The 69,193-nt window shown below is 50.9% G+C and overlaps 3 protein-coding genes across 3 annotated transcripts; 2 read left to right on the forward strand and 1 right to left on the reverse strand.

Moving 5' to 3' along the window:
- Positions 1–5,070: 5,070 nt before the first annotated feature.
- Positions 5,071–14,953, forward strand: DET1 (DET1 partner of COP1 E3 ubiquitin ligase). The gene is made up of 4 exons (XM_009817455.2): positions 5,071–6,153; positions 8,962–9,152; positions 10,818–11,009; positions 14,764–14,953. The coding sequence occupies exons 1-4, from the start codon at positions 5,071–5,073 to the stop codon at positions 14,951–14,953; spliced, it is 1,656 nt and encodes a 551-aa protein (XP_009815757.2).
- An 11,629-nt stretch (positions 14,954–26,582) lies between these two features.
- Positions 26,583–30,479, reverse strand: MRPS11 (mitochondrial ribosomal protein S11). The gene is made up of 6 exons (XM_059824064.1): positions 30,427–30,479; positions 30,100–30,213; positions 29,781–29,870; positions 28,884–29,013; positions 27,395–27,460; positions 26,583–26,951 (listed from the first exon to the last, which is right to left on the reverse strand). Exons 1-6 carry the CDS (start codon positions 30,477–30,479, stop codon positions 26,844–26,846), a joined length of 561 nt encoding a protein of 186 aa, XP_059680047.1. The 3' UTR covers positions 26,583–26,843.
- A 107-nt stretch (positions 30,480–30,586) lies between these two features.
- Positions 30,587–33,317, forward strand: MRPL46 (mitochondrial ribosomal protein L46). The gene is made up of 4 exons (XM_059824081.1): positions 30,587–30,751; positions 31,224–31,416; positions 31,992–32,165; positions 32,871–33,317. The coding sequence occupies exons 1-4, from the start codon at positions 30,587–30,589 to the stop codon at positions 33,119–33,121; spliced, it is 783 nt and encodes a 260-aa protein (XP_059680064.1). The 3' UTR covers positions 33,122–33,317.
- The last annotated feature ends 35,876 nt before the right edge of the window (positions 33,318–69,193 follow it).

A 69,193-nucleotide genomic window follows, 5' to 3' on the forward strand; every position in this document is an offset into this window, starting at 1 on the left:
AGATGGGTGGCCCCCCCCAGCCCAGACACCCTGCTTCAGGGGTGGGTGCTGCTGTCCCCTGACCCAGGAGGGTGCTGGTCCCTGCCTATCCCCTGTGCTTAGGGGATCCCCATCAGTCAGTGGTGGCACCCAGCCCCAGCCGTTCCCACGGGCACCCCAGGAGGACCAGGCACCCCAGTGAGCCCACAGCTCCTGCCCCTGGGGTCCTGCCTGGGCTCTGCCCCTGCAACGGGGCGTTTTGCGAAGGCTAGGAGAGTTTCCGAAGGTGTTTAAAGCAGATCTTGGCTTCAAGCAGAGACAAGACAACCCTGCGAGCAAAAAAAGGGGGGCCCAGTCCCGCACCCACAGACCCCAGATCCACAGACCACATCCTGGTGGTGATGATCCCATCAACAGCCTGCAAAACTCGCCCAGTTCCACTTCAAAAAGAGCCTCTGGCACCAGTTAAAACCAGAACAAGAGATGCTTTGATGGCAAAGAAAGGTTTCCTTAGTGCTGCGAAGGTCCACGGGTGTTCAACCTGAAAACTTGGCTTTGACGGAGCCTGATCCCAGTGAAACCTGCCCAGCGTGGGGAGAGGGGCTGCAGCTGCCGTGGGGTTTCAGTGGGGCTGGGGAGCCGTGAGTCCCAGCCACAGCGGACAGGACCTTTTCATCCCCTTTATAAAACCATGTGTGAATGTGTACAAGGATCCCTGTGCAAGGGGAGCCCAAAACTCTGCAAACATGAATAAAGTCACCCCCCAGGCTTGGAGCAGAACGAAATATTGAATTACATCCTTGTTTTCTTGGAAAAATGAGAGACATCTGAGGTCTCCCTCTGCTCCCTTTGCTCTTCTCTCATGCCAGCTAGAGTTTCCCCGGCTGAAGTTTGTTGCTACCATGGCTAGGATGCTTCACCCTAAAAAATCCCCATGGAGGCAGCCGGTTTCCTCAGAGTGGCCGCACTCAGCCCCGCACACACTAGGGCTCAGGGTGGACTGAAGCACTGCTCAGGGCTGAAGCATTCCTCCCCATGCCAGGCTCTTGTGCAGATTTCACCCTCATTTTTTTATATTAAAAAACGAATAGTTTGGTTTTTTTTTCCCCCGCCCTCGGCACAACAGGGAAGTCGACAGCGAGCTCGCTCAGAGGCCATGGGAGGGGGATGGCAATGCTCAGGACCTGGAGGGTTTTCTTCCTCAGCAAGCATCCCTGCAAGGAGACGGTCCAGTTTTTCACTGCAGCGATTTTGTGCTGGCGGTTGTATCTGGCTGGTGGGGCAGCCAGGATGGGAGCAGCCCACCCCTGCGATCTCTCCAGTGCTGTTCTCCTTACACACCCTCTCTAATCCTGGGAAAGCAGCCGTGGGATCCAGAGCCTGGAGGCTCTTGGTAAACAGCCAAAGCAAGAACAGCAGAAAGGTCCTTGCTTCAGGAATGAGAGAAATCATCCAAACCAGCCCAAATGGGCTGTGACTTTTTATTTTTTTTTTAACCCACCTGCTGGCTCTGGAAAAACCGGCTGGAGACGGATGCGGCACTGGCAGGGCGGTGGGGTTGGTGATGCTGCTCCCACACTGGAGCTCGCTGTGACGGTACGGAGCATCCCATTCCTCCGCACACTGCTAAAGCTTAGATAAGGGAGTGTCCCCCCTGGGGAGGAATCCCTCTTTTCTGGAGGAAGGGACACACTCAAGGCTGTTTGGGGTGGGACAGGGGGACTTGCATAAGGGAGCAGCTGGAGTGGGGAGCCGACCGCTGTACAAGGGATGAATTGGGCGAGGGACACCCCTGACCCCCCCAGCTGCCTGGCTGCGGGCTCTGACCTGGGGAGAGCAGGGCTCCTCTTCACACACTGCTTCTTCCACCAAACCCAGCACAGTGACACCCAAAGCCATGGACCTGCAGCTGCTCTGCAGGGCTGGAGGAGACCAGCGACCCCCTGGACCAGCCCACAGTAACCTCCATATAAGGACCCAGTAACGACCACACCAGCCCCCAGCAACCCCCATACCAACCCCCAGTAACCCGTGTACCAGCCCCCAGCAACCCCCATACCAGCACTCTGGGCTCTGGGATGGGGCTTGCCATCTCCCCCTGGCCTGGGGACGTGTGGATGGGCACCCCCCCTCCCTGCTGTCCCCCAGCAGATGAGGATGGCATCAGCCACGTGTTCCCAGTGCTGGACCCCCACGGGGTGGCTGCAGGAGGTGGGAAATAGCAGGTGGTGAAACATCCCAAGAGCCCTGAGCCTTCAGCATCCACCTGGGGGGGGTCTGGCCCCATGACCCCCCTACCTCCCACCTCCCCTGGGGCCAAAATAAGCAGGGACTAACTGTGCCCCCACCCTTGTGCCTGCGATAAGATTTATTGCACGTGATGCAAATCCCTGCCGATGGATGCAACTGCTCCAGCAAGGGTCCCCCGAGCCCCTCCCCAGCACCCGGGGGGGCCACGGCCGTGGGAAGATCACGATGATGAAGTTATGAGCTCCGGAAGCACTAATTGCTGCTGTATTAATGGCTCTTTTGTCCGGCGAGCTGTCTTTCCGTGTATGTGTGCCGGGCGGTTGTTTTTCTGCCAGCTGCTGTGTGGTTGGATGCTCTTTGGTGTTTAGTTTGATCCTATTAAGGTGGATCTCAATTAATTAGGCAGGAGGCAGAGAGACAAAGAGGGACGCCAGGGCCATTCATTTTAGTCTTGTCATCGCGCCTTCTGCAATCGGGAGGCAGTGCGGAGACCGGGAAGGGACATGCGATACGGCCGCTGGGCATGAAACCACTGGGAGATGGGAACAGGGTGGGCAGGTGGGCTGGCAGCGGGGTCTCTCCAAGGGTCCTCCCAAGGGTCTCCCGATCTCCCAGAGTCCCCTGCCCACTGCACAGGAGTGCCAGAGAGGCTGACTTCCCAAGGCAGCTGGAGCCACCCAGGTCCCATCCCCCGGGACAGTGGGGTCCTGCTCCACCCTGCTGCCGATGGGACCCGAAAGCATCCCCCAAAACAGATGGAGGATCCCTAGGAATTTCAAGAGTGAGAGCTTTGGCGCAGAAGGAGCATCCCCCCTCCACCCTGGTGCGATACCGGCTGGGTACCGCTGCCGAATCCCTGCAGGGCCACCCACCCCATGGGAACAGGGTGTGCCTTGGTGGGCTCTCCAGCACCCTGGTTTGAGCATCCTGCCCCGCGCCCCTGACTCACGGCTCCCGCGCCCGCCAGTGGAATGGCTCCAAGTGCCGGCGCGGTGGCTCAGCCTCGGTGAGAGGCCGGCAAATGGATCTCAAGGGCCCCCCTGACATTCCTCCTTCCTTCCCTTTGAAGGACAAGTGCCCCTCGGAGCTGCCGGTGCCGCTAATGCACGGGGCGGGAGGGAGATGCTGCTAAAAGCCTGGGCAAGCAAAAGGCTTTCAAGCCCCTTGGAAAGCCCAAAGGGGTGCCCGGGGGTGACCCCAATCTCTGCCGCTGGTGCTGGGGTTGAGGTGTTGGGGTGCACCCTGATACGCTGAATGGCAGCAGGTGTGATGTCCCCTGGGGTGACCCGTGTGGGGATTCGGGGTGCAGGGAGTGCCTGAGGATGGAGGGGTCTGGGATGCTCAAGGCATGGCGGGGCTGAGGGGGTAGTGGGGTGTGTGGATGGGGCGCAGGATGGTGCAGGGGGCTTGGGGATGGTTGGATGGGGGTGCAGGGATGGGGTGGCCAGGTGCAGGATGGGTGCAGGGAGTACTGGGACAGGGTACAGGAGGGGTGAAGGGGGTGCAAGGGTTCAGCGGGTCCAGGGCGTGCCCAGGGTGCAGGGAGGGGGGTGAAGGATGGGTGCAGCGAGTGCTGGGATAGGATGCAGGGGGTGTCTGGGGTGCAGGGTGGGTGCTGGGGGTGGAGGGTGGCTCCAGGATGGGTGCAGGATGGGTGCAGAGTTTCAGGGGGGGCACGATGGGTGCAGGGTTGCAGGGGGTGCCGGACGGGCGCAAGATGGGTGCAGGGTGGGCGCAGGGTGGGCGCAGGGTGGGTGCAGGGTGGGCGCAGGGTGGGTGCAGGGTTGCAGGGGGTGGCCGGGCGTGCCCCGCAGCGCTCCCTCCCACCGCTAGGGGGCGGGCCCCCAGTCTGCTGACAGTCTGGCCCGGCTCGGCCCACCTCTCTGGCCCGGCGGCCGGAAGCGGAAGTCGGGGGGTGTCATCCTTTCGCCGCCGCCGTCGCGGCGCGTCGTCGTGCGGTGGCGGAAAGATGGCGGCGGCCATGGAGTGAGCGGCGGCGGCGGGACCTAGCGCCAGGCCCGAGTGGTGAGCGCAGCCGCGGCCTCCTTCCACCCCATGCCCGGCCCCCCACCCCGGGCGGCCCCCCCCGGGTCTTTGCCGGGCTAGGAGACCAGCGCGGTCCCCGGTTCCCCCGTGTCCCCTCATCCCCCAGGCCAGCGGCAGAGGAGCTGGGAGCTCCGGTGCCATCGGTAGGCTGGCCTACAGCTTCCCGTAGGCTTCCTCTGGAGTCCTTCCACAACTCCCGGGGAACTGGGGCTCCTTGCGCCCGCCTCGGCAGGCAGGCCCGTACGCCTCCGGGTGACTCCTCCTGTGCACCCCCCCGCCCCCAGCTCCTTCCGTTCTTTCCAAGCTGCCCCCCGTGCCTGTCAGCGAGCAGGTCTACGGGTTATTCTCTTCGCTCCCCGGACTCCCTCCCCGGTGTCTGGGGATTCCCTCCATTCCCTTGATGCCCACCTGTGCCTCCCCCCTTCCTGGCTTCCTCCATGTCCTCCCGGTGCTTCCCTGTGTTTCCCTGTTCAGCAGACAGGCCTGCAGATACTATCACCCCTCAGTGCACTGGGGTTACCTTTGGTCTCCCCCTGTTTTCCCTGGTACCTCCTACTGAGGTCTTTCTCCCAGTCTCTCCACCTGCCCCCAGCATCCTCTTGTGTCTTCTGCCTCCTTCCAAAAGTGAGTCTGCACCTTTTAGCCAACCCTTCCTGGGTGCTATGGTGCTTTCACCGACCCTGTCCATGCAAGCAGGTCCCCCAGTACCCTGAATTCTCCCCCCGTCTCTGTTTGGTCCCAGGGCACATGTGTGCTGTCTCCCTGGCAGGGTGAAGATGAAGTAGAGCTCTGACCATGGACCATGATGCCCCCACAATCAGGCCCCGCCGCATCCAGAACCAGAATGTCATCCACCGCCTGGAGCGCCGTCGGATCAGCTCAGGCAAAGCCGGCACCCACTGGCACCAAGTCCGCGTCTTCCACCAGAACGTCTTCCCCAACTTCACTGTCGTCAACGTGGAGAAGCCACCCTGCTTCTTGCGCAAGTTCTCCCCTGATGGCCGCTACTTCATCGCCTTCTCCTCTGACCAGACCTCTCTGGAGATCTACGAGTACCAAGGCTGCCAAGCAGCGGAAGACCTCCTGCAAGGCTATGAGGGAGAGATCCTGGCCAATGGCAATGACCAAAGATCTGTCAACATCCGGGGGCGGCTTTTTGAACGGTTCTTTGTCCTGCTCCATATCACCAACGTGGCCTCCAATGGGGAGCACTTGAACCGCGAGTGCAGCTTGTTCACTGACGATTGTCGGTATGTGATCGTCGGCTCTGCCGCATACCTGCCTGAGGAACCTCACCCTCCGTTCTTCGAAGTTTACCGCAACAGTGAGTCGGTGACCCCTAATCCCCGGTCCCCCTTGGAGGATTATTCCTTGCATATCATAGACCTCCACACGGGCAGACTTTGTGACACACGGACTTTCAAATGTGACAAAGTCATCCTGTCTCACAACCAGGGGCTGTACCTCTATAAGAACATCTTGGCCATTCTCTCTGTGCAGCAACAGACTATTCACGTCTTTCAAGTAACACCTGAGGGTACGTTCATTGATGTACGGACTATTGGCCGCTTCTGCTATGAGGACGATCTCCTGACTTTGTCTGCGGTGTATCCCGAGGTGCAGCGGGACACTCAGACGGGGATGGCCAACCCCTACAAAGAGCCCTTCATAAACTCTTTGAAGCACAGGCTGCTGGTGTACCTGTGGAGAAGGGCTGAGCAGGACGGAAGCGCTATAGCAAAAAGAAGGTTCTTCCAGTACTTTGATCAGTTGAGGCAGCTCCGCATGTGGAAGATGCAGCTTTTGGATGAGAACCATCTATTTATCAAATACACTAGTGAAGACGTGGTCACGCTGCGGGTGACGGATCCTTCCCAGGTACTGCCTGCCTACCTCGTTGCTTTGGGGCAAGTGCTCAAGCAGGTACAATGCTGTGAACTGCCTTTCTTAGCTAAGCCTGTCAGTGTTGTTTAGGATCCCTGGTACTTCATTCCTGTGTGAACATTGGACGCCTCTGATATCAAACAACTTTCTTATCTTTTGCTCTCATAATTTCATCGCTTCCTTCTCAACTAAAAATGAGAGAGGAAAGCTCTGATGTGGTTATCGAGCCCCCTTTCTCCAGGGATTGTTCCCTGTGCTCATAGATGCTGTACAACCCTCTTCCCCTCCCAAATCCCCAGCTGATTTTTCTTTAGCTGATATTTCATACAGTACACTTATATTGTACAGGTAGTCTCTCCCTTTTCTCATGTATCTCCAAGCATGTTTTTCAAATATAATAGTCTTCATGTTTCCCCAGTAGAATTACCTTTTCTGTTCTGCCTACATACTTACTCTTTCAAGCTTCAGTGAGAGATAGTATTTATGAACTCTCCAAATTGGAGTAGCAGCTCTTAGATCTAGCTAATGTGCCAACTGCTTCTCCTTTCAGTTTAGCACTGAAGAAGTCGAATTAAAGCAAATGTAGCTCAATCAGTGCTGAGTTCCTCCAGATGTTTCACCATTCCACAGGCTGATCATCTCTTTTCGCTACTGTTAGAGTGGTGGTCAGGTTTTGAGCTCTGTGAAACCAAGAAGGATTTTTTTTTAACCTGTTCTATTATTCTTTAATCTGTTTGGTTTTTATTCTGTTGAAAGTATTTAGCAAGAATTTTTAATAAATCTCCAGTGCTGCATGTAGGTCTGATTTTTCCCCTGGTGTTTGTTTTTTCTTTCATACCCTTCTCTTCCTCCCTATCTGCGAGATCCAGGACTTAGATCCTGGAAGAAATGAACAGCGTTCTGCTCATTGCTGGTATGTGGAATGGTGCTCCTGACTGATGTAAATGTTTGTGGTAGGCTCAGCTCTGCTTTCTGCTGTGGTTACCAAGGCTTTTGTGCCTGGCTTGTTGCAGTGGGCTCTTGACTCGCTTCACTCGAGGGTTACTTTAAGATGCAGGTTGTGGTTTGTTTGTGGCGTTCCTCAGGCAGTGTGTTTTCTGCTGGAGGAAAAGCATCTCATTTCTCGGTTCTTTCAGGAGATAATTCCAGATGTGGAGCAGTCTCTGCAGACCTGCCTGAATGCAGGCTTTGTGTTAGGGCTTCCTGGAGAAAAAAAACTTGGCTTACAAAATACCTAAAGCTCTGATTTTTCTTCCATCTATCAGAGAGGAACATGAGGTTTCATATAATTTCAGGCTCCGCTCTTCTTTCTGGCTCTCTGCCAGTAAGGTTGAGGAAGTCGCTGTTCATGCTTGTGGGTTGCTTGTATAAAGTCACAGTCTGCACTGAATCCTTCAAGATTTTTAATCACGTGCTGTGTATATGTAGCTTGGGGTTTGTTGTTGTTGTTGTTCTAGGCTTGTGTTGATAGACTTGCCAGCTTTGCTGCGTGATTTCTGTGACTCTCGACTTTTGGCACCCATGCTGTGACGACGTTCTGCTTGTGTTACAGGTGCTGCTAAAAAGCAATGAGGGTAGTTTTTCTGGTCAGGGGTATCCTGTTGATGTGTCTGTGTCCTAACCTGACAAAGGAACTTTTTTATTTAAGGTTGGAGGATACTCCCTGCAATCTTCAATGATGTAAATAGTTTTCCCTTCTGCCGTCTCCTCTTATTTTCTCTCTGCTCCAACCCTGTATTTCAGAAGGGCTTCCCTTTCCTCAGGCAGTAGTCTAGTGAGTAACCTCATGTAGCGTGCTTAGTTTTGGCATGTGGGGGCTGGATTGTATTATCACAATTTATTTTGGGGCTGTAAAACAAACAAACCTTGTGATATTTGCAGGTGGGCAGACTGCCTGCCATCATCCCTGAGCATTGTTTGGGAGCAGGAGGTGAAGCATTTAGAAATTGCCTTTATTGACAGAAGATTTAACCAGATATGTGCATATACCATGGGATTTAGTTACCTTTGAAGTAGGGGCAAGTTCTTACTTTGGGATGCTGTGGTGTTAGCACTACTGTCTCTAATGAAAGCTACCTGTGATGACGAAGGATTAAATCTGCCCCTTCCCAATAGGATAGGAATGTCCTCTCCCTTCGACATAGCTGTGCTGACACAATGTCACCTTTTTCCACATTTCTTGCTTGTTTGTGCCATGAAACACAACCATTGCCACTCCACAGCACGGTGCCTGGGCCTTCTTGCGGGTCAATGTCAGCGTTAAAAAGAAGTCGTTAGTGTCTTTCAGATTTTCATTTCTGTGCCGGCAGGGTACCTGGAGGGCACAACTTTTTGTGGGCAGTGCTGTAGCGCACAGTACGCTAAAAAGGCTCATCTCTGTGTGATGGAAATATTAAGAAGGGGAAGAAAAGAATGTCTCTACGCAAAGGGAAAAAATAATTTGTGGCCAGCTAGCACTGGATTTAAAATAATTTTGTCAGCAGGAATGAAAATTAAATTTGGCACTTTAGAAAGTGTTTTGGATTTGGTGGAGGGCAGAGAGGAAGAGAAAACAGAAATACTGACATCCAGTTTGAGTTGAAAAATTGGAAGCCAATTAATAAATAATTGCAGTTAAGAGGTGGATAATTTGGTACCTGTTGAGGCATTTGAATAGCAGAATGGATTAGTGTGAGGATGTGGGATTCTCCTGCACTGCAGAGAAATTTGGATAGTGTCTGCGGTGTCATGCGGGGAGAAGGAAGGGACGGCTTCCCCACCTGTGCTCTCCTGGGTAACCACTGCCTATGCCTCTCTCCCCAGCCTTCGTTCTTCGTTGTGTACAACATGGTGACCACAGAGGTTATTGCTGTATTCGAGAATACGTCCGATGAGCTGCTGGAGCTGTTTGAGAACTTCTGTGACCTCTTCAGGAATGCCACTCTGCACAGTGAGGCGGTCCAGTTCCCCTGCTCAGCTTCCAGCAACAACTTTGCTAGGCAGATCCAGCGCCGGTGAGCCATTCGGAGCATGCTTTATACCATATAGACAAACGCTCGCCCCCGTCAGCTGAAGGCTAGTATCAAATAATGACGGCAACCCTCAGAAAACCAGTTCCTTTAGTCGCTGGGTGATGCAAGGATCTGGCTTGTACATTGTTCATCTTGCAGCCTCATGCATCTGATTTTATATTCCACAGCATCTGTCTAGTTACAGGAAGGAACAAAGCCGGGGCAATTCAGTGCTTAGAAGAAGGAAAAGGAATTTTGAGGGAAAGATGTTTCCGGCTCTCCTTGAGCTGTAACTCTTCTGGAGGTTATTAAAGTATTACTGACCAGTAGCTTAGGTCCCTGAAGATAAGATTTGTCAAGATGTTAGCATCATCTAATTGGATGTATTTTGCCAAGTGGTGTTCTCTGAATTTAGTGTACATCAAACTGGGTTCTGTAGCATTTTCTCCAGCATCAGTCACAAGCTTGTGGTTCTTGTCAAACTGTGCTAAGAGAAAGAAAACTCATTTGCCTAGACCTATTGTGAAAGCTGAGCAAAATAGAAAAATAACCTGGGTTTCTAGAATGTGCTTTAACAGTCAAATGTGGTTTTAATGAGGCAGAGTGTGTTATTTCTCTTGGAATATATATTTATGTGAGTCAGGGTGTTTTGTTCTTCCAGTGACTTGTTTCACATCATCCAAAGTACTTGGCAATCACTTACGGGCATGAAGCTTCTGTTGATTTTAGGTTGACATCACGCAAGGAAGAGGAAGTTGACTCTCTCTGTAACTTTCTAGAGCTGCCTGTCAGGAAATCCATAGTGCTTAGTGGGAAAGAGAATGAGAGAGCTCACCGCAAACACCCAAAGGGCAGCTCCTGCCTTGTGTTAGAGAGGAGAATCTTTTAATCCCCTTGGCTACAAGGGCATGTAACAGGAGTGTTTAACTTATATAGCGAAGTATAATAGAGCATAATCCACAGCAAGCTGACTTTTGGCTGAGTATTTCTGGTCAAATGGAAGTGTTTTACCCTCCCTGATGTATGACATCCGTGCAGCTGATCTGACTTTCTTGCACACGGAAGGCTCAAATTTTACTTGGAAAGAGAAATCTAGCCTGTGTTAATCTCTCCACCAGGAAGAACTTTCAGCTCTGAAACTGTAGTTTCAGAAGAGCATTGGGCTTCTTGTAAAGGTTCTTCCCCATCTAAGGTTTCTCCCTTTACACATTTAAAACATAGTAGCTAGAGAGAGGGGGATTCTCAAGTCAACATTAAGGGCTCAACTGTTACTGTGAAAACTTCTGGCTTTTGCTTATGGTTTTTCCAGGCTTCATAGTAAAACTTGGATTGACTGATAAGCTGCTAATTCATCTCTCCCTTTTTCTGATCCTGTTCATTTCCTGTACTGCAGAGCAGCTGGGGCCAGACCTTGTAGGTAGGCACAGTCTTGTCCTTCTGTCAGTTTGGACTTTCAGAGCAGAAACAGTAATGATGAGGGAGGATAGAAAGGTCACCAGAACTGGTTGATGCTTGAATCACCTGTGATACATCTTTGGAAATAAGCTGGTTTGGTTCTTACACTGCTGCTGTTTTTCTTTCCCTATCAGTTTTCCTCCTTAGTTTATTTAAGCTGTGCTGTTCACCTGTGGCCTTTGTGAGTAAAACCTGTTTCTTGGTTTGCTACAGGTTCAAAGACACTATCGTGAATGCCAAGTATGGAGGGCACACGGAGGCCGTGCGGAGGCTGCTGGGCCAGCTCCCGATCAGCGCCCAGTCATACAGTGGCAGCCCATACCTCGACCTCTCTCTTTTCAGCTATGATGACAAGTGGGTGTCAGTCATGGAGCGGCCCAAGACCTGTGGTGATCACCCTATAAGGTATGGAACAGGCCAAGAAGCTGTGTGTAAGGAAGGCAGTGTGAGAGTAACTCTAAACCTGCCATGTGGCACCAAATGTACAGAGAAGTGTGTAATTGAGGGCTTTCTCTTTTGACATCCCTCGTTTCACGAGTCCCACAAACCTTGGCCTCCCTCCTTGCAATAACTGATTTATCTTGTGTGTGGGAGGGGTCTTCAGGTCTTCTTGCTGAGCTGCCCTGGGGAAGGTTTGGGTAGCGAAGCCTAAGCCTTTTCTGTATGAATGTTTTTGTTCCTCCTTTTCTTCTTGTAGTCCTGCCTTTGTGTTTGGGCTGCAGTGTGATGTTCTGGATGCCTGCGTTCCTGTGCTGGAAGAATCCCTTTTGAGCACATGGGTTTAGCTGGCAAGGATGATCTCGTTTGTCCTGTGAATAAAATAGCAGCTGGGTTTGGTGTTATTCAGAATGCTTGTGGTATTGATTTAGCTATTTTCAGACTTTCCTTGTTTACAGTTCTCACCCTGGGAGCTGTAGTCCTCTTCATACCCCCCTTCTTCCTGTGATCTATAGGAAATTTGTTTCTCTAGTAGGAGTTTTAGCCAGGTGTAAGGGCCATTCTGTGCCTCTTCTCCCTGAGTCTTTGATGCTGGCAGAAAGAATAAGCCCAGGCTTGGGAATAAGGTTTGCAATGCTTCTTGCAGAAACACCAGGACTGTTTATTTCTTTTTGTTGGCTGCAGCCATGGCTGTAAGTAGTAATGGTTAAAAATCCAACAACTCTGGCCTGAAAGGCTCAAAGAGGCTGAGTTCTTCAGGGAGAATAGTCTTTCCAATTACAGTACTGCAAAAGCAAACCTATGCTCTGAAAACAAAGAGAGCCTTCAATGCCTAAGTGCTTTGTTTAGTGACTGCCTACATGTTGGGGGCTGAGGCAGCCTAGGGAGACCGTTCTGGCTGGTGTCCCAACTTTATTTTCATCAATGCATTCTCAAAAAGTGGTTTCATGTCTCCCCTGGCCCTGACTCAGGTGGTGGGGAACCTCTGATTATTCCTGCACTCTCAATTCCCAAATTATGTATATTTAATTGATTTTTCTGCCTGTATGATTTGGTTTGATCTCCAGCTCCCATGTTATCTGCAGAGAAAAGCCTGCCCTTTCCTCCTTGTCATGCTTGACGTTGGGAAAACTTGCAGGGCGGCAGTTGTTTGCCAGTGCCAACCTGCATATGGCTCTGGCAGACAAAAGGGAGCAAAACCGCAGTCATTTGCTGTGGTTACGTCTTTGTAGTAAACAAAGCGAAGTGCCACCTTCCCTCCCTCCCTCCCCTGAGCAAACCGGCATTTCAGAGCCAGAGCTTTTAAAACTCAAAGCTGTGCAGAGTCAATTAGGACTTGAATAGGGCCTGGGAGCGGTGGGGCTCCTGGTTTTTGGAAAGTAAACAGAAGACGAGGCACTAACCTTAACCATTCAGTAGCTGAAACAGTGCTGCTGTTTTTCTCGAATGCAAAACAAAGGGATTAATAAAATAATGCTGCTGCCTGTTGTGGTTAGAGGGCTTGGAAATGAGGGGCCACAGGATTTGTAATGTAAGTCTTATAATTGGCTGGAATGCAAAACCCTTCAGCAGCTAAGTGTGTTATAATCTGTGTGCAGTTTCCTGGCACAATGTGCAAGATAGGAAGGCCTCTGTACCTTTTACACATAGGTTTCAGCATGCCTCTGTGCACTGTGTCCTTTTAACCCTTAGTGCCTTTCTGCATCCCAGAAGGTTCAGCTCTTGTCTCTGGCTACTTGAGACACCAGTGGCTGTTCGCTCTCGGGAGGGAAGGACTTTAGGTTCCCCATCGCCGCAGTCTTCCAGTATCTTTTCAGGAGGTTTGAAGAGATATTCTCTGGGTGAAATGACGGCACTTGTGAAGAAGAGGCTCTAACACAGCCTTACCAATAGTAGGGGGTCTCTAAAATCCATCTAGATGGCTAATAAGGAGCCATTTAACCAAAAAATTGGTCTGCAGATAAATCTTCCATTTTCATACAGTTTGAAAAGGCTGGTCTTGCTGTTTCTGTTGACATACAATTTTATATTGCAGTGCCTAATTTATCCCCAGAGTGAGAGCCCATGGAAATGGCCTCTGATTGCAGAGCACTTTTAAAAATAGATTTAAAAATACCAAACTGAGCACATCTTTGAGATTACAGGGAGCTTCATCTTGAGTAGTAAATTATTGTGAATTGGGGAGAGAGAGGAGCAGCCGGGGGACTGTGCTTTATTTAAAGAATGACCCTCTGCATACCCAGCCTTGCGTAGGAGGGAAAGGGCTTTTTGAAAAGCCAAATACCAAGATTGTGACTCTCTTGCTGGGTTCTTGTGCGCAATTTTCAGGCAGGGCTGGCTGGCACTTTGATTCAGAGGAAGGGAGAGGAGAGTGGCCCTTCAGGAAGAACATGAGGTTCTTGATAGGTTGTGTTGTTAAAATGTGTAGTATGTCTGCTCCTGAAACAACTTCGCCTGTATCTGTCATCACCTGTTCTTCCAAGCTGAGAGCTGAGTGCATCGTATTGCTGGCGGGGGAGAAATGTGCTCTGATATTAAAAGCATTCTCTGAGTTAAAACCAGAGGAAAATGTAAAATACCCACATGTACTAAGTGATGGTGGAAAAGGAAACAACTGGGAGGCAAAATGGCAATTCTGTGCCTGAAAGTGAAAGAGCAGAGAAAATGGTCTAAGGAACTGAGGCAACTTCAGGGTGAGGACTTGAGTTAGAGCCCAGCTGCTTTGTGAAGATACCACATCCAGAAACCTCCACTACCACATCCCAGAAACCTCCACCAAAGTCTTGGGGAGGGTGGGGTCATTGCAGGGTGTCCCCTTGTTCCCACAGCAGCACAGGATAGTGGGGTTACTTGGGCTTATGTCGGTTACACAGAGTATGCAGAGAAGGTGAAAGAAGCAAAGAGCTTCCTAGACTCGCCTGTCTCTTCAGCACTGTTTGCCTCGTCCCCTCGGCAGTGTTGCTTTGTGCTGAAGCTATGTTTCAGAGCTCACCTGTTTGGAGACACAAATGAGCTGGACCCACAGGCCGGTTTGTGGGTGACAGCAAAAGGATGCAAGGTTTTCCGTGACCTCTGCTCTTGTTGTGATCCACCAGGTACTTCCTGCCCAGCCTATCTTTTTAATGCGTTTTCGATGGAAATCTAAAAGGAACTGCAAAGTCTGGCTTGAACTGTAAAGTACCACTTGGTGCCCTTGAGCAGAACTGGATCCAGCTGTTCACCTTCCTCGACTGAACAGGGATGTAGTGAGGCACAAGTGCAGCAGCGTAAAGCCTACCTGGCAGCAGCAGGATCGGAAAGGGGTGGCCTTACACTTGGAGTGAAGGCCATTGCCAAGGGAAATGAGCTCAATTCTGTATGGTATATCTGCATTGGGGATTGAGGGGAGCAGCTTGCATTAAGAGAGGATGGAGAGCCAGCACAGGTGGGATCTGGACCAAACTTATTCCCTCTTGTGAAGTCATCTATGTCCACCAAAATGACAGGCAGAGTTCTGTCACTGATGATACTAAAATGAAGTCAAGCTCTTCTAGACAGTGGAAAACTAGCTGCCCCGGGAGGGACTTTCCTGTGTAGCCAAGAGCCAGACACCCAGCTGAGGACCTCCTGCCCCTGAGGGAGTACCAGAGGTTGAACAAGGCACTTGTCTCTATGTGTGAAGAGCCCAGATGGCAAAGTCAATAGTCAGGAACAGCCATAATTGTCTTTCTCTTCCTTTCAGATTTTACGCTCGTGATTCTGGCCTCCTGAAGTTTGAGATCCAGGCGGGACTCCTGGGGCGACCCATCAATCACACAGTGCGACGCCTGGTTGCCTTCACCTTCCACCCCTTCGAGCCCTTTGCCATCTCAGTGCAGCGCACTAACGCAGAGTACGTGGTTAACTTCCACATGAGGCACAGCTGCACGTAGTATGACATGTAGCTGGGGCAGCTCCTCTGCCACAGATGCATCAAAGCCAGACACTCGCGCCTTCTAGGAAACCAAACCGTCACTCAAGAAACCTGACCTGGGAGCTCCTACCAGCTGGCATCTCACAGGACCCTCAGCTGTGGAAAGCCGATCTGCTCAAGTTAGGCCTGTGAATGTTTCTTCTGACCCTGTTTGTACTGCGGACGTCCCGCTACATTAAGCGCTGCTGTTGTTCCCTATTCCTGTTGATGAACAAAGTGTAGCGGAGGTTCCTTTCCTCTCTTCCCTGAGGCGTGTCCATTTTCTCTCCTGTTGTAGGTCTTAGGATGGCAAAGATGGAGCTTTGCAACACATCTGTGGAGTGCTCCCTTCTGCACTGATGTTCTCCTACCTTGTCGACCCAAACAGCCTGTCACAGAAGGAATGGATGGAAGCCATGGGGAGGGCTTAGAAGTACAGCTACTCGTGTTTGTATCTTCAGTATTACTAGGGAAATGAAGTCCTGTTCTCATCCACACAATCTATTCACATGATTTTAATATGCAAGAGGTCAGGAAAAAAAGATGTGAGAAATCACTGCAATTCAGAGACATGAGGCGTGTTCCTGGCTCTTATGCAAGTCACTTAGTCTTTGTGCCTTAGTATCTGTAAAAGCTCCTAAGTGAAAGGTGATGTTTTAATACCAGAAAGCCAGGGCAGCTGGCTGTCTCTCTAGTGCACGAGAAGGTGGGCACAGAAGGAAAACAGGTGGCTGGGAAGGGTTGTGGGGAGCAACAGCAGCTCCTTTCTCACTTTGGAAGGACTTTTCTGCAGGATGGGGGTGAATCCTCATGGCCATCTGCGGGTTCTGCTGCTGAGGAGGAGACCCAGCTGCTGGCACCCTTCTGTGTGCTGGAGTACGAGAGTAGAGAATTAGTAGCATTTGGGTTTCCCCAGAAAAGAGGGTGGAGACCTGAATTAATGTGCATTGCTGCAGGTTTGCAGTTAGGACATGAGCTTGTTGACTTAGGTTGCTTACCTATCCCTGTTTGATTATCTGTTCTCTGTGAGAACCCGATTTGCTGTTCCCAGGCTTCAGAGCACAGCTGGCTGGTGTGTCGACGCTGACTGAACCACTGCAGTGTTTATGCTGCTGATAAAATAAGCTCCTGGGTGTAATATTACCTGCCTCTGTGGGCTGTTAAAGATGCTGGCCTGCCTTTCTGTCTTAAAAATGGAGTTTTTGGTTGTAGGCTAACATTTGGGGTTTTCTGCACACGGGCTGGTTTATGACTGTGTGCTGCCAGGCAGTGCAACCATCCCCAGCATCGCGAGGTGCTCCATTGGAAGCTGGAGCCTGCTGTTGTTCCATTCCCATGGGAGGAACAGAGGGGTTATTAGAAAATTGGTGCTTATACATGGGAGACCCTCTACTTTTAAAGGGTGTCTTGTTTGGACCAAAATGGGCTGGGGGTGATATGTTGTGGCCACGTGCCTGCGAAGAACAGTATTGAAGTCATGCATTCGTTTTGCGTGGTAATGCATAGGAAAATAACTGTGGGTTGTTGGTGCCTGCTTACAGCATAAATAGTGGACCTCATAATGGAGGATGCCCTGGGGTCCTTGAATCAGCCTTTACCCTCTGTCTCGTGGTACTTCTATCCTCTCCTGGCCTTGCTAAACATATTTCTAGGGTAAGACATCGTATTTCACCGTTCTTTTCCTGGTCTTTGCACTGTTGGTTTCTCAGGTCTGTCAGGAGCGACTTCAGGTCAGAAGACTGATAATAGAGGAGGTGTCAGGCCGTGCGTGCTTTAGCTCCAGGTTCCTCTCCATCTAATAACACTATTTGTCAAGGTTTTAGGTTTTTATCCTGTGATCTGTTCCTCAAACATTCAATTAAAGCTCCAAGTGGAGAATCATTTGCACGTTGTAGATCATGGATTTACCTCCTTCTGCACCACTCTCACATTTGTTCACACTTCCAGTATGAGATTATTTTTTTTTTCTTTTCCAAAGCTCTCAGCAGCTCCATCCAAGGCTGGGTTTACTCCTTGGCATCACGGCCTTCGGAGGTCAGTGCTTACTAAAATAGCTGTCAGATCTCCATTTAGACTGCTTTTTGGTGGCAAAAATATAAACCACTTCAGCATTTCTGCAGTCGGGGCTTTTGCCAAATTCAGGCTGTCCTGTGTGAAGCAGAGAGCATGGCATGGATTGTTGGACTTGGGGCTGAGAGACCAGAGACCTGTTCTTACCTCTGCTATTAAATTGTTCTGTGACTGGGGGCAAATCTCTTCCTGTTCCAGCTGGTGTTTTCTTCTCTGTAAATGAGGCCAAAACCATATTTTCAGCTTTTGTAAAACACTTTGAGATTCATGGATAGAAAGTGCTGCATAAGTGCTAAGTATTTTTTTATTATGTTTGCAGACAAACTGATTGATCATTCTGGGTACTAATTGCCTTGGAGTAGCATAGCAGATCCTCTGGTCTTGGCTGCTGCATTTTATATCTACAACAGAGTTAATTTTATTACAGAAATGTATTGAAAGAAAAGCCCCACATGCTTGAAATTTTGATTCTTTTATTTAAGAAACAAAAAGTGTGTGTATGGTGGGGGAGGGCGGGAGGAAAAGGGAGATGTTTTCTACCTGATATTTTTCCTAGGCTAGGATGAAGATTTGTTAGCAACACAAGACAAAAATGGAATAAACAGAATTTGCTTTAAGAGCCTGATTTATTGTCATTGTCTTCCAAAAATCTTAATGGTGCAGATGGGAATCCCTTTGCAAAGAAGAGACGTCAGGGGTGTGTCTTGGACTACGCAGGCATATCGCATGTGAGTTTGCTGCTTCTTCCTGGCACTTGGAGTACAAGTGTGCTCAAGGATGTTCCTACCTGATGCATTTCTGTAGTTACTACAGATTTCTGAAATTCTTGTCCACATGAGCTAGTGTTGGGGGAGAAATTCGTGGCCTTCAGTTACTTGGCCCTTTGTATATTATTACTAGCCCAATTTGTATTCAGAGACTCTTCCTTTATTCCATTTATAGCATTTGTCTAACCCTCTGGCCATTTTCTCCTGATGGTCCACGATCAAGAGATGAAAGCTGAACACACCTTGCTTGGCAGAAGAGCCATCAACTGTCCACTGCTTTTAGGTTGGGCTAAGGCACTAGTATTTTCCTCTGTGTGCTGCTCCCAGCTACGATGCAGCTTTGCAGAACATTGTGGCTGAGAACATGAGGATGGGACCTTCCCAAATTCTGGGATCCCCTTGTAGTTTGCTGCTGCTCTGTAACAACCTAGCAGCATCCCTGTTTGTGTTAGTTCCTCTAAGCATCTGCATCTTGGGCTTGAAAGCCACTTTCCTTTGAACGCTTCCTCCATTTTCGTGTGTGCAGTTCTCTGATTCTTTCCTTTGGAGACCTTGAGCATATGAGAAAGTGCCTATCTGAAAAGCCATGGGCTCAAGAGCTAAGTGACAAGGAGATGCTTGACTTGGAAACTATGTTTGACTGGCAGCAGAATCCCATCTTTTGTTACTTGTGCTGGCTTTGCTTTTAAAAAAAAAAAAGTAGTAAAAGCAGGACACTTGCAATATTTCTTATATAAACTGCATTAGACAGTGAGCCACAGAAATCCCGTTAGAATCAAACCTTGTATCTGTTAATGGTGTGTCCCCTACTAAAGACTCCTTTCAATTAACCTTCCAGCACTGAGTGGCTGGCCCTGATTTAGCTCCCTGTTGTTCTCAGTGTACTTATAGGACCTTCCTTTTGCTCAGGTGCTGGTGTCTATTATGCTTCCTGTGGTCCTTTTTGACCCAGCTAGAAGAATTAGATTTCTGATGTTTTAAGAAGTCTCTTTGTCTTTCTTGTTTGTGTTCTCTGTTTTGCCGCTTTTCTGCCAGCTTTTCCTGCGGGTTCTCTCAGGGATGTGGGCAGAGGGATGGTAAAGGCCGGATGGCAGTGGGACATATGGACCTCTGACAGCTTTCCTGCTTGTGTAAACCTTTATCAGATAGGTGCATGCTGTAGAGCAAATAGGTGGTCCTCTGGGCAAGCAACAGGACAGGATTTTGTGGGTTTGCTTTTGCCTTGCTTTCTGAGTTTCAGAGTCCAGGTTGTTGATATGTCTGAATCCTTGTGTTTCCCCGTCTTGTTATATGGTTGTAAAAGCTTTTCTGGCCAAATACTCCTTGGGAGGAGGGAATGGTGAAAGGGCTTTTATTTTTTTTTTTCTCTTTTCCTTGCTCCAGGGCTGCGGGGGACGTGGGCTGAGCTGTGCAAAGTCAGTCATTGTAGCGGTAACAGCCTGGCACTACCTGCCCACCAGGCTGACTGCTCATCAGGCAGCAGTGTCCCCTGCTAGAGCTGTTTGCTGGCTAAGGTCTGATTTTCCTTTATTTCTCTCGGGGAAGAGCTGTACTTACTGCGTAAGGAAATGAGTTCTCAGAAAAATACCGATGTGGGAAAAACCTTGAATTGCACATTCTTTTCCTGATGTTTTGACATAAAAATACCACACTGGTTTTAGACTAGCAATCTGGAAACCAGTAATTCGTGGGCAACTACCGTGGTCCTGCACGCGAGGAGAACTGAAAAGGGGCACAGTGCCCCTAGTCCCAGACGCTTAGGGCTGTGCTGCAGCATCTGGGTAACGCTTGATTAACCAGGAGTGGAGGACGTTGTACAAGCCCACAGGCTTTGCTGCATTTGTGCAGAGGTAATTTTTTACTGTGTCTCTTGTTTCTCTCCTCACAGAAGTCAAATCCTTTCTTAGAGCACGTTCTAGCTGTTGCAGTTTGCTAGTGGGGGGATTGCTGCCTGCTCTCAGTTTTGCGAGGATGCCAAGTGCACCTGAAAATTTGAGGATGGTTTTGGAGGAGCATGGCAGGGAGATGCTCGGTGGGTGCCCAGGGCCCTTGGCAGGCAAGAGGGAGGAGGACTGCAGGGAGAGATTGCCTTTTGGGGGAGCTTTGCTAGAGGAGGAGCAGCACAACATTTTGCCACTGTGGAAGAAAATCCTATAGAAACGGCAACAAAGCAATGGAAAGTAATGGGTAACACTACAAAACCTCCAGCATTTTCTGCATTCTGCTTCGTCCAGGTATGAACTGGAGCCTTTGGAGTTTAGTTTTGACACCCACAGAAAATAGTTTGAATTCAGCCTTTTTAAAGCCAGGAACATGTTACTTCTACTCTCCGTGGCTGCTTTTTTCTTTCTTTTTCCCCAGTAGCTTTGCAACATGCCAAGCGTGGGCCAAAGAAGCCCTGACTTTGCCCAAAGGACTTCCTGAGCCCCTGCTCTTGGCAGTGCACCATCCCCCTCTGAAAGCTGCTCTTGCACAGGTTCATCCTCTCATCTGCCAGTGTCCTTCCTCCATCCAGGCGTGTTGTGACAGCCTCAGGTAGGGAGGCAGAGTGATACAAGAGAGCACCCTGCCTCCATCCCGGTGCCTGATGAACTGGGCGGACGCTTCTGTTGCATGGGATGGGGCTGGTAAGGATGTGCTGGTGGTGTTGGCATCCAACCCCAGGCCTGAGCCTTGCCAGAGGACAACCCAACCCCGGGGGTGCTGGAGCCAGGGGATGTGTCGGACTGGCTGTGTGAGAGCCAGGAAGGTGGCAGGGAAGCCCTGCCAGAGCCGGCCGGCCGCTGTTCAACATGATTTTAGGTTGTTAATAAGAGCAGCGGGCAGCACCGCATCCCTCCAAGTGCCTGCTCGCCGCCACTGAGCTGGTCATTTGATAGCTCCTCGGTGCTCCTCAAAGGCGTAAAATGGAGCGATGCTGGATTAGATGTACCCACTGCCCTTGGCGAGCGCAGGGGAGATACGGTCCTCGCCCTCCCGCCTCCGGCCTGCTGGTGCGCAGCACCATCGCCATGGCAACAGCGAGAAACAGCCATCCGCATGGAAACGGCCTTGCTGCGCCCAGCAACTGATTTGGGGGAAAAAGGTTCAAACGGTGAGTTTGGAGAGGTGAGGGGCACTGGCACCCCTGTGGCAACCAGCGGGGAGCCCTGGCCTGTGCCGCTGGGCTGAACCCACATCCTGCGGGGATCTTGCAGCATCAGCACCATCCCCGCAGTGGGACAGCCCTCCTGAAACACTGGCATCGCCCCCATCGCAGAGCCAGTGCGCGATTTGTGCGTCTCCGGCCGTGAAGGATAGTTTTCATTGCTGCTGCCCTGTTTTTTTGGGGCTGGTCCCGAGGTCAGGGTAAGGTCCAGATTAGCTCTGCTGATATCTGCGGCAGCGTAAGTAGGTCATGGGTTCAGCCCTGACTGGTGAGTCCTTAATGCTAGTAAAATCCCCCTTTGTAAGGTAGAAGGGGCAGCTGGCAGCCAAACAAGGTCTCCTGTAACATAGGGCAGACAAATGTCATGTCGACAGCTCAACTGTGCAGTGCAGCCTGTCTGGCTTCAGGCAGCAAAGTCCTAGTTAATCTCTCCTCATCCTGCCTCCTACCCCTTATCCCCCCCAGATAATGGCTCTGCCCACGCTGGCTTTTTCCCCAGAAAGGGCTCAGATTTGAAGGAGATGTCGGTGCCAACCCGCTGGCTCCGGTAAGGGCTGGGGAGAGCAGCTCTGCCGCACGGCTGCTTGAGACCCAGCAGGGTTTGTCCCAGTTTTACGCTGGCCCTTTGGTGACAGCACTGCTGCTCTTGGCTGCAGGATCGCTAGGAAGGGAATCTCCCCAGCTGGCTGCACTGCTGCTCTTGCAAGGATTTTGGTAAACGGGGCTGGTTTTACAACTGTGTCTGAGGGCAGATCGTATCGGAGCATCTCCCAGTGCTGGAGCAGGCTGCTTCCTGGCTGTTGGCATTACAGAGGAGCCCAGAGGGCTGGCCTGTCTAAAGTAATTTGCATTCTTTGGTTGGTTTGACCCTGGCAGCTCAGGAAATTGATAATTTACTTCTGTGGATTCGGCAGGAGTAAAAAAGGCAGTATCCAGGTCTTGGGAACTGGCTTCCTGAGAGCCATGGCTGGCAATTAGGAGAGCAAGTTGTTTGCCTGCAGGCTGGTGCATGAAGAGATGAGAGTCCTATTTCACCACCTCATCTTGGGACCTGCTGAAAGGGCTGGAGATGAGTGGCTGAGGGATGAAACACATGTCTTTTTCCTGCCCAGGGCCCCAGGTTTTATTTGTTACCTGGAGTCTTATGTGTGGTGGGAAGCCTAGCCCACTCCTGCACAGAGGAGCAGGCAGAGGGAGAAGGGGCCAAAAGCTGGAGTCTTTAGTGATGTGACTGGGACATAGAGTGGATGTCAGTCCCAGCTGCTCCGGCTTAGAGTTTGGCTTTGCAAAATGAATTGTTAAGTGGTGAAGCACAAAGGAGGGATTTCAGAGCTAGCATGCTGGCAGGGAGGGCTCCCGAGCAAGGCCACCCTGTGCTTCTGACATGGAGGTCTGACAGCAAAGGAGGAGTGCATCTAGCCTGATCCTGAAGCACACCTGCTTTGGGAGAGCCCTTCCCTGCATCCTTCTTCTAATCTGTGCTGATTCTTGGACCACCAACTGGGAGATTTTATGTTTAGAAAAGGTTTTTTTGATGATGTATTTTCCTGCATTTTTGCCTCTGTTCTCTGTCTTTCCTGACCCACCTTTTCAATGCCCACATCTTTGCTGAGCATTCAGCCCCTCACATCCAACTCTTTCTCCCTTCTGCCTCCTTTCCCTAGAAAAACAAGCTGTGAAGCTGCTCCTGGGAGCAGCTCTCCCAAATAACATTTGTTAGGGCTCCATAGCTGCTGAGAGGTTTGGGTCCAGGTCCTGCATCTGTGCACAGCCTCCAGCTCTCAGTAGGTGTGTGTAGGAAGAGGGTTATGAACTCCAGAGAAAGGAAGGGACCCTGCCAAGTGGCACTAGTGCAGGGGGAGCTTGGAGAGCACAGCAGAGGAGGCATGAGTGGTTTCAATAAAAGGGAATAGCATTGAGGCTTGGCTCCCTTATGCACCTCCCCAAGAGGACCCTGCAGCCCCGCTTCACCATCAGCACAGGAGCTTGGATGCTATTAGGCAGGTCATTAGTAAAACCTCTGAGCAGTTCCCACTGCCACTGAGTACCCATTAATGCCTCTTGAGGGGAGAGGAGAACATTGGAGAGGCACAAAAACAATCTGAGGGTTCTTGATCTCTTTTTGGTCTGAGAGGTCATGGGCTGAGTTTGGAGGGGCGGCTGGGAGGGGAAGAGGGGCTGGGTAGGGACGTCAGGCATGAAAGCAGCACCATGATTATCTGCTGAAGTCTGAGTGCAAAAACATAACCTGACTTGAACTGTTACTTCTCAAAAGCTCCCGAGGGGTGCTTTAGGGTTATAAACATCTGCTCATCAACCCGCTTTGTGCATGTCCCGAGCCAGGTATTCCCGCACTAGCGGGAAAGCCAGCAAAACCTGCGCAGATGTCCCTAACAGCTGCAGCTGGGCTGCAGTAAACCACCCCTGCTGCTACAGTTTATTAGCACTGCAGGGTCTGTCCCCTTCTCCTTGCTTGCTTGTGTATACAGTCAGCTGTTAAAGGACACTGACATCACTTAATTAATGGTTTAATTGAATCTTGCAAAGGGGTCGAAATTGGCTGCCTGACTTTTGTCACTGAGATGCTCACATAAGAAATAGTAAATCACCGATTCAGCAGATAAAGCTGCAGCTCTAGGTAGAAAGTCTTTGTTGCTGGAGATAGGGAAAGAATTCCTTTTTGCAGAATAATGTACTATTAGGGAGAAGGCTTGGGGCTATTTTTCCAAGCCACCAGGTGCCTTTGCTGTCCAAGGGAAGCGTAACTGAGTTAGACTAACTCCCAAGGTGGTATGGCACTCATTAAGGCATAAACAGACCTGAGGTAGCATTTTATCTGTAAGTCTTGTTTTGTGTTTCACCCCCTATGCGATGGAGAAAGGTCCAGGTGGTATTTTAAAACAGAGGGCAAAACCCCAGAAAGACCAGGGTATAAACAGGATCATGCTTTGTGGTCAGTAGCAGCTTCTGAGCTTGTTTCATGAAAAAAGGCTTCTTTGAGAGTAGGGAATCAGAAGTTAGGAGGGAGTGGAGAGAAAAATGTCCCAAAGCAATGGGGAAGCCCCAAGGGAGTGGGTGCGACCCTAATGAGGGTGCTAATGCTGTGGCCGTGCTACTGGGAAGTGAAGTAATTGCTACTCAGGAGGAATGTGAGCCAGTAGAAAACAGCATTCCACCCAGGCACTAAGAAAAGCAATTAGAACTGGTAAACACCAGTGGCTGACTAAAACCAGGCCCTTAATTAATAGTTTCATCTGAAGGGTAAAGAAATCATTAAGTGCTATTGGGGTCTATTAATTTACTGCAAGATGAACAACAATAGAGAGTTTTAAGACTTCTTTCACCATACAGAGTGTGCAGGCACTGAGCCCTTGCACAAGGTGGGAGAGCTTACTTGGTGTACCTGTGCCCTCCCACTTCATTGACTACTGCCCCAGAGGCCTGGGGTGAGCTGCTGAACAAACAGCTCAGACTGAGCATTTAGGTAGGACATGGCTTTGGGGGTGCTCCATCAGGGCGGGAGAGAAGGTGGGTGGAAAATGTGACTTCTGCGCAACTGAGAAGCACCGTGCTGGAGAGCTCAGGGAGGGTGTGCAGAACTGGGGGTTTGGAAGACAAACAAATCTTGCATGATACTGTACAGATCCAGCCACTGAACCATGGAAAATAGTGTCAGTCTCTTCTGTCCAGGTTGGAGAGTTCTATATAAATGTTAGTTAGAGGAAGAAATAGGGGTAGGTACCAGAACTAGGCAGGGCAGACAGCGAGATAAACTTCCAACTATATAAGCAGTGGCAATGTCCTCATAAACTTCATAAAATATTCACAAATGCTCAGAAACCATGATTGTTAACGAGTGGCCTTTATAAAGGGCACAGCCTTGATTCTATATCTGGATGAGACAAAGATTTATTCTTGTTTCTTTCTGACTCTTGAGTCACCCACCTACTCTTCCTTGAATTTCGGAAGGACCGCAGATTTCTTCCCAATCTTATTTTTCAATTTGTTCTATCATCTTTATCTGACGTTGGCACTTCTGCATTGATGCAATGAGCAGCTTGTGGTAGAGAAGAGTAGTGTTTGGTTTTCTCAGTGTTAGCGCACTGCTGACAAGCCTGCCAGCGTGGACTGGTGCTCCTCCTTTCTCAGGGCTGGTCACTGTGCTTGGCACAGAAACCAGTCCAGCCTTGCTGTAAGGCACAACAGTATTCACACATGCCTTCCCCAGCTAGCTGCCCAGATACTCAGAGAGTTAATCTTTGTAGTTTATAGCTGACCTGGTATCTTCTCCTTAAAAAGAGGAATATGAAGTCACTAGAGGCTCAGCCATATTTCTGGAGTGAGGGGGAAGCTCTTTTAGTGTGTCAAACATCTATGGAAGAACCTCTCTTCCTCGCTGTCAGATCTGTGACAGCTCAAGGAACTTCCCTTTAAGATAACCTACCCTCTGTTCAAATTCAGACAGTTGGAGTAAGGTAGGGGATTCATCTGAATCTTGTTTTCTTCTCTTCTGTCAAATGCAACTCAACAGGCTCTTCTGAGCAGACTGATTTCTTTCAAAATGTGCCATGTGCCATTCAGCCCCATGAAGGAGGTTCACTGCCTTGTTGCCATGGTACCCTTTCTCTAAAGAGGAAGAGAATAGTTAATTATGCGGTTTAAGAAACTAAGGAGGAATGACAGAAAGAGAAATAATAGAAAGGAAGATTCTGGGTTTGTGATAGAACTGCTGGCTGCACGAAAATACACTTTGTTTACAGCTGAAATGTTTGCCCAGTGTATGCTGTGTTATGGCCAGGTCTTCTCTGGCAGCATGGATTTCAAGGAGGTGCCCTTTGCTAGGCAGTGTGCCTCTGCCATCCAGGAAATCAGTCCTGTGGTCAGTTACTGCTCTTACCTTCCCTGATTAATGCTCCAGAGAGCCTTAGACATATTTCCTTGGCAGAAATTCTCTCTGGATGGAGCTGGGACAGCAACAATACATCACAGACCCACAACAAGCTCATGCTGCCTGTGCATATACAGAGGTGCAGTTCAAGACTTAAGTGTTTTAAATCTCCTTGGCAGCGTTTCTTTGTTCCTCAGGCCTACTAACCCCCTGCTTGCTTTCCCCAGGACCCCAGAAAATCCAGTTCACGGTGCACAAGGCAGGACCAGGGACCACAGGCATAAAAACTGACAAAATCCCAGCCCCTTTAGAAGGGCTGGCATTTTCCATTTGCCAATAGCACTGGCAGGCTAGCTACAGCTTGGGCGAAACAAAGCACCGCAACAGATCTTTGCCAATAACGGATCCAGACTACAGTGCTCCATGGTGTGTGAACAGGGAGAGTAGCTTCTCGCATGGCACACTGAGCTCTGCAAGCCAGGGGAACGGGAAGAGTTACCCCATACCTTCTTTCCAAATGTGTGCAGTGAGAGAAAGAGGGAAGGAAGATGACGTGACCCCATGCAGTTGTTTACTACAGATGATGAGAAGGAAATCTAGACCTCAAGCTCCCCTTCCACCTAACAAGGGCAATAATAGCACAGAGGGCTAGACAAGAGCCACATACGGTGGTAAGAGGAAGAGAGCAGTTGAGAGGCAATAATAATCCAAAATACTTCTGGGAACACAGCAGGAATGGCTGTCAAAAGATCAACATTTTAATCAACAAACTTTGTACACAAGAGGCTTCCCACTAAGGGAGTACATGTATTCCTGCTTTTACCACCAGCTTCTACCACGTGGGCTTTTAAGGCCCAGGATGGTCTCTCTTCAAGCTTCCCTCAACAAGCATTTCCAGGGAGGGTGGCTTTACAGAATCTGTCACAGGAGCAAGATTCAACCCGGTCCCTGTTGCATGAACTGATGCTGAAAGCTGTGTGTCTCTTCCACTCCCCTCTCACATTCGCCTGGCTTTCCGTGGGCGGCAGCCGTTGTGTGGAACCGGGGTGTTGTCGGTGATGGAGATGACCTCCAAACCTCCCATAGTCAAACCCTTGATGGCAGCCTGGAAGAACAAGACAGCAGATGACAAGCTGTTATCAACACACTGAACAGCAGAGGAGGGAAGAAGGTCAGGGGAAAATGGTCCTGCATCCAAAAATCAACTTGATCCGATGGTTCTATACTTTATAATTAACTTAATAAGTAATTTGTATCAGAAAACCCAGTTTAAACCTGGGTGCTCTAGTCCTTTCATCAGCATTCCCATCAATTTTCCTACTTTAGTTGGACGAAGTCCCAAATACAGCTTTTATTCTGCCTCTAAAGTGATATTACTGTAAAATTCTAATGATTCTAAAATTTCATTACTATGCACTTGAGTGATGAATTCTTTACATCACCTTCAGAAAAACCAAGTTAATAGGTATATTTGAGACCAGCCTGAATTTAAAAAACCCTGGATGATGCATGAGAAAGAAAAATATGAAAAGAAACTCTGACACCTACTTTGCGTCCTGGTCCCAGTCCTTTCACCATGACTCGTACATGCAATACACCCTTCCCACGTGCTTTCTGTGAAAAGAACAACTGGTTAGTGTTCTCTCTGATATAACTACTGCTGCTCTGGCTCCCCTGGAGTATTTCATACCCTTTTGACCCACTATCACAGTATTCTTTAAGTAAAAATAAAGAGTAGGTAGTAGTGGATATAGAAGACAAATATGGGGATTATTGCACAGAGATATTAGCAGAAGAGGAGGCCTGGATACAGCCATGGCAGTTTCAGGAGAACTTCAGTGCTGGGCTGTCAGTTCTGCATATGGAGAAAGCTTTAAGATCAAACTATCTGTAACCTAAAGCCAGAGCAGAAAATGACATATCCATGGATACGTGATTGAACTGGCAAGGGACTAACTCAAAGCTGTTTTCCCTTCTCTAATGCAGTGACTTCTCTCCTATGATCAGTGGATTGCTTCGAGAGGGTAAATGAGAAAAGCAGGCAAGGTTTATATTTGCTGTGCAGCAGTCTGTACCTTCAATGCAAAAATTCTAGGGGCTTGCAAATTGAAAATGAAAAACAACTGCTGTAAAGCATAGCTGTGCTGCCACCACGTGGATGGAGCTCCTCTGGGTATCTTGCTTTCTGTGCTCTGGTGCAACTAACGTACTAACAGTTTTAACGGTGACAGAATAAATCTGGCCAAGCACAGTTATGTATCTATTATGAGGCTCCAGTGAGCACAGATTAATAGTGAAGATGTTCTTACACTCCTCTGAGTCAACCACAATAAGCTGTTGGCCAGCAGTGGTACCAAGCACCTCTGACATGAAAGGCTGGAGTGAGTTCCACTTAATTTAGGATGAGGATTTTCAGTTTAACCTTGCCTCATTCTGCTCTAATGAGGACCGTGACACAGCCAGCCTCATCTTCTCCTGCCACCTGGACACCCACATGGTTTTTTAGAAACAATTACAGTAAACTGTGTGCAGCTGGAAACTACACATGCAAGGACATCACCTTCTCTGACTGGAACTGCTGGCAGCAGCTCAGTTCTCCTGTGGCAGAGAGCAAATATAAAACATCCAGCCAGTAATTACAGCTGCTTCTCAGTCCCCTATAGTGCAAAAATTGAACTGCTGCTGATTCAGGGGCTACATTTCCAAAATGGCTGAGAGACGTTCACTTAGAAAAATGGAGCTATGCAAACTGGAGCTAGAAAAGGACAGGCTCCAAGTTACACTTCCCAGTCACAACCTGCACAGCTAAGTTCACCCTCTGGGCATTTTTAATCGCTGTTTCAAACACGCTTTGTGTGAAGATGTGCAGTGTGTCAGATGAAGCTAGGGAAGCTGTCAGCAAACAGCAGCGTGCTGTTTGAGCGCTAAGGAACAGAGCTCTGGACTGCTGCCAGTGAGTGAGACATGTACCCAGGCAGTGGGGGGAGGCAGTCAGTGCTCCCCTCTGGGAGGGTGAGAACCATCGGTGCAGACTCACCACTGCTGCTGCCATGGCTGCCGTCTGTGCTGCGATGGCAGTTCCCTTCTTGGCATTCTGGAAGCCTTCTGTGCCACAGGACGTACGGGCCAACGGCCTGTTGTCAAAGCTGACCACTTGGATGTGGGTGCTACAGAAAGAGAGGGGCAAAAGAAAAAAGCAAGCTAGAACAAAGCTTTATTCTCCAGTTTCTTCTCACTCACCTTACGGCTTGCCACAGGACTCCTGTCTTCCTTCTGCAAGCCACCCTAACTCAGTACTCCCTTTTGAGGTATCCCACTTAACGACCTCCTGCAGAGACCTCCCAGCAGTGACCTTCTGGTCACGCTAGAGAATTTAAGCGAGGTGGCAAAACCTTTCTGGATATGGTATACTTTATCCAGGTACACCTCAGATACCGCTTAACCCTTTCAGACCCATCTCTCACTGTGAGCATTTTATCTCTTCCGTTTACTAAAAAAATGCACAAAACGTTTCTAGAACTTGAAGGAGCATTAAGAAACAGCAAAATATCACACTAGGAATTACTAATGAAACACAACTGTCTCTCATGGAGAATACGACAACTTTTTCAACAGCTGTACAGCAGTAGTGCTACAGCAGAGGGCTGGAAGTAACCTGCCATTAAAGCTGTCAGCATCTAATTACTCATATCAGAATGTAGTCAAAACATGTAGTAACAATCTTATTGCTGTTAAAGACACTAAAGGGACAGTTATGCTTCCTGAACAGCACTGAGGTTTGAATTCAGTAGTAGTATCTTCCCAGTCAGGAACACCACTCCCCTGGCTTTTTTCCTTTGAGCCTTTTGATCAAAACAATGACTGGCCAAAGCCTGGGTATGTTATAAACTTTTATTTTGCATGACAGCAGGAATGGAGCTGCTCCTTTGCTTACTTGTTGTATGTAGCTTTGATGTGAGCTATTGGGATCTCTTCATAGATCTTTCCATCCCATCTCATGGAGTTCCTCTGCAGGATTAAAGGGCTGAGGAGCAAAACAAGAGTTATCAAGCACTCACTGTTTAAATTTTGCAAAGTTTTATTGCATATTGGGAAAGAAAGAAGGGATCAAGGCTCTGAAAGACACAAGCTGCGTTTGTGATTGAGTCAGATCACTCCCTTTCCTTCCTTGGCTCAAAAACCACCAAAGGCAATAAAACCTCCCAGCAAGAAGCAAATGGCAGAGCCCTCCCGGCGCGGCCTGGCCGGCTCACCTTAGGTCGGTAGCGCTCTGGTTCTCCGCCTCCTTCGCGGCCGCCGCCTCCGCAAGGTCCTGCAGCCTCTGGGGGCTGGTACGTAGGCCACGGCACAGGGCGGCAGTACAGCCCCTGGGGGAAAGAAACGGCAGGCGGCCGTGAGGATACCGGGGCCTCCCGCAGTCGCTGATCGTGGGGGAGGCCGAGCCCAGCGGGGCCTCCCATGCCGGCCGCCATCACGGGGAGGAAGGGCCACAGCGGTTAGCCCAGAGCGAGGGGAGCTCGGCCCGGTTTCCCCCCCGCCCCGCCTCACCACGGCCCACTCCCGCCGCCGCCGCCGCTCACCCCCAGGCTGCCCCGAGCACCCGTTGCCAGGCGACCGCCAGAGCCGCGCTCATGGCGGCTCCCGTAGCGCGTCCGGGGAGGTCACCGCAAGGCACGACGGGAGCGAGGAGGAAAGATGGCGGTGCGCACCGCGGTGCATTGTGGGCCGCGCGGCAGCGTAATGGCGGCGCCCAAGCAGCGAGCGGCGGGTTGGGGTCGGTGGTTTTGTACCGCTGCCGTGCCTCGCCCGTGGCGGCTCTTCGGGGCAATGTGCCTTCTGCGGCTGCCCCGCATCACGCAGCCCCTCGAGAAGGAGGAGGAAGAGATGGCGGCCCTCATGGGGCAGGTAGAGGGGGGTGCTGGGGGCTTGGTGACAGGAAAATGGCTGCCTCACGCCTGGAGGGGAGAGCACCCTGTGGGGCTGGCAGCCTCGGCCGGTCCCCGGTGGCGCCTCAGGCGCCACCGGGGACCGGCCGAGGCTGCCAGCCCCTGGAGAGAGGGGCTGAGGGAGGAACTGATGGCCCCCGGCTGGGGGCACCTTGGGTGGTGTCGCTCCCTACCATGAAGCGATGCTGGGTGCTCCATGTGCGATTTGCTGCCTGCACCAGCTATCGTGGGTCTTGGTAGTGCTCCTGTGGTCTTTCTCAATGCTGTTGGTGTCCCTGATAGAGGCTTTTGCTACGAGCAGGGAAGTCCTGCTCAAGCTCAGGGAAATTGCCATCATCTTGCATTCATTGAGGTAGAAATAGTTTAATTCTGCTTGCTGAGTCTAGCCTGTAGCACTGGTGCCTTAAAAGTTCTCTGTATGGCCATTGTAGATAGAGCTGGAGAAAAGCCAGTATTCAGACCATGAAATACGCAAGCTGGAGGAGGAGGAGCAGGTCAGGAGGAGGAAGGAAAGCATGTATGATGATGATGAAGCACCTGGCAAAACAGTTATCATGGCTCAAGACCTGGAGGACAAGTGGGAACAGAAGTTACTGCGATTTGAAGCTGCTCCACGGATAACAGGTACAGGCTGAAGTTCGTGGTAGATGAGAACACCACAATCATCTACCAAACACAGCTGAGTGCAATTCAGTGGAGGGGAGGCATTTGCTGAGCCTTTTTTTTTTTAAATAGGGTCTTGACTCCATGGCACCACTTTTAACACGTGAGGAATTAACTGACTGACAAGGGAATCAGGGTTCCCATGCTGCAAAGTTCATGTTTACACAACCTTATCAGAGCAAAGTGGTGAAAATGGATGTTGTTTCCAGACAATGGAAACCTCGGGTCAGTTGGTTCTTGAGCTCGCCTAGCGCTCTTGTTGATTTTTGTCAAGCTGGAGATCCAGGCTGCTTGCTCTAATTTCCCTTTGGCAATGAAACAGATAGAGTGCAGTCTAGCAGTGTGTTCCAGCTGAATTCTGCATTGGCTTCTAGAGCAACTGAGAGCATGTCTATCTAGATTTTTGTCTTGTTCCATGTGTCTATGTTTGTCTATTATTGCTGGAAGGGTGTGAGGCAGAGAGGGGTGATGAATCAAGGGCATAAGACCAGTGCTGCCAGGAGACTTTGTTTCCAGCGTGTGTTGGTTTTTGGCAGATGCTGATAGAAACAACAATCGAACGTCGTTGAACAGGAAGCTGGATAGTAACCTGATGCTTCTGGTGAAACAGAAAATTGGTGACCAGGAGCTGTGGCTCCTGCCGCAAGTGGAATGGCAGCCTGGAGAGACACTGCGAAGCACAGCTGAGCGAGCCATGGCTACGTTTTTGGGTGTGTAGTTTGCTGTGTGCCTGGCCCTCCCTCCTCTTTGTCCCAGTGGTTTTCTTTCTGTTCCCTATCTGAAGGATATTTGTCATCTGCTGTAGGGAAATCACCTCCCATCTGCTGGGAAAAGGCATTTCATTGCAGAGGGATGGGGCTCAATGGTGCGGGCTTTCTCGCAAGAGCCGTGATCCTGGGTAATCGGCTCTAGCTGTGTACCATTGCAGAGCGCCTGCAGCGTGTGGGGGGCTGACTGGGCTGGCAGACTGCGAGTTGGGATCTCTGGCTGCCAGCAGCTGCGGTGTTGGGTCTGGCCCTCGTGGTCTGATGCTGGAGCATCACCAGACGCCCCCTGAATGGTCTGGGCTTGCCTCAGGTGTACAGCTTCTGTTTCCCCTCTTGTAGCCCTGTAGTAGCTTTTGTGGCAGATGGGTGATGGCAAACCCACTTGTCCTTGCTTTTCACTGGGTTGGCAAAGCTTGATACCCTCTCACTCTGAGAGGACTTGCTGGACTCCAGGACAAGTTGCTTTTTCATGAGAAAACATTACAATTGGCAGTATTTCTGCTAAAAAGAGGGAACAGTCAGTCTGAAACAGATACAAGGAGTGGCTTATGCTACCTTTTTGTTACTACAGGAGAGCAGTTGCTGTTGGTCTGTGTTCTTATGTCTTGCTTTCTGTTTTCTTTCTCTTGCATTGCTGGGGTCTTGCAGGAGATCACATTCAAGCCAAAACCCTGGGGAATGCACCATATGGGATTTACAAGTATAAATTCCCCAGGGCCATCAGGACTGAGGATAACGTGGGAGCCAAAGTATTCTTCTTCAAAGCCTTCCTCCAAAGCAGTGATTTGTCCCAGACAGAGCTGAAGAAAGACTACCTGTGGGTCACAAAGGATGAGCTGGGAGATTACTTGAAGTCGGAATACTTGAAAAAAGTCAATCAATTCCTTCTGGACTTATAAATGATAGGCTGTGCTCCAGCAGATGGGGAAAATGTGGGGCGTGGCTCCAGGGAGGAGCACAGCTGCTGCTTGGCATGGTCTGTGTGTATGGGATGTTAACTTGGGCCCTGGAGGATAATTTGCCTTTGCCTGGTTTCCCAGTTCTCTTCGCTGGGCCTGTACTAAATAAATATTAAAAATTGTACTCGGAAGTGAAGCTCTCTTTGGGGAGTTCTTTGCTCTTGTTGAATCCTCCTCCATCTCTTCTGGAAATGCATGTTGTGATCTTCTCCTCTCCCAAGTGTGTGATTCCGTGGGGCTGTGGTAGCCGGGAGGCTTGCTCTCCTCACCAGACTCCTGTCATCATCTAGAGCGCAAATGGTTTATTCTAAGCAATGGCTAATGCTCGTTTCCAGCACCTGTTCTTTGGAGGGTTATCTGTGTGTTCAGGTGGGAACAGACCCTCCTGGACAGAAGACTGGGCAAGGTGGGTTTCTGGGGAGCTGGAAGCTGGGATATTCACAGTTTATTTATGTTTATTCTGTGTTTGGAGCTGCCTCTGGCCTAGAGCCCGTGATACGTGGTGGCTGTGGAGGACATGATGCATGAGGAATAGGCAGCAGCTCTTTCCTTAAATGAGTGCTGCTTTCCCACCCACGCTGCCCTCCTCTTGAGCCTCAAGCTATAGCAACAGACACTGAAGGAGGGTAACATGTGAGCAGCAGCTCTCTGTCTGGGCTGAGGGGCTAATTTTTGCTGGTGGGGGAAGGCTGCTCTAGCATTGCTGCCTCCTGGGAGCAGCCTCAAAGGTGACTCTGGGTAGTTCTCGTCTCCCATTCCTGCTGCGCTAGGCTAGCACTGCAAACCCAGCCCAGCCAGGTTTGCCTCAGGTAGCCTGACACTATTACCCCAATTTCTTTATTAGAAGATCTATCCTGTGCTTATGTGGTGCTCTCTCACTTCTCTGGAGCTGATTCTGTTTCTTGGAGGATTTTTTCTGGTTGTAAATGTTGCTGTTTGGTAGTCAGAGTGTGGGCCCAGTGCTGGCTGGACCTTGCAGAGAATCAGCCTTCTTCAGCAGCAGGGCGAGAGGGAGGAAATAGCTGTCGTTAATCATTGGGAGAAAGTTCGGCCTCCAGAGGTGGAACTGGAGATTGCTATATATATTTTATCAATCCTTTGGGAGCTGTTGAGCTGCAGGCCTCAAATTAAAGCTATCCTTAATCACTCCACAAGCCATTGGGGTGGTGGGGTAGCACAGTAGCCTGTTTTCTAACGCTGGGCAGTTCGGGAGCTGCAGGCTTGCCATAAATTGCCAACAAAACAAAAATTGGTTTCTTGAAGCACCCTCGCAGGCCTAGCAAGGAGGCTGTGTCTGCAATAGAAGGCACTTGCAAAGAGGAAGTAAATGCAGAGCAGAATATATGCCTGAAAAACTGCAGATTTTTTGCCTTCTGTCTGAGGTCAACACTGCTGAAGGGGAGACCGTTGCCTTTGCCAGGACTGAAAGCTCCTGCAGAAGGGAGAGGTGAGTCCTTCCCCTCAGGCTGTGCCTCACCATCCTGGGGGGCCATGGGTGCAGTCAGCTCAGTCTTAGGCTTTTCTCTACCACCCTGTTTCAGGCCGTTGCTGGCTCCGTAGCACACAGCCCCCGAGCAGAGCTTTGTGGGCACAGGCTTAGGGCATGCCCTTTGCCAAGGTCTCTGCCCCATTTCCCAAGCCAAAGGCAGGTTTTATGTTGCTGGAGTGAAACTTTCAAAGCATATAAAATGCTGTTTAATCGGTGCTCACTTGCTCTCAAAACCAGGAGTACGAAAGTGAGAAAAGGCTGTACTGAAAGCTTGCTGATCTTTAAACCCAGGCAGTTCTTATTCTCTGGCTTGCTCAAGCTACAGGTCTTTGGGCATTGTCTGTGCTGAGAGAGGTGTAGCTCCCTCCAGCAGTGGAAAGGTCAGAATCGACAGCCTCCTTCATTTTTTTTTATTTTTTTCCTTGGGCTCAGGCCATTGTTCTTACACGTGTGTGAAAAGCTTGGTCTTTTCTGGAAGCTGAAATTGTTGTTTTCTCATCACCTAAACCACAAATTCCTGCTTGCAGCCTGCATAGGAATGGCACCTTTTTTTTTTCCTGCAGTTGATTTTATTTAAAAACCCTCAACCAGTTGCTGCAAACAATCCCAGATCCTGCAACTTGGATGCTTTTGCTCTGTTCTTCTGTGTGGCCTGTTCCCCCCTGCTCCGGCCTCGGTGAGAGGGGAGGCAGAAGGATATCATGCAGGTTTCCTAGCAGAGAGGATGGTTTGTATCTTCTCATCTCCTCTCTACTCCCAGAGGTCCTGCGGTAGATCACTGGGGCTGTTATTTTCCTTTGAGAACTTGGTGGCTGCAGGCTGTCTTTCCACTGAGTGCAAACCTATACCTGTACTCCTTGCAGAGTTGCAGAAGTCTGATCAGGCAGGCTGGTGGGATATATTTTGCCGGTAACTACTGAGAGGATAGGACAAAGCCTTAAAACCTTTTCAGAGAGAGCTTTTTCTCTCTCCTGGAACAGAAGCAGCCTGTCGAGTCGTGGCGGGGAGAGAGCTGCCGCAGCTGCGGTGTGCCTCCTGCAGTCCAGCAGAAAAAGCAGGGGGAGCATTTTGCTTGTGTTGAGCACAAAACTCCCCTTGCAAACGTCACGGAGAACCAGGTGAGTGTTTGCCTGGGTGTTGGGGGAGTCTGGAGCTAGTTTTCACCCAAAGCCTGGAGGGTTTTTTCTCACCTTGGTAAAGGCCTCCTCACACGAGATCTCTCTACCAGAACCTGAAGCTGCAGCCAGTGCCTGGGAAGGCATTGAGTTTGCTGTGGCTTTTTAGTGCAAGGCACAGTGAGATCAATCGAAGAGCTCTCCTGTGAAGTGTGTACTGGAGAGAGGTGTTTTGGAAAGGACCTGTAACTCCTCACTTTGAGAGCAGCAATGAGGGGCTCCTCTAAGAAGTCCAATGTAAGATCAGTGCTGCGGCTGCTGGGGCCAGCATCTGAGCATTATCTTCCCCTGACTGTGCCCATCGGGGAGGAAGCTGGAGAGCTGTCAGACTGCAAAGACTTTCTGCTCCTCAAAGCTGTTTTCAGCACAGGATGCTTCCATTCATGAGGGTGATACACAAAAGCCAGTTCCTTCCCCCCTCAAAGTGGGAAGGAGGCATATCAAGACCTTTTCCCTGGTGCGATGCAGTCCAGCAGCTGTTGCTAAAAGCCTCCAGGAGCAGAAACAAATGGAAGGATCAGTTGCAGTCTAAAACTTCTGTATCTAACTCATTGCTTAAGCCACGATGTTAGAAGGGAGAGATCAAGGTTGTCTTTGTGACAAATTGGATGCTAGTACTCCCCTCCTGTGAAGGAGAGATAACAAGTCCTAATAAAACCACTTTTCAGCTTCATAGATAGAGCTTTCCTCTACTTCCCCTACAAAACATCTTCCCTAGCTGATATCCCTCCCTGTCTGTGGGCGTTTTGGGGATTGGAGCTTTCTAAGCAGAGCCCTGCTCATGTGTTTTGTGGTACGGTAACACTGTGAACTCTTCAGAACCACATGCTTTCTCACATAATAGGAAGCTGTTATTTGTTGCTCCTCCTGGCTGGCTCCAAGCAACCAAAGGCTTCAACATTTGGAAGATAAATACATGCAGAGCCAGGAGAGGCTGCTGGAGCCACGGGCTACACCGCTTCCTGCTCTCTGAAAACCTGCAGGAGGAGAGATGCTATTGCTCCCAAATACAGCCATGAGCTTGTTAGCAGGGAGAGCTGCTCTGGTGCAGGGAGCACCCTGCAGCATCCCTCCCTGCCGGGGCAAGAGGTGGGCTGGCTTGGGGTGGGTAGAAGTTAGGCTATGCCAACTGGGGCAGCCTGCGGGCTGGAGGAGAAGGTGTCTCCAGCAGCATCAGTCACTTTGCTTTTGTTCTACTCAAGCTCCCATGCTTGTGTTGGAAGGGATCTGTCTCTTTGGAGGGAGTTTTTCTGGCAGCGGCTGGTGTTTCTGTGAGCGTTGCCCATTTCTGCTGTGCTCAGCAGCCTGCAGGAGAAGCAGTGTGGGGTGCTCTGCTTGTGGCAGCCCGGAGACCCAGCAGAACATGGCGTGGAAAATCTGTTTGAGGTCACCAGTGATATGAGTGGATTAGGTCTCATCCTTCTGTTTTGAGGATACCTTTTTCCTCCCTTTTCTTGTGAACTCATCCCTGTGTTTTGACATAACCAGCATGCTGGAAGGATGCAAAGTGGGGCAGGCAGAAGGCAGCGCTTGGGTGAATCTCTGCAAAGGTAAGAATATAAAAGAAGGGGGGGCTGCTGGAAACTTGGACTCATGGTAAAATTGCTTCAGAAGCTTTGCTGACAATACCCAATCCTTAATACCAAGCCCTCAAAAAGCAAAGCCAGGAATTTGTGAGGTGAGTACAAAATGCTGACAGCAGGAAGCCCCTTCAGGTAGTTCTAGATACAGCTTTGCTGTCAAGGCTATTTTTCCCTAACAGATCTTGGGGGGGGTATAAAATCCTTTGGCAGGACTTCATAGGCTATGATAGGAGACCCAGGGGCATTTCTCAATCGAAATATGAAGGGCTATTCAGCAACATTAAATGAAGCTTCTTCAAAACCCAGGCAAGGCAATAAAGCCTTTATGCAGTGTGTACAAGTCTTTAGGACTTGCCATCACAGTCTAGTCCAGAAGCAGGACAGCGTGCTAGCGGGAGCTGACCCTTTACCTGGCTACCATGAACATCCAATCTCATAGTTAACTGAGGCAAAAGCTTAGAAAAAGATTTTACAGCTAACAATTTGCAGCTTAAGCTGATCTCTGCTGGAGATTAGGGTGAAAGCCTATGTTGGAGGCTGGTTATCTTGTGTCTAAGGGCTGCTCTCCCTCTCAAGCGTCAGGGCAGAGGGAAGCTGGGGACATCGGGGCATGAGGCATGGGCCAGGGCTGCTGCTGGGAGGATGGTGAGCAATGTCAGGGGTGAGCGTGTATGCTGCTGGCCTGCTCCTACCACGTGCTGCCTGCCTGCTTTCTGTTCTCTCTCATCTATCAAAGTAATTATGCCCATTACATTTCTCCTTTCAGGTTTTACCCTCCCAAATGTTATTCCACAGCATTAAACCTGTGGGGGAAGTGAATTATTGGGGAAAGTAACTAGATATAATCCAGGTTTAATGGGCACATAGGAAAAGCACACTGGGTTGGGAGGGTGGCTCAGCCAGCGTCCTGCTTCTGCAGGCAAATAGAAATTTATCTTGATGTGTGTATATATCTAGCTTCGTGATCTGTGAGCTCTTAATAATTGGTTTGGTGACCTGCCGGCAGCGTTCTCTCTCTGTAGAGCTTTCCCCAGTCCCCGGTTAATATAATGGGTCACAAATCCCATTTGCTTTTGAATTCTGAGTAATCCTTTTGTTAATGTCGCCTATTGCTTTTCTGGAAGCATTGGAGGAAATCGGAGCCATGTGCTAATCAGTAAATCTGGTTCTGCGTGTTTGTTAGCTGCTGCCCTGCCCTGCCTGCCTTTTCCAAATGACTAGTGCAGCCCATTTGTGTCAGACCCAACGCGCCCCTCTGCAAAACAGCAATCGTTTCCTGAGCCGTGATATTAGCATATGGCACAGGCTGCGAATGTTGGATGAGCTTGAGGAAAGCAGCAGGGTGAGATGGGGCACGGGCAGGCAAGTGATAGGGGGCCTGGTGAGGAGGGAGGCTGGTAATTTGAGTTGCCTGATCTTACCAGGGGAGGTTGCGAGCTCCCCGCTTCAGAGTGCGGGATGGGTGACTGCTGGAGATGGCACCCATGGGGACCTACTTTTCCCCTTCTGCTCCACCACTGCTCACAGCTCAACGTCCAGTCATGTCCCCTACACAGAAGCAGAGGATGTGGCACAGCAGAAGATGCACTTCCAGCAGTGTGCTAGAGGCTCCTGATCTAGCAGGAGCTGGAGGCAGTGAGCAGGATGGATATTGCTTATCCCAGACCCTTCCAGATTTCATATCCCTTAATTTTCTGTGCCTGGAAACAGGACTGTGGTGAGCTGTAGCTGTCTTGCCTGCTCTCTCCTGCCTTTGTGGGTGGGTAGGTATCTATCAGAGCTCTTTCAAAGGGACGAGAAGCTGACACATGACCAGACCCTAAGGTGAGTGAGTACAGATATGCCCCTACTGAAGGGAGGGGAGGGAGAGCATCAGCCCCCCAGATTGCCTGGAGACCTGTAAAAGACTCCAAATCACCTGCTGTTGGTGCTGACCCAGAGGCTGCAAGTGGCTCAAAGGGACCGTGTTCCTACTGTAATGGTTGCCCAGGGATTGAACTGGGTGGGAAACTCCAGTAGTGTCTCCAAGCACCAGAATATCCAAGTCATAAAGTCAGTTTCTTGATTATTTTTTGTTTGTTTTCTGATTTTCTGTAGGTTTTCAGTCTCCCACACAGCTGACAAGCTTCACCCTTTGCCCCTTTCCCTTGCTCTTCCATTTGTCTCCCTATTTTTAGCCTGTCTGTGGCATTCTTCACGCAATGCCTGTGTGCACTGCTTTGCTTGGAGCCGCTGACGACACCAAAACGACCTTGAAGGTAACAGTGTGTGGTGAAGCAAGATGCGTTGTATTTAGTTAGCTTGCTGTAGCTGGGCATCGCATTTGCAACCTGGGCAGGCACACAGCATCACCTACCCTCGCTCCTGGGCTGTTTTCCCTGACAGGTCCCACCAGGATTTGGGCTGTTTGACTCCAAAATCCTTTCCCCGGCCCTGGCCCAGAGTGAGGAGCACAGTGGGGAACTCCCCAGTCTTCGGACCCTGATGAGCAAATGTCGCTGGCTCTAATTTAAGACCTAAATTCCCCCAAGGACGGAGGTGGATGTCGCTGGCTGCCTGTAAAACAGCTCTGTGCTAGGCACTAGATGGCAGGCAGTGACTGGGAAATCCCATCCGTGGAGCTTTCCTTCTCTTTCACCCTTAAAATCACCTCCTGCTCCAGCTCTTACACGTTCCAGCATAGGAACCTGGAGCATGGAGTAATGATCACCAATTTTTAACCTCTGTGCCCAAGCTTGGTGCCTTGCATGTTGAAGGATGCCAATGACTGGCAGAGGGTCGTCTTTGCTCCGTAGAGACTTGACAAGTAACCGGAGGCTCAAAGGAGTCTCTAGGGCAGAGAAAAGAGGCAGGAAGCAGGCAGACAGCATCTGAGGATGGAGGGTGGATGATGGGCGGGTGCTGAGGACTGCCCAGGGTTCTGTGCAGAGGTTAGGGAGGGATGGGTGTGCAGAAGGTATGCGTCCATATGGGGTAGGGATAGGGGCAAAACATGATTGTAGGTGTTTGGCACAGGCAAGGAGAAGTCAAGAAATCCCTGAGGATGAATTTCCTATGGCCTGGTTGTGCAGTGCTTGCTTTGGAGAGGGCAGTGAAGGTGTTTCCAGCAGTGTCCAAGTTTCAGCCACATGCTGTCCCTCACCTTGTGAGAGGGAGTGCGGTCGCCAGACCCTGGCTGTGGGGCTCGATCACCAGGGAGGGCCTGATACTCTTCTCAGTGTGGCACAGCATGCCTTTGATTTGGGTTGGGCTTTGGGGGTTTATCCCCAAAAGTGGGCATAAAAGTGGGTTTACCTAGAAGAGGGGATGTATCTCCCCTCCTACCCCAGTGATGCAGCATGGGCTCCCATGCACTGTTAGAGGGCAGAAGTGTCAAAATCCTTCCCTTGTCTTCCCTTATCTGCCAGGGGTCTGAGTTCAGGGTGTCCCTGGGCCCTGCTATGTGCTGCTCCCACCCCTATGAAGCTCAGGGCAATACAGCCCCTGTGGTGCTGGGTGCCTGGTTGTCCTTTTCCCAGGCACCGGTGCAGAGCCGCAGCCCCTGTGCCACGCTCTGGGTGTTGTAAGCACCTTCTAACAAAAAGGGGATTATCTATAGCTTGTTAGAGCCCTTGCAGGGAGGGAGAATAAAGCTCTTTGCTCTGAAACGTTCTCTTCCTTGGGATTACAAGATAATGCATATGAAACGACATTAGCTCAGCCAGGTTTATGGATTATTTGAAAATCAAATTCTTTTAATCTCATCCACCATCTGGCACCAGCATAAGACCCAGCAGCCAGCTTGCTGCCGCTTCCACCCTGACTGCGTTGGAGCGACAGGAGTGCCAGAGCTGGTGAGGGGACACCGGCATCCCTGATCACTACTGTGCATCCCAGCGCCAGTGACCAGGCCAGCCTTGTCCTGATGTCTTCTCAAGACAGCGTGGAGGTAACACGTCTCTGAGGAACTGGGGTGTCTCCTTGGTGTGCACTGGGAATGAACAGACAGGCTGGGAACATCTCAGTGCTTGTGACTGTGAGACTCAAAGCCAGCAGCCAGAGGGGTCCCCGCGCCTTGGAGAAAGGTTAAAATCTGAGCAGGGGACCTGCCAATCTCACTAATGTGATTTGCAGTCATCTCCTGGCTGGGCGGGGAGGGACGAGGGCGCAGGAACTCCGTGCAGGATGCTGATGCAGAGCTTTTTCCAAGGAGGTTGTGCTTCCCCTTGAATATTAATTGGGAGCTGCCAGAGTGCATCTGGGCTCTGTGATGGGGCTGGAGGCTCCTATGGGTACCAGAGAGCCAGAGACAAATCATGCTGTTGTGGGGGACAACGTGAGTTGGCACGCTTTCCCCAGGGAGCAGGTCAGGGCAGAAAAGCACGTCCAGAGATGCAGCACGGAGCGCTTGTGAAGCATTGCCCTCAGCGGCACGGGGAGGCCAACCTGGTTCGGTCTCTCTGGCTTACAGGTCGAGGAGCAGACAGGACCGGTGAGCGGTCAGGGACCACCATGGGAAATTGGAGCCACCAGAATTGGGGACATGTGAGTGTGTGAGGGGTGTGTTGCTGGGCACTGGTGTCCCCACTCCGTGGGTATAGTTAACACCTCCCTGGGGAGGGGACAAGATTGGGTGACACCCTGTCCTTCTCCCAGTAGTGAGCCAACCCCCCAGCTGATGCGAAGCCAGCCGTGCTGCAGAGCTGCTTGGTTCTCATGTTTTTGGCTTCATGGCTGAGCCTCAATAGGACCATCCGTCTTCTCCCGTCTCCTCCAGAACGCTTCTGCACCTACTACCAAGGAGCGCTGTAATCTCAGTACCCATTTAATATGAATAAAAAGCCTTCTGGGACAATAGGTCACGGTTATACAATTTAGCTCAAGTAGAGAAAAGGCCTTTATAGCTATGAATACATGAATACTTAAAATACGTATATAAAACATTGGTTAACATCAGGACATATAAGCATAATATATATATAGCACTGGGCTAACAGTCTGTTCCTTGACTCCCTCTACAGAAGGCTGTAGCTGTTCTGCCTGTCAGCTCTGTCCCAGCGGCTCTTCATGGCTGGAATCACAATTTGCACCGCTGCCCACTTTTGCTCAGCTCTTGGTACAGAGAGTGGCTGTTACGGGCAGAGGGAGGCTGGGGAGGGAGGTCTGTGGTTGCTCCTCGGTGGGGATCGGGGGGCAAGAGGTGAGGATGCAGCACCTCTGCCCGCAGGTGAGGAATCGCACACAGAGCCAGGTTGGTAGCTGACGTGCCAGCATCAATTGTGCCAGCAATTCACTCCCGTGATTTGTGTGCCCTGAAGATAGTCACGTGCAAGAAAAAAAAGAAAAACAAACAACAAGAAGGAAAATGAATAGCTTTAAAGAAAGGAAAGTGTCATTCCTGTAGCTAATTAATTACAGAATCGCAGTATTGTCTCTATCATTAAAATTACTTGGTTTTTCAATACATTGTAGTTTTAATTAAACAAATCCTTAGATTTTTTTTTTCTGCTCCTTTGTAACACAAATTCATTTTTTTTTTATATTAGTGCCAAAGAATAAATTAATTGTGTAATTAGTGACTATTACTTTGTCACTCCTGGAAGGGTTATTTCCAGGTTGTATGTATGCAGTAGCTGGGGAATGATTATAAAATGCTGTTTGATACCAAGACTCCCTGGAAGTAGCTCTCTGTGGCTGGGATGCTGGTGGCGGTTGGGATTTGGCAGTGCTGGGACACAGGTGACAAGAAGGGGGTGAAAAACTCTGCCAGGGATGGCTGGAGGAGGCTGTCAAACACTGACAAGGCTATCCCCTTGCTTACATGCATGCCTGTGAGTAAATGTGTTTAATTTGACACAGAAATGCCCTCCAGAAGGCACCCTCAGACCCTGCATAAAGGAAGCAGTAGTGAAGCTGTGGCTGCTTCCATGTGCTCCCCTGGTACAGGTGAGGAAGAAACCCCAGGGTGGGATTTTCAAACGTGTATCATCACAGTCATCATTACAAGGGGCTGAGGGCTGCCGGGGATGGCAGGTCTCCCCCTGCGCCACGATGTGTAGGGTACGCAGCAGATTCCAGGCAGGAAGAGAGGAATTTAGCATGCAGCTAGTGATAGGGTCTTAATAGATCTGCACATACTATTTGGAAAAGAAAGAACTAGGATTACAGGCTTATGAGGGATTAGCAAGCATGAATGCGTATTTCTGCATATACTGCTCCTTTTGTAAACCCATTGTGCCGTTAGGCTGATATATAGTTATACCATTACTAGCATGACATCAGTGTATCAGACAGTCTTGATTATAAGATCCAGCAGCTGTGCTAAGGAAAGAAGGGCTTTCCCACTGGCCTGCTGATCCTCTCCTGTTTGTAGCTCCCTGATTTTTCAGACAGCATCAACACCACCACTAGGACAGACACCTTGTGAGCATTGGCTCACCTCCTGGGGCCCGTCAAAGTGACCAAATTGAGGCTTTAAACGTTTTAGCTGCCCTCTCCTGGGGGTTTGAAAGCAGCAGAAGGAAGGTGGATGCATGAGGATCCTCAGGTGTCTGTGCACTCAGTTATAGTGGTGGACAGTGATCTTGGACTGCTTGGAGAAGCTCAGGTCACGCGTGGATATATGCGCAGGGATCTTTCACTGTGGGTGAAACTCTGCATTTCTGGTTTTAGCTAAATTACAGAAAGATCCTCATAAAGGTGGTGTGTCTGTTGGCTTCAGGTACTGCATGCTCTCAAGGTCTGTGAGGTCTCAGCTCCTGGAGCCTGGGAGGTGTGTGAGCTACCTGGAAACGTTAAGAAATTGGTGCAGACATAGGCAGCTTCAAGAGCCTGCCTGTACTTCATAGACTGCAAGTCTTGACCCCGCGTGGCTGGCCACACAGTCAACATGGGTAACCTAAGCAAATTGAAGCCTTTGGCTGTAGGCTTCCCTAGAGGTGGTGTTTGTAAGCAGGGGTCTGCTGAGCAGGAAACAAGGATGGAGGAGTGGGGAATTGAGTGGTTATGAAACGTTAGAGCCTCTATGTGTGTGAGTGCAAGTTTTGATTTTCACTAAATATTTTCCCCTTTAATTTAAACCATTGTTTTTTTCCAGGGAAATGTAATAATAAGAGCCCATGTGTTTCTAACTAAATGGCAGCCTTTGCTTAGTAAACAATCCGGGGTCCAGTTTGGATGGGATCCCTGCATTGATGTTTCTGGAAATCAAATAACAATTGAGCTAAGGCAACTTGTTCCTGGAGCTTCCCAGAGCTGTTTGCTGCCAGAGCCAAAGGGAGTGAGAGCCCCTGGAGCATCTGAGTCTGCAGGCAGCTCTGCGTGACAGCAGAATGTCCCTGTGCTGCTCAGACCTGGCTCCTATCCCTGCACTCTGTCAGTCAACCATCACCATACAGGACAGCGTCCCAGAAATTATCCCACCCCTGGGGGCAGCCAGCTCCATCCATGGGCTCCCCTTAGCACTGTTGCTCTCGCACCTCCTGCCTTTCCATTTTCCTTTGGGGGTGATTTCAGCAAGGAAATTTGGCTTCTCCTGCCTCTGTGGTCCACAAAGGCTAGATGCATCCACCTAGGTACATCCCACCTCCACACTGGGTTGGAGAGCATCCCTCTATGGCAGGCGGAGTGGGCAACCTTCTGCTGCTGGGTGCGCTGGTCCCTTGGGCAGCCACTTCCATTTTGCCTTGTCTTCTTGCTGCAGATTCCCTCCCCACCCCCTGTTCACTGATCTCCTGTGACACCGCTTATGTTGCTGACACTGGGCACTTTGAACTTGAACTGGCACCAGTTACCCTATTTATCCTGTCACGGACCTGGTGCTTTTAGTGCTCAGATAACTTTTGAGTGTGAGATTCTAAAATCACTTGGAATATTTGAAAAACGGTGTCTACTTTTTTCTCCATTTGAGTGTATATCTGGGGGTTTTTTTGTTATTTTTTTTCTTGTCCATGTTTAAAAATTCTTTTGGCCATAATACCTTTTTGTGATGTAAGTGTTCTGACAAACTTGACCCTATGCTGCAACGCAGTTCTGCACGAATGAACCAGGTAGGTCAAGCAATCTTCCTCTCTGGTTCCTTCCCCTGAAGTAAAAAATGACCCTACAACCACAAACCCATTGCGTAGAACCTGGTGCACGCAAGAGACCCTACAATAACAAACCAGTGTGCACATAGCCTGCTGATGATGAGTGCTGACATGGTTTCAAATGTATTGATGCTCCTGCTGATGTGTCCTTTCTGAGGGCATCAGCGTCAGCAGTCCTTTTAGCTGTGAAACGAGGAGGATGACTCATGAACCATACAGACGCAAGTGGTGTCAGTACCTCGATGGTCCATCAGGTTTCTAACCTGTGTCAGCAAAATCAGGGGTGAAGAAGAAAATGAGAATGACAACCCAACCTGGATTTGAGGGGGAGAGGGCAAATGTTACAGAAAATAAAACTCCCTCTGAGACTGTGCCCCACTCCTTACCAGACATGCTGCAGGGAGACCCAGCTCTGCAGACCTTCAGGCATGGACTGTTCCTGTCATGTATAGATGTTGGAAACATTGACCCTTGACATGCTCTCCAATGGGCTCTACCTTTCTCCTCTGCCAATAGCCTGAGAGCTGCTTCTCTGCCTCTCTCTGCAGAGGCTTTTGGGGGACTGTTTCTTGTGGGCTGGCACCTCTGTCCTCCTGAGTTTGCTGTGAATATTGTGTCTGCTGGTGCAAGAAATGCTCCTTAGAGGGACACAAGCAGACCAGAAGTGCTTAACGGTCCTGAAGCTGAGAAAGCAGATGAGAAGGCTGGTAAAAGCAAACTTAAGATGCTGTGAACCTAGTTGCCATGATTAATGGTTCTTTTTATTTGAAGATGCTTAGAAACTGACATTTTCTGAATAAAGGAGAGTGAGGTCTTTGGAATAAACTAGGAAGAGTTTTTTGTTTGTTTGTTGGTTTGTTTTTTAAAAAAGATGTTTCAGTCAATACTAGCAATTACACATTCCTATGTGTCTCTCCCTGCTTGCAATCTGTAACAGAAAAAAAACCATTGAGAGACAAATAGCTTAGTTTGGGTCAAGGGACAACCAGACTGGACCATCACCTGCAGCTCAGCTGTGGCCTTCACAGAGTGCTGAATGGGGGTGATGAACCAGCCCTGTTCTTACTGCAGGGTGCTGCCCCATGTGTGCCTTTCAGCTCCCTGAGCAGGGACAGGAGATCCTGAGATGCCAAGAGACGGTCTCAGCTACCACCTCTACCAGCAGCCTGGCAGCAGCTCCCAGTCTAGCCCGTGCTCTCCAGCACATGGAGCAGTCAGCATCACCAGCCTTGGCACCCACCTACAGACCTGCATCCTTTAAGCCTCCCCCATCCCTTCCTCCATCACCACCCAAAGTGGGGGGAAGCAGCCTGGAAAGCTGGTGGGGCATACTTCCCCCAGATGCTCCGAAATCAACAGCGTTACCCCAAGAGCAAATCTGATATTGCAAGCGAGACCTCTCCCAGAGGGCAAGCAAGTAATGAACTGAAGCTGGGCTGTAATGATCTTTAAAAAAATGGTTTTTAAGGCTGGCTGTCAATGCCCCAGCTAGATCTTAAAAAGGGTTTCATTGTTCCTAGAGCAGAAATACAAGAGAGCGCTCTGCATCTATTTACCACGCAGAAGGGTCAAAAATGGCTCTTTTCCCTCCTGGGTCCCTGCAGCTTCTCCAGAATTAAAAGACACACGTGGAGCTTCAGCACCAGGGTGAAGAAGAGAGGGAACAGAAGAGAAGAGCCCTCTGTTTCATCCCACCTGCTCTGTGATGGTGACTTGCCCCGAAGAGTCTCAGGAAAATCATGTGTAAATGGAACATAAATGTTTTATGAATTCAGCCCTGGTGGAGTAAATTAAAGGGTCATTAATGGCCTCATTAAAGAGCTTTGCACTTTGTTCTGAATTATGAAAGCTATCATGCAATGTTAAACTAAATGGAGTTTTCGGCGAGATTTTAAAACTCTTTAACTAGTTCCCTCTCCCCCTCTGTCTCTCTCTATTCTTTTCTCCCTTTTTTTTTCTGGTCTCTGAAAAATGTCTTTCGAGGGAGCCGCCTGTAGTGCTACAAACTAGATTTCAATTATAAATCTTCTTATGCTCCACTAATTGCCCAGAATTTTTCTCAAGAGCTGCCTGAGGTTAATGCTGATGAAGAAAGAGCCCTTTTGTCTTTTCTTGAAATGGTGCCTCCCTCCCCCACCTCCGATGAGACGTCAAGCGGGGAATTACCTATAATGACACCCAAACGGGATGTGGAGAGCTGCCATGTGGGAAGAAAGACAAGTTTGCCTTGGATTGCTGGCGAGAAACCTTTGGCTCCGGCATCTCCCAGTGTGGCTCTTGGTGGACCCCAGCAGCCCCCCCGGCTCCAGCTCCATCAGCAGCCCAGCACCGACCCTTCCCCTCGCCGGGAAGTCAGCTGGTGCTCAGCGGGGTCAGGGAGGCATATCTGGGAAGCCCAGCCCGGACACCGTGGGCTTGACAGAGCCATGCGGTAAATTGAGCGATGCTGTGCGATATGGTCCAGAGCCAGCAACAGGGCTGCACGACAGTGCCTGATGGGAAGAGGAGTGGAGAAGGGGTTAGGATCTGCCGGTGCGGTCTGCATGCCCATAGTTGTGCGTACAGCTTTTTCCATCAGCCCTTTGTGCTTTAACAGGCTGAAACAGCCTGTGCCAAAGGCTAGATCAGGTCTCCGTCTTTCCCCTCCACCTTGCTCATCTCCATCTAAGAGCTCACCCTTAACAAGGTCCAGCAGAAAGCAGGGTTGTAAGGACATTTCGGAGAGCTGTAACTGCCGATGAGCATCCTGGCTGCCATCACAGGGTCCTTGTCCCCTGCCCCGGTCTTGGGGATGAGGAGTGCTGAAGCCTCTTCGGCAGCATGGCAGTGACTCCACATAAAGACCCATTTTATGCCTTTTTAAATGTTGCTATGGATAGACACTAATTGCCAGTTTGTTTTGGATCAGGCAGGAGCTTGCTGAGATGGCGCATGCCCTGGCCAGTTGCTCACTGGCCAAGCTGGCCAAAGGGACTGGGTGTTGAGGGACCAGGTCCTGCTGCTACAGCTGGGACAGGGGCGCCGGGGATACGGGCAGTGGGAGATACGGGCAGTTTCCCCAGTTGTACAAGCCTGGTGCACTTGGAGATAAAGACTTCGAAATCCGTATTCAGGAGTCAGCATCTTCATTGCCACTGGGTTTGAGTGTATAGGAATAAAGAGCCGTCCTCTGGTCACCTCCCTGCCTTTCCCCAGTGCTGGGGGAATACTGGGAGCCCCACATCACAGTGCAGAGAAGGGGAGATCCCCGTGTCTGGGGCCAGCAGCATCTTGCTTGAGATCCGGCTGCGCTGCTAAAGTGAGCAGAAATTGTTCGGCAAAACAGAAAATGTTGATTTGCCCCAACTTTTCCCCTGGGACACAATCATTTCAGCATCAAGAGAAGCTCCTCAGGCCTGGCCTGGAAATGCTTGCTGAGGCTGGAGGCAGAGCCGGGTTTCCCTGCGGGACATGGCCGGTCACAGTGGGGACACCTTCCCCTCCCCAGCCTACCTCTAAGGCTCATTGCTTTGACTTATTGACTTAGCTCGCCCTCTGCAAGTTCTTCACACAGCTACACAACAAATTAAACCCCTTATTAACTAATTAAGCTATTTCTCCAACCAGGCAGGAAAGAGAGAAGAGGTTGTTATTATTTCTATTTTTAAATACCTGCGAGAGGCACACGTGCTTGAAGGGAGGCTCAGCCCAGCTGAGACACGAGTGGTGGACATGGCCAGCCGAGAGGCCCCGCTGCAACCCGGCGGCTTTAGCAACAAAATCCCTAAGGGGCTGAAACGTCCTGCTTTAGCTGTTTAGTTTTCCATGTCTGGGACCGATTTTGGGCACGGCACCCTGAAGATGCCAGCCTCTGGGCAGTGCAGGCTGTGATGGGGGGCAGCGCGGGGGTACCCCCGGGGAGGGATGCTGAGCTCCCCTCCCGGCGCAGTGTGCAACTCCAGCAGGGAGGATGCAGCAGCCCGGGCACCTCACCGTCTCCGACAGCCGGTGCAAACTGAGCAGTGGGTTTTACCCCCCACGCATGCACTTCTGAAGGCTCAGGCTCTGCAGGTGGTGAGCTGGCATCCCATGCATCCCCCTCAGCTGCGTGTGGACTTGCTGGAGCCAGGTTTCCCCCACGCCCAGCTCCCCAGGGCCCCCATCATCCTCATTGCCTCCAGGGACCACCCACACACTTTTTGGGGAGGGCACTCCTCAGAGGTCAAGAGTCACCCCAGAGCAGCCATCAATGGGACTGGTCCAGCCTTGGGACACCCCACAGTGTCTCTCCTGGCCATCAGCCTCCCCAGTAGGAACCGCAGCCAAGGGCTTCGCTGCCGCACAGGGCTTCGGCAGCTGATTCGCATTTTTGAGGCTTGCCGGATGCTCTTTAGGAGCATCCTGGCCAGCTCCTGGCAGCCTGCACCGCAGTGCTTCATTGCTGAGAGACTCCGTCTGCCTCACGGCTCCTTTCCTCCGAGGTGGGAACGCTGTGGCTGCTTCTGCTGCGCATCGTGCGGGAAAGGATGGGGATTTTGCAAGAGCTCTGCTCAGAAATGCTGCTGCTTTCTGGCAAGCTCTGGCCTCCTTCCCTGCACCAGGGCATGTGATACTGGGACAGGGAGATGCCCAGGAGCTGGGGCCAGATGGTTTCTGCAGGTGAAACCACTGATGTGAGGATTTTTTGGGTCTGGTGAGGGGGTCAGGAGCCACAGCTGCTTCATATCCAGCTTGATGTGGGCTCATTAAATGGGATATTTGCCCTAAGGGGTTGGGAGCAGGCACTGGGCATGTCCTGGGAGAGGTGGGCAGGGTATAAAAAGCTCTGGGGGGGATAGTAGCTGGGTTGGAAGGGGATTTGGGCTGTGCCTGTTCTGCTTTTTGCCTTGGCAGGGCTGTGTAGCTCTTCCTTTCTTTTCTTTTAGGTTTTTTTCCCCCCCAGATGACTTGCTGCAGGATGTTCTCTGGGGGTGTAGAGGGGCTGATCTGCTCTCTGGCTGGTGTGGAGGTTTTGTTGCTGGAGACTGCCGTTGGTACCTCCAGCCTGCCCCATCCCTGCCAGACAGCCCTTTGCAAACTTTTCTTGAATGCTGTTTGCTGCTGAGGAGGATCTCCCAGCACCTCTGACTTCAGCAGAGGGTTGGAAGAGGGGCTGGTCCTCTGGTGAGGGATGGACACCACGGCACAGGGTGATTTAGAAAAGCTGACAAGCAGCAGCAGAAGCGCTATAAACCATGTTTATGCTGATACAATTAGTGGAGCCATTGCTGTGCTGTGCCGGAGCTGGGGTGAGCATCGGAAGGGGCCAAGCCCCGCTGCAGGGGAGCTGCAGGCAGCGAGTGCCAAGCAGTTTGCAAACAGGGGGTGCAGAGGAGAGGTAGAGCTGCGGGGCAGGAGGGAGGATGATATGCCGGGCTCTATTTGATGCCTTTGCTTGCCCACTGGTGTCTGTGGACATGGCCACCGCTCCCAGCGCCCACTGAGCAGGGCAGAGCCGTGGGCATGGGTGCATCTGCAGCCCAGTGCCACCATCCCCGGGGCACGTGGGGTGGCCAGGGCTCGAGGCCGTGCCACTTGTGGGGATGGAGGTTTGGGGTGGGTGCTGCGGTGTGAGCGCCTGCAGAGTGTGCTGTGGCTTCAGGGATGCTGCGAGGACCCGCAGTCCGCCCCGCTCCTGCCGGGGACAGGAGGATTTTATGGGTTTTCCATGAAAACTCCCCGCAGATGCCATGGAGGAGGGATGCCGGGCAGCCAGAGCTGAGCTCTGCTGCCTGCAGCATGCCCGGGGATTTGGGGGACTCTGCTCCCACGAGGGTTGGGGACACTGGAGGAAGCACAGGGTGCCAGACCCCGGATGAAGCAGCAATGCTGGGATGGGGAGTGCAGAAGTGCCGGAGCTGGTGGGCAATTACAGGGCTTAATGCTGCATGTGCTGCCCTCTGCCCTGGCCACAGCAGCCCCCTGCGAGCAGGAAGGTGGCTGGGATGCAGAGAGCATCATGTGCTGCTCCTGGTCTGCACAAATGGAAGATGGAAGGGCAAAGGGAGCCTGACAGCTCCTCAAGCAGGGAGATCGCTGCAGGCACGGCTGAAGAGTCCCAGAAATGCTTTGCACTGTTTCCAGGAAAGTGACTGATGGGGACTGCGGGAGGGGGAAGGATATGGGTGGGGAGCAGATTTAGAAAATGATTTCACTGTTGGTTAAATTTCCTCCGCACTAAAACATTACAGAGTTTGTGGAAAGAAGCACAAGCCTGCCACAAAAAAAAGTCCCATGTCCAGCTGTGGCTGGACACTGGGCAGAGGGAGCTTGCAAAGCCACATCAGGAAAACACGGGACAGGGCATGGCAAATCCTACCTCGTGCACATGCCTGAAAGACAAATCTCTTTCCCCTGTCTAATCCATTACCACATGCTTATTCCTATAACAAATAACTGAGTCAGCAGGAGAAAACCAAATTCAATTTATATCTCAATCCAAGCAAATATGAAAAGGCTGCCAAATCTGGCAATAAAACTGCAGTGATCTCAGATGTTTCCCTCCTAAATATTAAGAGAAAGGGGAGCAGAGGAGCTTTTGGCCACGCAGTTGTAGGTGGGGATGCAGGCGGATTAGCGGGATGCTGCGGAGCTGTGTCCTCAGGTGGTGAACAAAGCTTTTGCACTGAGATATGCTGGGACAGATGTGGCTTTGGAGCTACCCTGGGGACAGCAAGAGGATAGGGAGGAAGCTGGCACCCTTGTCACCTTTCTGAAATTATCCGAATAATGGATGGTGGGAAAAAGTGGAGGCTCCCTCCACTGGGCTGTTCCTCCTGTGTCGCTGTGGGATTCTTGGAGGTGTCCCCATCCCCGCTTTGCAAATATTACAGCTGGGTCCGGCAGCGTGCGGGCACAAGGATTTTTCTTCAAAGTTTCTCAAGTTTGCCAGACTTTCAACGAAAGCGGAGCTGAGCAGTGAAGTGCCCTGTGCCGGGGGATGTTCTTTTCTGGCCAGGCAGCAGTACGTTGCTCTACGTGCCCTGGGGGCTCCATTTCTGCATTGCCCAGTGTGTGCTAAATGGGTGCAGCCAGCTAAAAAGCTGCTCTCCCCTCCTGCAGAGATAGTGCATCATCTCTCCTCCAGTCAGAATTCCTCCAAGTGACTGGGATTTCACGCGGAGTGAGGCAAACCTCTCTGCAAGTCCCTTTGTTGCCATCTGAGCTGCCTCATGGCCACTCAAAGCCCCAGCAATGGGGCATTCAGCTTAGCTAGCCCTGGCTTAGCTGGGGGCTGGTTTAGCTTCCTGCTGTGCCCAGCCTGGCTGCAGGCGTGCAATGGCACCAAAGGTATTTTGCTGTGCAATGACACTGAAGGGACGTTCTCAAAGCCAGCAGTAGGGCTGGGGTTCACACCCAGTTCACACTTGCTGCTCCCTGCTAAACCCAGGCGATGTCCCCAAACTGAGCCATGCACCCGTGCCCATCGGTGCCTGCCCAGACTCAGGTGGTGCTGGGCTTCCAGCAGCGGCACTGGGAGCAGATGGGCAAGAAAGATTAAACAAAGAGTCAAAATAGACAGTTTGATGAACTATTTTCCTAGAAGAAGGCATTTAGCAAGCTCAGCTGAGCTATAAATATCCTATAATGTTCTTCTAATATGTGAGCAGAGCTGGGGAATGGGAAGGGGGGGATTTTCTTCATGTAAACAAATGCAGAGAAAATAGTGGTGGGAGAAACAAAAGGTACTAATGAATTCAAGTCAAACACCCTGGTTTGGTCAAAAATGTGGTGTTGCTTGGGGAGTGTGTGACCACCTCCAGGCAGTTCATTACCGTCTCCAAACTTGAGACTTTTTGTTCCCAAATGTTGGGGATTTGTGGTTGATCTTCCTCGTTTTTTAAAAGCTTAAAAAACCAAGTTAAGTAGCACAAGACTGAAACAAAACATGTTGAACTGGAATGAGATTTTTTTTTTTGGTTTTCTCTATCCATTCAACCTAAAAAGTTCACACTTTGCGGAGCTTTGCGCATGAAAAAGGGCTGGATTCGCCCGCAGAGGATGAATGATGGGGAGTCCATGCGGGGAGCAAGTGGGGACACAGGTGCCTGGGACAAGCTGTCCGTTAGACCTGTACTTTGCTCAGGAAAAGCTTAAGTGTTCCCCACGCTAATTTGCTTTTTACCCACTCAAACTGCAGAACAGCAAAAGGGAGGGGAAAGAAATGCTGTTCCTGGGCTACATTAGGAACAGTTTAGTCTCATTAAAAGCTACTTTCACCTGCTACTGATTTTCCTCTGGTTACGAAGGCCTGGAATGGTTGGTTGGTTGGTTGGTTTGAATGAAGAGGGGGAAAAGAGCTGTTAAGACGCTGTTCACGGTGAGGAAATGACAGCACGCGCTGGCGGGGGCACACCGGGTAATGAGCCAGCAGTGGGGACGGGGAGAAAACTGCAGCGATGAAATCCTTCCTGGGCTTTCACAGCAGCCTGAGAAGGGTGGGAGAGATGGCGAGGTGGGAGCTGCCCTGCCTGTTTTGCTGGTGCGGGCAGCGATGTGGGCAGTGGCTGTTTCTTGCGGCATGGAGGAGCTGGTGGGGGGTTGAGTCTTTGGGGCAGCAGCGCCGTGGGGTGACCGCAGCCCTGTGGGTGGTTTGCACGGGGGACGATGTGCTGCTGGAGGGGTCAGAATAGGACCTGCTTGGTCCTGCTGTCCTGCCTCGCCCCGGGTTCTCCTTAGCAGGCATTAGTGGCTCAGGGCTGGGGATGTCCCTCTGTCCTGGGGAGGGGACGTTTGCAGTCCCGGAGCAGCAGTGTGGTGGCAAAATGCTGCTCCCGTCCCCGCAGCTGGCAAAGGGTCCCGCTGGCAATGCGACCCAGGCGAGAGGGGCCCCTCACGAGGTGTTTGGGCTGTTGCTTTGGGGAGCTGTGATGAGGAAATGGGGAAACAAAAGGTGCGTGGGGAAATGATCTCAAATGCTGGGGCTGAGGGGGGGGGAAATGAATGATGCCAAGTCTCCATTCTCCCCACAGACTTGTGCATCCCGCTGTCTCTCCTGCCGGCTGTGCCTGCCTCTGGCCGGGCCAGGGAGCACAGCACGCGAGAGCTGTCTCTCGTTATTGTGACAAGTAATTAGGGTGATGTGAGATGCTAAAAAATTACTTTATTGGGCAAAGGCGGCCTATAAACCTCCTGGAACAAACAGGCTTTTTAAACAACTCCAGATTGTGCTTGAAGGCGGCTGCTCTCCCCCCTCCTCTTGCAGTGTGCCTCACACGGCTCATCCAGACCGAAGGAAGAACTGGGACCCGGAGAGGCTTTTCCCTGCTTTGCCTTAACATCCTGCCAGCTGGTGACATCCCCCCAAAATAGGAAACTCAAATCGCGGCAACCACCAGGGATAGGTTCAGCCTCTGCTCCCCCCGGTACCCCTTTGTTTGATGCCATCCCTTCCCTAGAAGCTCCCCAAAACCTCCCCTTGGGGCGGATGGAGCATCGCTGTGGCACACGCATGGTCGGCAAAGCACCTGCTTGTGCCTGCTGCTAGCATTGGCCAGCAGTGGTCTGGGGATGGGATGAGTGTTAATAAATCCGCAGCGCTGGTGCTGCTTTAGTGTTCCTCTAATTGGAGCCATAAAGTTAAACTCAGCCACTTAGGGTTCTGCTGGGAGCAGGGGCTTCCATTTGCAGGTTCCCCGCGCCGCTAAAGGGCACTGTGCTGACTAATAGGTGTTAAATCGGAGCATCACTTTTTAATAAGCCTCTTAACTGCATCATGTGGATCCTTGGCAGGTTTGGGATGATGCCTGCATTAGGATACCCGTGTGCGGGGAAGGTGGTGCTGGGAACTGGAGGGTTGGGGAGGCAGGGGTGGTGTGGAATGCATGGCCGGGACCCAGGTCCTGCTCTGCTGCACAGATCCAGGTCACTGCAGAAAATCAAGAAGGTGGCCTGGTCTGAAAGTTGGGGCACAGGGGCAGGCCAGATTGCACTGCCCACAGCCGGTGGCATCGCATGGTGTGGCATGTCTGGTCCTACAGCACCTGTTTTCGGGGTGACTGGGTAGTTACTGCCTGGGGAGTGGCATCTCCCGGAGCTGGACAAAGCAACGTCACTCCCCGGTGTGATTTGTCCGTTTAGTCAATGGCAAAGCCACCAGTTCCCTTTCCCTCATCAGAGCCATCCCCTTCGCGATGATGTTGAGGTGTCACCTCCAGGGCGATGCTTCTCGCTGCCCCCCGTCCCGTGGGGATCGCGATCGCTGTTTCGGTGCTGTCACAGCAATCCCTCTGCAGCGTTTTTCATTTACTGAGAAAGTTTCGTAACTTCCAAAAAACCCAAGCTCCTCCTTCCCCCCACCCCAGGTCAAAGGGGTTTCTCTTCTCCTGCTGCTCTGCGTGGTTGTCCACCTAGAAGTGACAACGTGGATGCGATCATGAACTGCCCTGCAAAATACAGGCAGCGAAGCCATCCAGGCTGCTTTCACTTGGGTAATGCTTAGAGAAAGGACTAAGCTCCCGAGAAACAAGCACACTATTTTTATCTAATCCCTCTGCTTTAATAACTGAGAGTTGGAGGGCTTTCATTATTCGTAATTCAGATGAGGGTGTCTTGAAAAGTCCCTGGTGGGTTTTGCCTTCTGCCTCCGCCTCTGCTCACGCCTGGGTCCCCTCCCACTGGGTGGGACCCTGAGGAAGCCGTTTGCTGAGCCCATGACCACATCCTAACAGCTCCACACCTGCCGAGAGCTTGATATATATTCCCACACTTGATCTCTGGGCACGCCGAGGTTTAACTAAGAAACACCCACCAACAGAAAGCACTTCGTCAAACTCAGCTCCCCGCAGCATCATCCACGCGGGACAGCATGGGACGGACTTGCTGTGCTCCAGGAAGGGAGATGGGGTGGGATTTGTCACCTCCAGACCGGGCAAATTTGCGGCCAAAGCAGTGGAAGGGAATGAATGCAATTTTTGTCAGCTCCATCCGCGCCAGCGAATGCAGATCATGAATTACACAGCCGCCAGATGACAGGCTGACATTTTAGCTCCAAACATTCTCCTATAATTAGAGAATCTAATGCAATACAGGGAATGGCTCCATTTTACACACACATTATCGTAATGCCTTTAAATAAGATAATTGATTATGCCTCTGCATAAGAAAGTAAAATATTCGGTGTAATTAAAACCGACATTCAGATTTTGGCATGCTGACAGGTGAGGCCATGTGTCATTTTATAAATCCTTAAAGTGATATTCACACCCACATCTGAGTTCCCAAAGTTTGGGGAGAAGAAAAAAAGAAACCCTTGTTGCTGAGTTGCTTTTTATCCTGAGTTCAAATGTGTTTTGATGAGGGATTTCTCTTTTTTTTCTGCTCTCATTTATCTTCATTTCAGCCTCATATCATCGGCTGACAAAAAAACCTGCAGTCATACCACTGTGAGCAGGAATATTGGTAGATCCCATCTGATAAGCAGGATTTGGCCAGCTTTCTGCTTGCAACAGACCCCTCTGAGGCGTTCATACGCAGCACTGCTGAATTGGCAGGCAGCATCTTCCAGCCCGCATCTACCTCGATGCCGAAACCGCTGCCGGGTGTTTATGGGCTCTCCTGGAACGGAGATGGTCATGTAGAAGCCGGGAAAATGCTTTGTGGTGCAGCAGCTGCCAAAAGCCTTGAGGTCCTTCCGGATGAGGTCTGACTGGGAAGTATGTCCCCGGTGCGATGGATGGATGTTGTAGGGCAGCTGAAGATGGGACATGCCAGGGGGGCAGGTCATGGTGAGCCTGGGGGCATGAGGACCTGCACTGGAGAACTCTGGGGACATGGGGCTGGGCTGGCAGATGCTCTGTCCTTGCCACCTGCACTGAGGTGCTCTTCTTCCTCCTTTATGAGTGCTTTTATGCCAAAGACTGAGGAGTACTTGTTGCTTCTCCTGTCCATTTTATGGTTAGAGGTGCCTGTGAGGACTGTGTTTCTGATCCAATCAGTAGGTGCCAAAACCTGCTCAGGACCTGCCATGAAACCTCCTCATTGGGGCTCCATCCTGCTGCTAATGGACAAGGTTTATGTGACAAATCACCACCACTGCTAGGTAGTGAAACCTGCCACCGGTGGTCATAGGGTTGATGATGGGGTTTGAGGTCTGGGGGCTTTTGAGGTCTTGAGAAATCCTCTAAGTTAACACTGATGCTGACCTTCTGTCTTGGCATTTGCTGACTCTTGCGCCTTGAAACTTTGCAAACAGAGGCTTGAACACCTTCAGCATCTGTAAATCTGTCCTTGATATACCATAGCACGTTTCTGGTGAGATCTGGGCAGGACCTCTGTGAGGGATCTCCACCTCTGCCCTCTGTGCTCTGCATCCATCCCTGTCCCCTTTGAAGACAATGCTCTTCTGATAAATGGGAGTGCCAAGGCTGTGACCATTGAATCCGCCTCCTGCCTGGTAACATGGACTTGGTCCATCCTGCCCTCAGCTGTCAACAGCTGCCACTCTGTTTCCTTCCAAACAAGCAGAAATGGTTTCTCCTCTCCAGCCTGGGTTACCTGTCAGTGCTCCTTCCAGCATCCCCATCCAGTCTTCAAAGACCCAGAATATCTGCCGGGATGAGGTGGCATTTCCAGCCCCATGTAGGGTCTGTCCGGGGACATTTGCAGAAGGAAAGTTGCAAGAGGGGTCCCATTTGATGGCTCGTACCTGCCCGTGGACACGCAGTGTGCAGAACAGCGCCTGTTAGATGCAGTTTCAGTGGCACTCGCTCCATAATACTGCTACCCAAACCTTCAGTGATGACATTCTCTGTTTTGTACGTGCCGGTCCAGCTGACCCTCAGTCAATTAGATGGCTCCCAGTCTCCAAGCTGGCTGTGGAGGCCTGATCCTGCTGCTCTCCTCACTGCTCCAGGACATCGCGTCCCTCAGCCCGGCTTGGATGGAGCTAGCAGGGTGAGGGCAGGGTGGAGCCACATCAGAACAACTCCCAGGGGGCTGCAGGGTGGGAGGAGAGGCTTTCCCTGGGCTCAGTCCGGTCCCATCTCCCCATCCAGCCCCGTCGGGGTTCTCAGGGCATGGGGTCTCCCCGAGGGAGAGAGAAAACCAGATTTCCCAGGCTCCCGGTCTGGGCAGGGCTCTGGAGGAGGAGGAGGAGGAGGAGGGGGGCGAGGACCCCGCGGGCAGCACTGTCTGCTCTGCTCGCATTAGCAGGCTGCTCTGGCTTTCTCCGCTGCTCTTTAGGCCATTACGCCAGGCTCGCTGGGCTGCGGTTGGCAGCGCCGGGCGCCGGAGCCCACTGGGATGCCGGGACGGCAGCCGGCAGCTCGCCCCTTCCTCCGCTCTTAAGTGGGCTTGTAAAAAACAAAACACATGCCAGCGTGCCTGGAAAACAGAGGCATGGTTAACTGTCTTGTTTAAGAGCACTGTCCGGCCTCCCATGGGACAGACTCTCCGTGTCGGGGTGATGAGGAGGTGCAGCCGGGGTGACGAGAGAAGACGAGGGCAAAGGACCTCGCTCATGGCTGTCCCAGCCATGCATAGGTGGAAGGTGCATGGTGGGGAGATTGAAGGTGGGCAGACGTGGCATGAGTCCCAAAACCAGGTCGTGGCTGCCATAAATGGTATAACATACTGGCCTGTGGGCACAGGGGACCCTGGAGGTGGGGTTTTACAGTACCTGGTGGCCTGGATGCTGGGACTTATCCTGCAAACAAAACCTGAGATCACAGCAGCATCCTGGCCACAAACACCACCTGTGTCCTCCTACAGAGCAAGGGCAGCCCTGACTGGAGTCCTGCAGCCTTTGGAAGCAACATCCAAGGTTTCCAGGAGAGCACCCGTGCACAGATAAATTGCAGGTGGGCACTCAAGGCTGGCTAGGACACAGCAGGTGAGAAGACACCTCAATACAATGCGCTTTTCCGTGATTGGGTTGAGAGTTTGCATGGATCTGGCATCCTAGGGCTGCCTCCCTCAGTATCCTGCATCCCTCAGCACCCTGTGTCCCCCAGGAGCCACCAACCAGTGCCCTGTGCAGGTAATGGGGCTGCATGGAGACTGGTGGGACTGCTGGGGGAGGGAAGGGTCCCCTAAGCGTCTGACCCAGAGCAGATCTTTTTCTTGAGGGTCTGACACCCTGTGGGTGATGGAGCAGCCCATGAAAGGGACACCAGGCAATGCTGGGCCACCCTGTTGTCTCCTTATTCCCACACATCAACTTTCAGGGTCACTGCTGATGCCTTGGTGCATCATGAGCTGTGTCGTATCAAGTCCTGGAGCTGCACCGTGCTGGTGAGAGAATGGCAGCCTGGGAGACTGCTTAAAAATAATGGCTGTGGCAATATTAAGTGTTCCCCAGGGGGAAACTGAGGCAGGGGGCTAGGGCATGACTTGCCTTAAGGGTCTCAGCCATTCTGCCTGGCCTCCTGCTCTGTTTCTCATGTAAGAGAAACCCGTGAGTCCTGATATTCCCAGTGTGCCCTGTGTTTCCAGCTCCTTCAAGTCCATGCCCCCACTCACTCTGGGTGAGCAAAATCCTGGGAGCAATGTCCTGCTAGAAAGTGCCACCTACACGTCCCTTCCCATCCCCAGCTCTTGCTGCGCCCAGCCAGGGAGCCCAGCTGCCCTCGTGGTCCCGGGGCTGTCCCCCGCTCCCACCGTCACACGCAGGCTCCCGCAGCCCGTCTCACACTCTGGCAAATGCGCTCCCCCTGCCTCCCCACGCTCGCTCTCTCACCCTCGCACACCCACGGGCGCCGGGATGATGCACGCCGGAGAGGAGCGTGTGCCATCAGCATTAGTCACCGGTTCCTGTAGGAGGAAGGTTGCGAGCAGAGGAGGAGGAGCAGAGCCACAACGTAGAGCAAGACCACAGCCCTAGGGACAGCCACTGGCTTGGGAACGGTGTCTCCGCTGACCGTCCCGCTCCTTGAGGTTGGAGCCGGGGGGTACAAAATAATTGCGTGGCTGGGTTGGGGTCAGGCAGCCTCCTGGCTGGGGGCTGTGAGCAGGCTGTTGGGGGGCACTGATGCCGGCAGGACTCCTACGGAGGAGAAAAAACACCCTAGGAGTGTTGCAGCCCCCTGGGAGGGAAGGGGCTGGGCCACACATGGAGCCACTGATGCAGGGACATGTGGCTGGGATTAGGTCAAGAGAGGGGCAGAACCACAGGAACACTTCCCTGCGATAGAGCTGCCATGTTTCTGAGCATCCCTCTTTGGGGAGGAGGAGCTGGGTGTGAAGGTGCATGAGGGCAGGTGGATAAAGCTGGAGGAGATGGACTCAAGAGGGGAGAGAAAAGAATCCCAGGTGGTTTGGCTTACCGATGTGGGCAAGAAACCAAGGCAGGGTGGAGAAAGGCAGTCATGGGGGGGCTGAGAGCATTTTGGAGGGCTCCAAGGGGAGTAGAACAGCGTTGAGCAAAGGGACATTCCCCTTTGAGTAGTTTCCAAGAGGTGACAATGAGAAGATAGCCTAGCCGGCTGTCCTGAAGAGGGTCCCCAAGAGAAGCAGCCTTGGTGGAGAAGCATGGAGCAACCGCTCAGCTGGGAGAGGAGCCCTGCCTGCCAGCCCCTTTGACCTGCAGCTTCCAAGTCCTGCAGAGCATGTGGGCAGCAGGTCGGAGGAGAGAGTAACCACAAACGCTTACTCGCACTATCTCCTTCCCTATGAATTAGCCTCAGCTCAACTGGTAAGCAAAGGCAGGCTGCTCTATTTCGGAGCGGGGAAGTGCAAGCCAGTAGGCGAAAAGCTCTGGCCACAGGGTGCTGGTGATTTCCAGCAATGGTGCTGTCAGAGAAGAGGGCAGGGGAGTCAGAGGTGGCAGTGGCAGTGGCAGTGGCACAGCTGTCCTTGGCTGGGCAGGTACAAACACACTAGGCTTTGCAGTCCCTCTCTGGTGATGAGCAGGTGACCGTGAACTGGTGCTGGAAGCCATCCTGGGCTCCTGGGACCTTCCCACAGCCCCTCCATATGGCTGTCCAAAGTCCTCCTTGGGTTTGGGTGTCTAATCCATCCTTTTACATACTTTTTTCTCTCCTCCCTGCTCTCCTACACATACTCCAGCCACTTTCCCCCCTCTCTTGCCCCACAGACGTTCTGCTGTGAACTGCCATCCTCCACATCTTCTCCATCCCGAGGTGGGCTTGGAGGAGGGTGGTCCTGCTCAAGTGGGACCTTCTGCTAGGAATTGAGCTATGAGTGTACAACCCAGGAATGCAATGTGCCCAGGGATGGTCCCGGGACCTTCTGAGCATCCCTCCCCTGTGAGCTGCTGCGTCACAGCTCCCCATGTGCCACTCGCCTGGACCTCCTCTGGGAACTTGTCTCCCTATGTGTGTGATGAACGTCTGTGTGTCTGCATCTGAGCCTGTTCCCACCTTGTGCAGTATTCACGGGGATACTGTGCACGCCTCGCTCCATGCCTATATATAATTTACCTGGTACATGTACTGCATCCAGACTCTGTTTACAGCTGTGTGCTTCACTTTCATCCTATACATCATCAGGTTGTTGTGATTGCTTTCCCCATGGTGGGCTGGATCATGAAGGGATTAAAAAGATCATCAAAAGCAGGGGGAAAGCAACTGTGTTTTGAGCACTAACTGTTGCACCAAGCTCCAGCTCTGTTTTATTTCCCACAGAGGTTGAGTTGCCAGGCTTCGCTGGTCTCTTCATTTCTGTGCACCTCCGACTTGCCAGCAGAAGATGAGCATAGAGGAGCACCAGCTTTCAATAAGGGCTGCCGATTTATCCGTGGACCCTGGAACACCAATGCATTGATAGACGACTAATGAATCACACCATCACTTATGCATTAACTTCTTTGAAATGCAAAGCACTCCCTTGATATTTCAGCATTTTCCACCTAGTCCAAAGCAAAACTCAATAGGCAGAGAAGAGATAAGTGGGAAGCTAAGCAAAGTAACGTTTCCACCTTGTGTCTGTTACAATGATTGCATCAGCCTTAATTACAACGGGACTTTCTGCCCTTTAAAGCAGTTCGGCACACATCGTATTCTCAGCTTTCCTGCCTCCGGCTGGCTCTGGCTCTGAAATGGTTTCTTTCATGCATTCAAAACAGTTTGTAATTAACAATCACATTGTTTTCCTTTGAACATCGATGGAGATACAGAAAACAGAGAAATTGGGAGCTAAGATGCTGATATGACTGAGTATTATTTTGCTTCCACAAAATTACTTTTTCCATTTTACAGCAAATTTTGTGCTGATGAAAGGTTCAGGGTAGTAGAGAGACTTTGCTCACCAGTTGGTCATGAAGCTTGGGAAGCTGGCTCAGACACCTGAAAAAATTCTCTCCTGTGTTGATGGGGAAGAAGGAAATTTTGGCTCGGCTGCCCTGTTATCTTTGGCCCACATTCCTGACCGTAGTGGATGCCCATGAAGAAAAATTGCCTGACAGCATCGTTGCATTCACAAAATAACCCTCGATGGGAAACCAACAGAAAAGAATAAGTAAAACCAGGAGTATCGCAGCTCCACCATGGGTTCCTGAGCTACACGGCAAGTCAGACCAGAGTGGGCTTAATTTGAAGCCTTGGCTCTGTAAGCAAGAACCAGATTACAAACTTCTTCGGTTCTGGTGCAAAGCTTGGATGGGAGGATTGTTCCCTCCATCTGTTCTTCTCATAGACAATCTGCCTTCGAAAGCCATCGCTGCATAAATCTGGAGGAAACATAAATGCAGGAGCACCTGAATATTGTTTAACAGATGGGGACACACATTTTTCAAGCAGAGATTTCCCTTACATTGCACCATTTATTTTAGAGGGTGTTTTTCAGGACCATCCTTGCAATGCCATGGCTGCCAGGGAATAAGGTGGCATCCCAGTCTGAGATTTGTGGCTAGCCAAGTTGATTTTCAGTAGCAAACTTTACTGCATGAACACACTTGTGACATTTCTGGTTTGCTTTCACCCCTTCCAGTGCTAATTCCCTTCCGACCAAACATTTCTCATCCCAGCCTTTCAGGAAGACCATTAGCTGTGAGCGCTCGATGTCGCCTGCTCCCACCCTGGAAATGAAGTGGCTTGAGGGCTTCATCCACGCACCTCACTCGAGACTCGTTCTGGCATAAACAAACGAACGCATGCGGCAATAAACATGAAGTCCTGTTTTGAACCCTGTGAATCCCTCCACCCATGTGTCCTTCTCCTTCTTCCCCGAGAGGCAGTTTGGCAGCTGCCCTCCTGTTGATGGCGCTGTCTCTTGTTCTTCCACCTTTCATCCCACAGGATCTTTCATGCATTTAGCACAGTGGCTTTCAGCTTTGTCAACTCAAGGACCACTACAAATTCTCCTACAGTAACACAGCGGTGGACTGTTGAATGGCAGAAAGGAAATTGCTTTTCTTTGCAACCTTTTCACGACTCCCTGCAAGTAGTTGCTGGACCCCCAGGCTTCAAGGACTACAGATTTAAAGCCACCGACTTATCAAGCTGCATATGGAGATCACTTCAGGTAACGTCTCTGGGTGGGAACGGGTTAGGCATCAAATTAAGCAAGTGGCAGCATTTCATGCGAATACAGGAGGGAATAAGAAGCTACTGAAATTGCAGTGGGAGTTTGGATATTCCTGTTGGAGACGGGGAGCTCTTCCCTGCCGCAATGTCCTTCGTCATGGTGAGCAGAGCCCTGGCTGTGGAGCCACAAAGATCTGCCTAAGGAGACGAGCCTGGCTCCTTCTCCTTCCAGTGCAGAGGCACAACAGATGCTGTACTGCTGACCCCAGACATTCAGAGCTTGTCAGTCTGGTCTCCAAATTCAAACAAATATATTAAATGCTGTTTTCTTTCCACTTGCCTTCTGGCTCTGGAACCAGTAGGTTGCACTCAAATAACACTCACAGCTTTTATTTATTTTTCCCCCAGCCACAAGAACTAGAACTTTTCCTTTTTTTTTTTTTCTTTTTTTTTTTTTTTTCTCAGTATAAACTGAAAGCTGAGAGTCTCGCTGAATCACTTGTCTCCAGGAACTAGGGTTTTAAGGAAAATATCCAGCATTGGGAAGTGTGCAGCATACGCATGAGACTTGGCAGCGCCACCAGGAGATGAAACCAAAAGATGATGTAATACGGCCTCATCGGGAAGGACAACACAAGGATTGTGTTTGGGGGCATATGCAACCCTGGTCAAAGAGCAGAACTCTGTGACTGTGACCGTGTCCTGTCACTTGTGACAGACAAATGCCATGGGATGCTGTGTAGATGGTGATGGCAGGCAGGCATCGAGCTCAACCCATCCTGGCCTCCGCCCTTCACTACCTGTGCACCTACATGGGAGTCAAGGTAAAGATCACATCTTCTAGGAGAGGTGGGCAGTGCCGTGAGGCACTGGAACAGCAGCATGGGGACATGGGGACAGAAGCTGGCTGGTACAGGAAAGAAAAGAGGAGAAGATGGGGGAAGGAGGCATAAGGCTTGAAAGGGGGAGAAACACATGTGGAACAGGCAGGTTGTTCCCAGGGCAACCTGAGTTGGACCTGAGCAGCTGCTTGCTGTCTCACTGACCCTCAACCCTGCCCATCCACAGCCCTGGACTCAGGAAAACGCAGCAGGAAGCACAAAGCAGCTCCCTGTGTTTGGTTACGTGGTGCAGCATGCCATGGGCAGAGACCTGGCATGACCTGCTGTTCTCCCTGGGCCATAAGATCTCAAAATCCAGCTCTAAGGAGAAGTCTCAGCCCGCGAAGAAGGGAAAAAAAGAAGTGAAAATATGGGTGCAGAGGATGGACCCCAAATTTCTCAGTTTTCATATCGCTCCCCCTTCTCCATTCTTCAGTCGCCGAGAAAGTGGCTGTTGGAAAACAGAGAGAGAAGACGACAAACACTGCTGTGGAATTATTTAACGAGCCAGAATGAATTGCATTTGAAATCATTTAAATGGGATCTGGGAGTATTTAACTGCAGCACAGGAACTTAACAAGAGTGGGAAAGGATTTTGCGCTAATTGCTGGCAATGATATACCTACGGAGAGAGAACATGCAGCAATTAGTAAGCAAGGCTGTAATTTCAGCCTAAGGTCCCTGCCTGCCCTAGAATATGGCATGGATTATCTGCTGGAAGGAAGACGGGGGTTCTGATCCACAGGTGACCAGAGAAGGGAGCAGATGAGATTCTCATTAAGAAGTGATTAACCAAGTTTTTCAAACAGCGGGATGCAGGAGATGGGTTTGGCCAGACACAGCCGTCCCTTTGCATCACCCCAGGTTTGACTCCCGACCACCCATTCGCCAACCTGGTGTGACTCAGATTGGCAAAAACCAAATGAAACACAAAGCCCCGTCCCAACCCACAGCGGGTTCTTTTATCCACTTCTTGCCCACCCAGACGCTGCAAGGACTGATCCTGTAGCCAGCCTCTGCTCCATGCCTGGGTGGTGGGGCTACAGCTCCCGGGGTGGAGGACCTGGGGACCAATTTGATAATTTCTTGCTGAGAACCCAGCAGCTTGAGGGCATCCTCAATGCTGCTGGATTTGGGGAACCAGCAGGACAAGACCCGAGAGCTGGGGGCATGATGTAGCCTTGTTCACAGCCTGCACGAGGGCAGAGCCTGGGGAAAGGACGCTTGGGCTGGGGCCATACAGCGATGGTGTGTCAGATGGGAGGAGGGTTGAGGAAAGGAGGCGAGATGAGATGGGACACTTTTGCAGGTGCAATGACAAGCAGACAGGAGCCTGCACCCGCCAGTGGGCTTGCACAGAAACACTCCAGATGGCCCTGAGCCTGAGAACAGGGACCTGCCCTTCCTATAGAAATGCCCATATAGGCCAGACCCTATGGTCCCACTCTGCTGAGGCTGCAAAGCTGGGGCGCAGACGATGCCCAGCAGCATGTCTCAAGCCCCAGCCCAAACAGAGATGAGCTGCTGCGGCTCTAGATGGGACAGTCCCTGCTAGCAGCAGCCCTGGGAGGATGTCCTCGCCACCGGGGAAAGCAGAAAGCCACCAGCTCTCAGCTGTGCCTCTGATGCCCGGCAGCTGCAGGCAGCCTCCGCCAGCCTCTGCTCATTGTTTCCCGGTCCTGCCGCTCCCTGTCTCCATTCTCTCCCTGTGATGCCTCTGTCTTTGGTTTTTTGTCTTTCAATCAGTTTTCATCTCAGTAATTCCCATTCAATGGTTAGTCCCTGATCTTTCTAATTGAGATCAGAGCTTCATATAATAGGGAAGGGGGGGAGGGAGACTATTTTTAATTTGCTATGTTCCCATTAATAACAAGTTCTAATTAAAAAACCTCCATCTTCCATCCTCCCAAGTTCAGAGGAAAACTCTCTGCGACTTCTGTTGGAATCTTCTCCTGATAAATTGGTACCACAGCCTCCTAGAACAGCTGGTCCTCTTTAGCAGGCATAGTAATTAATGGGAATAATAAATGCATTCAAAGCAGGTTCGTAACCCTCCTTTCTGTGCACTCAGACATCTCTTCGCATTGCAAGAGACACACATCAACATTTCCACTTACAAAACAGGCCCAGAAGAGCTGCCTACGTCTAACAAGCCCGGTTTCATTAGCACTCTCCGTCCCATAATAAACGTTTTCATACAAAGGGTCTCCGGTGACGGGGAGGTTCCCTCTTGGCTGGGAATGAGGCGGACGGAGTACGGAGGAACCGCACCTTGGAGCATCTCTGTGGCTGTCCAGGACTTTGTGCCAATCCTGAGTTTCATATCACAGTTCCCCAGCCTCCATGGGGAGGAAAGTCATGTTCTGCCCTTCACCTGGAGCCTGCCTGGTGGGGAAGGGTCTCCAGTTTTACAGGGCATAGACCCACACACATGCCCTGCTCTGATGGGTTGGGTGGACATGGGCATGGCTCAGCCTCGTCCTTAGCTGCTGGCTTGTGCTGCCCGTCCAGCCAGGACCAGCCCTGCCTGTGCCTGTGCTCCTGTGCTATGCTGCCCTTGCTGCTATGGCAGGGGAAGGCAAAGTGGAAAGGCTCCTCAGGGAAGGAGTTTGCTTTGCCACTTGCACAAGAAGACAGGAGACCAGGATTTTCCCTTCTCTCCAGCTCCTGTTCTTCTCTGCTGTGTCCATCTTCCTGCCTAGCATGTATTAGGGTAGACAGATACTACTGCCTTGCAACATCCACGCAGTGAGGCTGAGAGAGAGGAAGGTGGGGCGAATGCAAAGCAAAGGCTAAGGTCACATCATGACCTGGGGATGAGGCCCTGGTGTCCTGATTCCCCTTCCTGGGCACACAAGACCAGCAGACGGGGACAACCCTGGCCAGAGAATGAGACAGGAGGGGCTACATCCAGCCTGGGTAAGCAGACACAGCGAAGCAGAAGCGTAAGGTCCAACACCCTCTCTTCCCTTTGCGTGGGTCTCCATTTACACAGCTTGCACCAGCTGATGACCTGGGCTTCCTTGGATGTGCAGATCAGCTCTGCTGGGGATGGATGACCCCTCGCTGTTCCTCTCACTTGCTTTTGTTCACCGCTGCTGAGTTAATGGACTCATCTCAGGAGTGGCCAAACCGGGAGCCATCAGTGCAGATATCCCCAAGCTGAGCAATCTGTCCCAAGCAGTGATTTCAATTAAAGGGTCATTAGTGTGAAATCTTATCCAGCCCAGCTCCCATTTGCCAGCAGGAGGTCCTTCTCCTCCCCATCCCAAGCCCTGCTCTGCGGTTAGAGCACGCTGCTCCTGCTGGAGCCCTCCAGTTTTGCTAAAACACAGCAGCTGCTGCTAATAAACAAACATATTGATCATAGAGATATGGGCTGTCAGGGACTTAATTCATGAATGAAATGTGCTTAAGAGTTAGGCAAAGGTTAGGCAAAGGCTTTGCTTAAAAAGCTCGTAGCCAAGATGGTGCTTGGAGGTGGGAAATGAGAAACCTGGCGGCTGCTCAGCACTGAGATGTTGCAGTCTGAGGCTGGTGTAAGGATCTGGGGATGAAATTTTTTCGTGGGACGGAAAGGAGCAGAGCAAATTTCCCCTTTATCATCATAGGACATTGCTAACAGGGATGTGGTGCAATGAAGGGCTCTGTGCTTCCCTCCTACTGTGGCATTTAGCAAGAGGCTCCCTGTTCTGCTCCATCATGTGGGGAACATCTGGGCAAACCAAAAATTCAGGGCTAATTTAAGGAGAAAACTATCAAATACCCCACAAAAAACAATCCCTCAAGTCCTTCAGGGGTCTGAGGCTTGCAGAGAAAGAGGAGCAGGACCCATGCCTGCCTGCTGGAGCTGGTGTAGCATCGCTCAGAAACTACATCAGCGCCAAGGAGGGGAGAGTATCACAGCTCCAAGTTTCCAACATTTCTATTCTCCTGACAGCAAGCAGGTTTTCCTGATTTTGGATCAAATTTTCCCTCCACAGACAGAAAGTAAAACTCTCTCTGCGTGTAAGACAGAGGTTGCTTATATTATTGCGATACTAATGCCTGCCATTGTTTGTAAATTGTCGTCATTGTGTGGAGTTGTATCTAAACAAGGTACAATCAGCTCACAAATGCATCCTGCACAGTAAGGGACTGTAATTACAACAGAAGTATATTTGAATATAGCCTTTATAGGTGCAATGAATTACACTGCAATATGCAAGGATATAGGTTGATCTGTAACAAGTTTCCGTACTTTTGGTATTGGCCACACTGAAAGCAGTTGTTAAAATAGGTCATAGTATTTATGGTCCCGGGATGTGGAGGCCTTGCTGAGAGTTTGATGAATGAACTTTCAAGGATAGGAATAGTTGTCAGTCTGAAATATTTATCG

The sequence above is a fragment of the Gavia stellata genome, chromosome 13 (genome assembly GCF_030936135.1).
Source record: "Gavia stellata isolate bGavSte3 chromosome 13, bGavSte3.hap2, whole genome shotgun sequence".
In the NCBI taxonomy this organism is placed as follows: domain Eukaryota; kingdom Metazoa; phylum Chordata; class Aves; order Gaviiformes; family Gaviidae; genus Gavia; species Gavia stellata.

Bases quoted from the DNA above. Each gene is read 5' to 3' on its own strand.
- MRPL46 (XM_059824081.1), top strand. From the start codon at position 30,587: ATGGCGGCGCCCAAGCAGCGAGCGGCGGGTTGGGGTCGGTGGTTTTGT. The intron at 31,417-31,991 runs GTACAGGCTGAA...GGTTTTTGGCAG, and splicing joins AGCTGCTCCACGGATAACAG to ATGCTGATAGAAACAACAAT. The intron at 32,166-32,870 runs GTGTGTAGTTTG...GGGGTCTTGCAG, and splicing joins AGCCATGGCTACGTTTTTGG to GAGATCACATTCAAGCCAAA.
- DET1 (XM_009817455.2), top strand. From the start codon at position 5,071: ATGGACCATGATGCCCCCACAATCAGGCCCCGCCGCATCCAGAACCAG. The intron at 6,154-8,961 runs GTACTGCCTGCC...CTCTCTCCCCAG, and splicing joins GGGTGACGGATCCTTCCCAG to CCTTCGTTCTTCGTTGTGTA. The intron at 11,010-14,763 runs GTATGGAACAGG...TCTTCCTTTCAG, and splicing joins TGTGGTGATCACCCTATAAG to ATTTTACGCTCGTGATTCTG.
- MRPS11 (XM_059824064.1), bottom strand. From the start codon at position 30,479: ATGAGCGCGGCTCTGGCGGTCGCCTGGCAACGGGTGCTCGGGGCAGCC. The intron at 29,871-30,099 runs GTGAGCCGGCCA...TTTGCTCCTCAG, and splicing joins CAGAGCGCTACCGACCTAAG to CCCTTTAATCCTGCAGAGGA. The intron at 29,014-29,780 runs GTAAGCAAAGGA...CTCTTTCTGTAG, and splicing joins ATCAAAGCTACATACAACAA to CACCCACATCCAAGTGGTCA.